The sequence below is a fragment of the Balaenoptera ricei genome, unplaced genomic scaffold (assembly GCF_028023285.1).
Source record: "Balaenoptera ricei isolate mBalRic1 unplaced genomic scaffold, mBalRic1.hap2 scaffold_717, whole genome shotgun sequence".
NCBI lineage: Eukaryota > Metazoa > Chordata > Mammalia > Artiodactyla > Balaenopteridae > Balaenoptera > Balaenoptera ricei.
The window spans coordinates 1,104-73,192 of record NW_026777904.1 but is presented as its reverse complement, the minus strand read 5'-3'; the positions used below and the strand labels follow the sequence as shown (position 1 = coordinate 73,192).

The 72,089-nt window shown below is 46.3% G+C and overlaps 1 protein-coding gene across 1 annotated transcript; it reads left to right on the top strand.

Moving 5' to 3' along the window:
- The first annotated feature begins 25,658 nt into the window (after nucleotides 1–25,658).
- LOC132358943 (myosin-8-like) lies at nucleotides 25,659–57,461 on the top strand. The gene is given in 12 exon segments (XM_059912174.1): nucleotides 25,659–25,768; nucleotides 42,945–42,979; nucleotides 43,085–43,150; nucleotides 51,280–51,404; nucleotides 52,183–52,491; nucleotides 52,572–52,775; nucleotides 54,717–54,839; nucleotides 55,149–55,322; nucleotides 55,507–55,530; nucleotides 55,532–55,615; nucleotides 56,176–56,271; nucleotides 57,277–57,461. Coding segments are annotated over 12 exon segments (1,500 nt in total). The 3' UTR covers nucleotides 57,427–57,461.
- The last annotated feature ends 14,628 nt before the right edge of the window (nucleotides 57,462–72,089 follow it).

Genomic DNA, 72,089 nt, shown 5'->3' with positions numbered 1-72,089 from the left:
GAACGGGCTGGAGGCATCTCGCTCCCTGACTTCACACTTCATTACGAAGCTACAGTCCCAAGAAAGTGTGGAATTGGCACAACAACAGGCTCACAGACCAGAGGAACAGAGCAGAGAGCTCAGGAATCAACCTACAGGTATGTGATCAGTTAATTCACAAGAAAGGAGCCAAGAACATACACCAGGGAAAGGACAGTCCCCTCAATAAACGGCGCTGGGAAACCGGACGCCACACGCAAAAGAACAACACTGCACTCTGTCTACACCACACACAAAAGGGGCCAAAAACCCAGTTTTCCACATCAAGCCCCTCCTCTCCTGGCTCCTCTGAAGACAGACACCCTCGGCGGTCAGCCACGTACAGGAAGCTTCTGCCCACTTTTCCTCACCTTTTCCCTCAGCGGCGTCACTTCCCGGCAGGTCCTGAGGAGACCAGGCTCCTGTCAGCATGAACTGGATCCCACAGTGTCCCAAAGCTGAAGCCCCAGGGGGTCCTGAGGAGACCCGGCTTCCGTTAGTGTGGACTCGACCCCGGCTTGTCCCGAAGCCCGGCCATCAGTGTGGACTCAGCCCCGCGTGTCCCAGAAGCCAAAGCCCCAGCGGGTCCTGAGGAGACAGGGCTCCTCTCAGCGTGAACGTGAACAGCATGATCTGAACAGACATCCCACCAAAAAAGATATACAGAGAGTAAAAGTCATACAGAAACAAGCTCAACATCATATACCATTAGGGAATTACAAATTAAAATCGTGAGATATCACAGCACACCTATTAGCACTGCTAAGCTCCAAAAATATGACAATACCAATGGCTAGAGGGTGAGGAACAAAAGGAGCTCTCCCTCATAGCTGGGGGGAGGCATGTGCAGCCACTTTGTAAGACAATTTGGCAGTTTTTTCCAAAGCTAAACAAGTCTCACGTTGGGATCCAACAATCATGCTTCCAGCATTTAGGCAACTGCTTTGAAAATCTATGTCCAAATGCAAATGAGGATGCAATTATGCACAACAGCACTTTTATAATGGCTAAAAACTTGAAGAAATCAGGATATCCTTCAAAAGATGAATGCATAAGCAAATTGGGGTATATCCATGTCAAGGCAAGTAGAATATGCCACCCCAAAATATGTCTCTCTGGCATAAGGATTATTGGTCTGCTTTAAAAAAAAAAAAAAAAAAAAAAAAGGGCCTCCCTGGCGGCTCAGTGGTTAAGAGTCTGCCTGCCAATGCAGGGAACACGGGTTCGAGCCCTGGTCCAGGAAGATCCCACATGCCGCGGAGCAACTAAGCCCGTGCGCCACAACTACTGAGCCTGCGCTCTAGAGCCCGCGAGCCACAACTACTGAGCCCGTGTGCCACAACTACTGAAGCCTGCACACCTAGAGCCTGTGCTCCATGACAAGAAAGGCCACCACAACGAGAAGCCTGCGCACCACAATGAAGAGTAGCCCCTGCTCGCCACAACCAGAGAAAAGCCTGCATGCAGCAACGAAGACCCAATGCAGCCAAAAATAAAATAATAAATTTATTCAAAAAAAAAATCTCAGAAAACTGAGATTGCTGTTTTATGAAGGACATTTACAATAGAGAAGTCTCCATTTATAAGGGTATGTCCCTCTTTGCACCAAAAATAGAAGGATAATTAAATCTTAAGTAACTCTTTTCACTGGAGAAGTTCTGACTTAAATGTGCAAACACTCATACCCTTGTTTACTGTGCTTTGCAGGATAACCTGCCAAAACTGGCCTTCCCCCCCTTCCCCAGCACCTTTCTTCTGCTTTTAGCTGAAGACGGTATTTAAGGGGATGGTTTTGGTCATTTCAGGGAGTGACTCAGTTTTCCTTGCTATCCCCCCTGTATTCAGAAGGTATACATGTAATTAAACTTCTGCTTTTCTCCTGGTAATCTGTCTTTTATTTCAGGGGCAGGGGGGCCTCAACCAAGAACCTAGAAAAGTAGAGGAAAATTGTCTTTCCGCCCATACACATGCAGTGGAATACTACTCAGCAGGAAGGAATGCACCATCAGCCTATGGAAAGACATGGATAAATCCTCAGTATATACTGCTACGTGAAAGCATCCAGGCTGAGGAGGCTGCACACAGTATGACTCCATTGGTGACATTCTGGGAAAGGCAAAGCTACACAGATGATAAGCAGATGATGCGGTGGGGGGTTTGAAGTGTTCCATGTGACACTCTAGGATGGATACCTGTCACTATGCATTTGTCTAAGCCCACAGATGTCTGTAGCCCAAGGGACCAATCATAATCTATTCAAATTTAGTTATTTGGGATGTAGGAGTGTTGCAGGATGGAATACATAATGTGACAGAATCTAACTGTATTAGAAATATATGGAAACAACTCACTGTAGGGGATGGGGTAAAAGGTGCTGACCTAAGTTACCTTTGGAAATGAATGGAATCTGTAGACTAAAGGCAAACTGGACCGTACATATACAGTGGGCTTTATTTTACGAAGTTCTTTCCAGGGTGTAGTAGCTAACAATTCTGAAACCTCTGCACATGTAACCTGGAAAGGAGCAATGCATACATAAACGGCAGATGGTGGGAGCCAGGCTCCTTGCTGTGGGAGTGGGAAGTTACAGATAAGCAAGGGGAGAGCCTCTGCCCTCGTAATCCTGGATCTGGTCTTCCTGGGAGGATGTTGGCTGGCCGGGGGAAACACACAGATCTTCATGCTGGGAAGACCCTGTAGACATAGGAACTTCACGCCCCATCTTTCCACCCATACCTGCTGGAAACACTCAGCCCTCCATCATCAGTCAATTGCAGCGTTTAAGACATTCTCGCCCCCAGGCAGATAAAGGAGCATGAGGGTCTTGCTTACCCCTAAGCTGTCCCAGAATCCAGGCCCTGGGGGTGGAGCCAGGTTGGGGGTTCCTGGGCCTCTGACCAGCAGGTGAGAGGAAGGAGGAAGACCAGTCCTGAGGACAGAGGTTCCCTCAAGTCTGTGAGCCCAGGAGCCCCGATGGGATTCATTCCCAGTGCGGACATGGGCGGGGTCTGCAGTGGTTCTGTGCTCCCCCTGGACCCCTTTGATGAAGCCATGGCAGCACTGGCCCCAGACGTCTCCTGGCAGCGTCTCAAACTCTGACACAGTGGTTTTACAAAGGAACAAGAGAATGGAGCTGAGCCCCTGACGGCCACTCTTTTCTGGCTCTGAGTTGCTTCCAACAGGACCGCAGTCACCTGCACGTAGTCTGCTGTGACCTACCTGCCCCCATTGTCCTTTCCTCTCCCTCCCTGCAATGATTCCCGTGACATTTCCAGCCTGGACCCCTCTCCCAGGCCAGACGCCTCTGTCCAGTCACTGCACCCCCATCTCACCTTGGGGGCTAACAGGGCCCTCAGGGGACTGGGATCCTGCAACTCCCCACACCCAGGATCAATCCCACCTTCCCTGGTTGTTGAGCTCACGCACCGGGTGTAGCCGAGCAGGACCCTATGGGGCCTTCCCAGGACAGAGCCCTCCCCCACATCCTCTGCTGTAGCTCCTCTCTGAAGTACCTGGATAACAGCATCTGATGCACGCTTCCTGAGTTGTTTTACAGATGCTGAAACCACCACCAAACGGAAGAAATTAACTACCTGATGATCTTGAACAGGTAGCCCCGGAACTTCTGGTGCCTAAGAATTTAGAGTGTTAACCGTCTGTTACCTCACCATCAACCAGAGAACTGTGCACCAGCTGATCCCATACCCTGTGACACCGCCCCCCCCTTCAACTGGCCTTTAACATTGCTGTGCTGAAATCCTTCAGGGAGTTCGGGAATATAGAGCACAAGCCGCCTGTTCTCCTTGTATTGGCACTTTTACAGTTAAAGCTGCACTTTCCTTCACCACACCCGGTGTCAGTAGACTGGCTTTACTGCACTCGGGCAAGCGGACCCAAGTTTGGTTCGGTAACACTGGGGTCTCCCAGGCTCCCACTCTCCTTGTGCCCCACTGACTGTCATCTGCTCCTCCAGAGTCTTGTTGCAGCAAAAACAGAAATGAAGTTCTCCCTCCCCTGAGAACAAGGAAGACAAAGGGAACAGCGAACAGGCTAGAGAAGAAACATAACCTGGCCTGAAAGAGTTCATCACTCCTTGTTTTACTTTGTCACTAATTTGTAGTAACTAGATTTGTACTTTACAAAGCTAACCTCACTCCTTGACACTATGTAATTTACCTCTGGCACCCATCACCCCTAACTCTGTGTGAGTTACATCCCCTGCCTCATACTCCCTAACCTTATTATGTCCAGCACTTACATTCTATATGCCCCTCATAACAAATCACCCCCTATAGTCTTTGCATTTCAGAAACAAGGTCACCGGCCGATAAACCAGAGGCAAATGGACGCAATTACCAGACTGCTGGACCCCAATTACCGGGCGGCCTGATGCCAACTATGACTGTTTTGAAATAATGCAAAGAAAGGGAGGAATGCAAGACCTTCACTACTTTGATCCTCATCCTATAACCCGGACTGCGAGAGCCCCACGTATAAAACCTTCCCTGATTCTCAAGGAGGATGGGCCCAGTTCTTGAGGCGCTAGCCGGCTGTGTCTTCCCTTCTGCCTGGCAGAAAAATAAAGCCATCTCTCTCTTCCTCCAAAATCTCTGTCTCCGTATTTCTGTTCGGCCTCGTTGCACAGGGAAGCCAAGATTTCGACAACGGTCTGTGGCCAGTTTCCACACTAATTCACCTCTACGCCCACAGCGCTGGCCCAAGCCCGATCTTGTGCCTGGTTCCTCCATCAGGCCCTGGCAAAACTCCCTGCCCGCACCGTGCACCTCACATCCCACCCCAACGTGGTCTTTCTGAAGCATAAACGAGACTGTGACTCTCCCCCACCTGTAATCCCCCAAAAGTTTCCCCACTTTCGCTAGGGTATCCGCTGGGAGAGACATCTGCCAAGGCCCTGAGAGTCCCCGGCACCCCCACGAGGCTGCTGGCTCCTGGGTTCCCTGACAATGAGCACCTCAGCCGGCCAGGAGACACGGCAGGAAACCCCAGAACTGCTCACCTCAGGAGGGGACTGGCACGGCCACGGCCTGATCAGAGAGAGCAGAGAAGGTCTCCCCAGCTGGGACACAGACTCTGCACGAGTGGCCTCTCCGTGAGCCACTACATCACCTCGTGTGACTTGAGGGAAGGAAGGACCGAGGCATACTTGGCTCCTAAGGAGGATGGGATAGGCTCAGTCATGTCCCTCCAAATTCACATGCTGAATCCCTAACCCCCAGGACCCCAGGATGTAGCTGTATTTGGAGATGGGATTTTTAAAGAGGCGATCAAGGTAAAAATGAGGTCACTAGGGTGGATCCTAATCCAATAGGATTGAGGTCCTACAAGAAGAGATTAGGACACAGATAGGCAAAGGGGGAGACCACGTGAGGACCTGGGGAGAAGATGGCTGTCTAAGCACCAAGGAGAGAGGCCTCAGGAGAAGCCAGCCTGCACACACCTTGATCTCGGACAGCATCCAGGACTGGGAGATGATAGGTCTGTTATTCAAGCTGCCCAGTCTGTGGTATTTGTTACGGCGGTCCTGAGCAGACTCACACGCAGGGTAACTCAGGGCTCAGACTGGACAGAGCCCACTCTCCATCCCCCTGTACGGGAGTTACAGGATCCTCAGGAACTGAGGAGGGGGTCCCTGAGGAGAGGCACAAGATAGAAGATGCCAGGCATTAACACGACTGCATTCGTGTTAAACGTGCCTGAAGTCCATTCAAACAAGATGGTCTTGTCCTGTATGTACATCGGCACCTTCAGTCTGAACTGAGATCTTTGGCTTCACCACCTCCACTGAGAGCATTAGCTTCACCTGCTGTGGACCGTCTCCTATAGGATTTCCAGAACCACAAAGCATCGACGCTTCACAGGACCCAGAGTCTGTGCGCTACCGTCCAGGTGACCCTCACAGCATAGCCACACAGCTGCCCAAAAGATCCCATTTCCCTTTTTCCTGTTCACAGCTACCCTGCACCTCCCAGCCTTCCCACCCCTTACAGCTGGGGCACAGTGTCTCGTGTTACCAAGGGGGAGAGGTGGAGGTGGTGAGGGCCTTGGCCAGACTGCATCCTAGGACGGAGGGCATGATGCCCACCTGGTCACCCCACCCTGCTGGTTGGAGCCCTCACCTGGAAGCAGGGAGGAGAAACAAGGTGGACAGAGCCTGGGCCCTGCCACCCACCTGCCCTGGACTCTCACATGAAAGGGACAGAGACATCTTGAGCTTCAGCCCATTTTGGGGGGGACACTTTGTTCCAGTAACAAACCTTTGCCCTAAAAGCCAAGGTGCTTTACAAACCCCTCCCCAGCTGTCACAGAAAGTCAGACTTAACTTCATCACACTTTTCTCAAACGCCAGCTCATGCTGAGACCACCACTCAGCCTTAGAGTCAGCATTGGGCCCCCAGAAACCCTAAATCAGTGGCTGGACACCACAACGTTGAGGGGTCAAGTAGGAAGCCCATCCCTAAAGGTGCGGGTTGCACACGGCCTCCCGAGGTTCTTACACCGGTACATGTTGGGGGTATTTCAATCCTGACTGAGGACATTTAATGTCACCATTCATGTTGCTAATTAAGAACCCACTAGTTAGAGGAAAACCTATCAAGATAATTGCTACACTGATGGAAATTTCTGAAGTTGGTCGGAGGCGGGGCGTTTTCTCACATGCTGCCAGCAGCCCCCCACAAGGGGCATCCTCATTGGAAAGCGGCTTGGGCCGTTCGGAGGCGTCTCTTTGTAAACGTTAGCTGACCTCCAAGCCAGCTGCTCCTGAACTTTACCCACCCTTCCCAGGAAAGCCGCCTGAATATGTGCAAGGACCTCACAGGCTGGAGGAAAGGGCTTGCAGCCACCCCAGCGACAGCACACGTGCTACGTGGGCTCCTGCACGTCACACAGGACGGTCCTGGCCCTGGCTGCTCTTCTGGAAGCTTTCCATTCCCCTACCCGAGTTACCCGTCCTGTCCTGGCCCCCACTGCCCTTTTCTTGCTTCCTCACCTCTGCCCGGGGAGAACTTCCAGCAGAGCCTCACTCAGACCGGGCCACCCTCACGGCCGTGACCCCTCACTCCCTCCCACCAGCCCAGCCCCGAGACTGCTGACGGGGCAGAGAATACGGCGTCAGGCACAGCTGCAGGGGCTCTTGCTGCCGGGAGGGGTGTTTCTATTGACCTCAGCCCAGGCACAGCTGGGGAGGGCTGGCCGGCCGGGTCAGGCTGCCCAAGTCAGCCAATCCTCGCCCCTCAGGGGCTCATAATTGCAGAAAACGGGCCTTGTTGTGCCGGCCAGGCCCAAGGAACAGGTGTGGGGTCCTGAGGGTCAGGATTGACATGGGGCTACAACTCTGGCTGATTTTCTAATCATTTTAACTGGCTCATGAGTAGGAAACAACTCCAAGAAGACCCTCTCCTAATGAGAGGAACCCAGGAGTCAGGGAGAGGAGGGGTGGTGGGTGGAGACAGAGGCCTGGTGCTGGGCTGCAGTGGAAGCCCCTGGAAGACCAGGCGGACAGAGGCCGCACAGAGTGAAGCCCAGGGTCACAGACCTGTCGGAGTTGCTGTTTGTTAGTTCAGGTCCTGCTCTGAGGTGCTCTGGGTCAGCTCTGACCAACAGGTGGGCTGGGGTGCTCTGCAACGAGGGCCACGTGCACGGTTCCTGTGTGCCCAGCCCTGCCGGGTGCCTGCCCAGGTGAGCTCCATACCCTGGGAGGGGCCTGCCTACGGGAGCCCCGTAGGCTGCTGGGTGCCTGCCCAGGTGAGCTCCATACCCTGGGAGGGGCCTGCCCACGAGAGCCCCGGGGGCTGCCGGGTGCCTGCCCAGGTGAGCGCCGTATCCTGGGAGGGGTCTGCCCACGAGAGCCCCGTGGGCTGCTGGGTGCCTGCCCAGGTGAGCTCCATAACCTGGGAGGGGCCTGACCACGAGAGCCCTGGGGGCTGCTGGGTGCCTGCCCAGGTGAGCTCCATACCCTGGGAGGGGCCTGCCCATGAGAGCCCCGGGGGCTGCTGTGTGCCTGCTCAGGTGAGCTCCATATCCTGGGAGGGGCCTGCCCACGAGAGCCCCGGGGGCTGCTGGGTGCCTGCCCAGGTGAGCTCCATACCCTGGGAGGGGTCTGCCCACAAGAGCCCCGGGGGCTGCTGGGTGCCTGCCCAGGTGAGCGCCGTATCCTGGGAGGGGCCTGCCCACGAGAGCCCCGGGGGCTGCTGGGTGCCTGCCCAGGTGAGCTCCATACCCTGGGAGGGGTCTGCCCACGAGAGCCCCGGGGGCTGCTGGGAGGAGCACGTGAATGAGCCTCCTCTCTATGCAGCCAGCACAGAGTTGCTCAGCGACTTCCCTGTGGGCGATGCTGCGGTGAGATGAGAACCAGGAGCTACTGCGGGCCCCCTGAACCCCCATCTAGGTCCAGCCACAGTGACGAGGTCAGCAGGCGGTTGCTGGCTGCTGTGCTGCGTGAGGGAGGCCCCACCAGTACCTCTTGTTTCTTCTACCTGACACCACGGAGGCCGCCCCAGGACAGAGTGGACAGCCTGCACAGGATGAGTGGGAGCTCCTGGTGACCCTCAGGGGACGTGAGAGGGACGGACCAGGCAGGAGGGGAGTGGGCACCCAGGCAGAGCCATGGGGCTTGGGGCCCAAGGGGGCACTTCTGGGTCTCAGCTGGGAGTGGACGGGCAGGTGGTAAGTATCACCCAGGAAAGCTGGTCTGGTGACGTGAGTCTGAACACGCTTCAGGGTGATATAAACTTCCCGGGTGACCCCAAAAACAGGATTGTGAGATGAATCCCATGAAAGGAAGGTTTTGTAACAGGAATCTTGCTGAAGGGAAGGCTTGCAAAGTGAATCCGCCTAAGAGGAGGCCCTGTGAGCCAGTCCCCGCAGAGGGGGGACGTGGAACCTGCTGGGTGCACTCATTCACCCTGGGCAGGCAATGGGCACAGACCCCACTTCCTGCTCCCACATCTGTGATTCTGTGTAGGTTACTAGGCTTCTTGGAGTCTCAACTTCCCAGTCTGTTCATCGGGTGACAGTAGCATGGATTGACTAGTAATTTGCTCAGAACAGGGTAGAAAGGGGTCCCATGGAAACTCCACAGAACACCATCACTATGGGAATCACAGGCCCTGTTTCCCGCAGGACTGTCTTCAGGATCAGGAGAGCAAATCTGAGCAGACTTGCAGCAGAGCCCAGGGATGGGCTCAGTTTGGTGGGTCCTCCTGTTTCCTGAACCTCAGAGAAGGGAGGCTCCAGTGGGTAGTGGCATGTTTACCCCAAACCTGGGAGCATCTGGAACTCAAGTCCCAGCAGCCGCTGAGCCCTATCAGCCCAGTATCTGGGGCCCCAGGAGGTAGGCGGGAAGCCTGGAGGGCTCAGGCAGGAAGCACTGGCGTGGTCATCACCCGTGCGGAAGCTTCCGAGCCAGTGTCCAGTGGGAGCTCTTGCCCTGCCCATGAGTTTCAAATCCACAGCACAGATCAGCTGCTAGCGGCTCAGTTTGTTCTCTAGACACAAAGCAAAGTCCTCAGACCAAGTATATCCATGGCCTGTGAAAAGACACGTCTGGTCTGGCACCAGGAGCTGCCTCTGGGTCCCTCCTGATTGGACGCCCAGCAGCCAGTGTCACCACGTCATGAGCGTCAGGTGGTGTCGGGCGTGGGGGGACGAGAGCACACGATCCAGGCCCACAGGGGACCATGCTGTCCACGGAACCAGTGTTGTGGCTATAGGTGTGCCCTCCACCACCCCACAGGCAGAGACCACCATCCCCTTACACGTTGTTACCAAATTAAGTCATATAAACCCTACTCGGGCCCTAGCCTGGCTGAGAATCACTGCCTGGACAGGGAACGTTTCCTTTTTCCATTCTGATTCAAATAGGTGAATAACGAAACCAAAGCTGAGACGCACAGAGCACAGGCTTTATTCAGTGGCCAAAGAATGGAGAAGAGGGAACTAAGTTCACAAGTAAACTTCTCGCCCACCTGGAGAGAGTGATTTAATTTTAAAGAGTAAAGACACAATCAGCTCAGTAATTGGCCACGGGGGCTGGAGGGGCCAAGGCTAACCTGAGCTGGAGGAACGTGGGTGCCTGCCTGGACGCTCAGAGGGCAAGGGCTGTTCTGAGACCTGCTTGGACACCCGTGCAGATGGAACAAAGGATCCGCCCAGTCCCAAGAGGGCCCCACCAGCCCTCACGAATGCAACACCAGACTTCCCTGGTGGCGCAGTGGTTAAGAATCCACCTGCCAATGCAGGGGACACGGGTTTGAGCCCTGGTCCGGGAAGATCGCACATGCTGTGGAGCAACTAAGCCCATGCACCACAACTACTGAGCCTGCGCTCTAGAACCCGCGAGCCCCAACTGCTGAAGCCCACGCGCTTAGAGCCTGTGCTCTGCAACAAGAGAAGCCACCGCAATGAGAAGCCCCCACTCGCCGCAACTAGAGAAAGCCTCCGTGCAGCAATGCAGACCCAACACAGCCAAAAATTAATTAATTAATTAAGAAAAAAAAAAAAGGCAGCACCTGGGGGCTGGCAGACTGAGGCACCAAGTCTTCCATCACGTCTACTTAGTATCCTGCATGTCAGGGCCATGCTGGACCTGGGGCTGCCCAGACAGAGTGGGGCCTGCATCACCCTTCCCAGGAGGGAGGGTGGAGGGAAACCCTGCATGACCTCTGAGGCCCTAAGAACCCTTGACTAAGGCTGAGCTCAATTTGAAACAGTGGGTGACCAGAGCAGACATTTCATTCATCTATCAATGAGAATCCAGCACTGGAGGAGCAGAAAACAATGGCCTCGCTCAACCTTGACGCTAATCCTGACATGGACCCTAACCCTAAACTCTGATCCTGACCCTAAGCCCTGACCTAACCTTAGCCTAACCCGTACCCTAAACCTGTACCTTACCCTAACCCATGCTCTACCAGCATCCTACCTGTACCCCAATTCTCACCCATACCCTAACACCCACTCTAACACAGAACCCTAACACCCTGAGATCAAAACCATAAACCTTAACCAATAAGCAAAACCATAACCATAACCAAACCATAAAATATAGTCATTAACCATACCCATAAATAACTCATTAACCATAAAACTTAAACCATAACAGCAACCATAAACCATACACAGCCCCAACCCTCACACCAGCCCCAGCCCTAATGCTAACCCTCCAAACCACTTACACCAAGCCAAGTCTAATCAGATTATACAAATACATCTTGAAAAAGAAAACTGGGGAATTCTCTGGTGGCCCAGTGGTTAGGACTCTGTGCTTTCACTGCCAAGGGCTCGGGTTCGATCCCTGACTGGGGAACTAAGATCCCACAAGCCATGGGACGTGGCCAAAATAAATAAATAATTAAAATGAAATAAAACAACTATTTTAAAAAAGATTTTAAAAATAAAGGAAAAAAACAAGAAAACTACCCCAGTACAACTTATAAATATGAATGTAAAAATCTATCACACAATAATAGCAACATGAAACCAACAGAACTTTAAATGGATAATGCCATAAGCAAGTATCTCTACACCAGGAATTTCAGGTTGCTCAACATATGAAAAGTAAGCAATGTATTCAACCACAATAATGGTGTGAAGTAAAAACACATAATCATATCAATTAATGCAAAACATCTACAATGAAAATTCAGTGTTATTTCATGAAAAACACTCAAGAAAGCAGGAATAAAAGGAAATTTGTTCAATATGGAAAAGAGTAGTACAAAAAGCCACAGCAAACATCATGCTCAACGTTAAAGACTGAAAGATTTACTCCTGAAATCAGGAACAGGGCCAGGAAGCTGGCCTTCATCACCGTTACTCAATAGTGTACTGGAAGTTCTACCCAAAATCTTGAGGAAAGAAATAAAAGGCATCCATGGGTGAATGGAAAAATTAAAACCGTGTCTCTTCACAGAACATAGGTCACATCATCTTATATATAAAACTACCTATAATCAGCAAAGAAATTATTTGAGCTAATCAACTAATTAATAAGCAAAGTTACAGAACAAAATATCAATTCATGAAAATCTATCTTATATGCATACGCTGGCAAAAAATAATCTGAAAAAGAATTTATGAGAACAATTCCATTTTTAATAATGTCAACATCAATATTTAGGAGTATATTTAATCAAGGTACAAGTCTTGTTTTTATGTATGTAAAGTTGTATGTTTGAAATTACTGGGAAGTCAATTACTTTTCAAAACATCATGTATGTCAACAGCATGCCAGAAAAGCAGAGAAAACATCAAACTTCCATATAGAAGCCAAGCCTTACCCAGATCCAGTTCACCCAAAGTCCACATGTCATTTAGAGGCACTGTGGGAAGGTTATATAAGGAGCCGCTGTCCTCCGTGTTGTGGACGACCTGGGTATGGTAGAAAGAGTGGAATTTTTGAATTCCAATTTTCCACTTCATTCCACAAAAAAACTATTAGAACTAATAAATAAGTTCAGTAAAGTTGCAAAATCAATACACAGAAATCAGTTGCATTTCTAAACACTAATAATGAACCATCAGAAAGAGAAAGAAAGCAACCCTATTTACAACTGCATCAAAAAGAACAAAATACCTGGGAATAAAGTCAACCAAGGAGGTGAAAGACCTGCACACTGAAAACTTGAAGACATTGATGAAGACATTGCAAAACACACCAATAAATGGAAAGATAACCTGTTCTCATGGAATGGAACAATTAATATTGTTAAAACATCCATGCTACCCAAAGCAGTGGACACAGTGAATGCAATCCCTCCCAAAATTCCATGGTATTTTCCCCCAAAATAGAGCAAATCCTCCTAATATCTGTGGGGAACCACAAAGGACCCCAAATAGCCAAAGAAACCCTGAAAAAAGAGAACGGGCTGGAGGCATCTCCCTCCCTGACGTCACACTCTGCTGAGAAGCTACAGTCACCAAAACAGTGTGGAACTGGCTCAAAACGGGCACAGGGACCAGAGGAACAGGACAGAGAGACCAGAATTCAACCCACACGGACGGGGTCGGTGAATTTATGACACAGGGACCAAGGACACACCAAGGAGCACGACACGCCCCACGATAAATGGTGCTGGGAAAACTGGACGCCCCATAACTCACGCTGGCTACCCTGCACACAAACCTGACCAAACACCCAGCTTTCCACGCCAAGCCCTCCCTCGCTCACACGAAGAGGGACCCCCTCAACGGTCAGTCGCCCACAGGAAGCTTCTCCCCACTTTTCCTCACCGTCTCTTCACCTTTTCCTCAGGCATCACCTGGGTCCTCAGGAAACCTAGTTCCCCAGTCAGCGTGGACGCAGCCCCATTTTGTCCTGAAGCCGAAACCCCAGCGAGTCCTAAGGAGACGGAGACCGAGCTCCTCTCAGCAGAGACACTGAGCCGGGCGTCCTACCCGAAGGCCCCCGCCCCCGCCCCCGCCCCCGCGCCTGAGGCGGCTCAACTCCTCTCAGCTGCCCTCACAATCGAGTTCCATGGAACGAGCATGCGCTGTGGGTCAGAGAGGCGAACTCGGCGCCACCCTGTGGTCAGTGCAGGAAGTGCAGGCCGCGCCTCCCTCACAGGTCACTGGGGGCAGCGTGCCCTACTGACAGGACTGCTGAATCCATTAAACTGGAAATTCAAACGAAAATGGAGTCTCTATCCCAAAAGTTTTCTAAAAGTAGTTAAGGAACAATTAATTGGAAACCATTTGGAATGAAGTGAACGTAGATGCAAACTTTACAACTTATACCAAATTCACTCAAAGTTATTCAGAGGCAAATTTTATTTTAGTTTATAATTTATTTTTGGCTGCGTTGGGTCTTCGTTGCTGCATGTGGGCTTTCTCTAGTTGCGTCGAGCGGGGCTACTCTTCGTTGCGGTGTACGGGCTTCTCATTGTGGTAGCTTCTCTTGTGGGCGAGCACAGGCTCTAGGCGCGCAGGCTTCAGTAGTTTTTCCACGCAGGCTTGGTTGCTCTGCGGCATGTGGGATCTTCCCGGACCAGGGCTCGAGCCCGTGTCCCCTGCATTGGCAGGCGGACTCTTAACCACTGCGTCACCAGGGAAGTCCCCACAGACAAATTTTAAATACAAAACTATTCAAGGAGCTTCCCTGGTGGCGCAGTGGTTGAGAATCTGCCTGCTAATGCAGGGGACATGGGTTCGAGCCCTGGTCTGGGAAGATCCCACATGCCGCGGAGCAACTAGGCCCGTGAACCACAACTCCTGAGCCTGCGCGTCTGGAGCCTGTGCTCTGCAACAAGAGAGGCCGCGATAGTGTGAGGCCCGCGCACCGCGATGAAGAGTGGCCCCCGCTTGCCACAACTAGAGAAAGCCTTCGCACAGAAACGAAGACCCAACACAGCCAAAAATAAATTAATTAATTAATCAATTAAAAAAAAAAAGCTGTCTCTGAAATTTAACTTCCAGAATATATTCAGGAAAAACGCATACGCCCTTTTTGGCCAACCAAAGAAGCGGGCAATGCAAATCAACACTACAAAGAGGTATCACTTCGAATCAGAAAAAAGGACCATCCTCACAAAGGGTAAAAACCAGCTATGCAGGACAAGGAGAGGAGAAAAGGGAGCCTCGTTACGCTGAAGGGGGGAAGGTAAATTGCCAACGGCCACTCTGGAGAAGTGTGCTGTGTTTCCTAAAACATCTAAAAAACAGAGCTACAAAGCATAGGGCGCTTCCACTCATGGGCCTATATGTTGGAAAATCCAAAAATCCACAGGACGCAGGCAACCCGTTTACTGCTGCTATGTTTACAACAGCCTCGACTTGGGTACAACTTAATAGTCCTTGGAAGGAAAAAATGGTGAAAGAACATTTGGTACTTAAGCACAATGGAATATTACTCAGCCCTGAAATCAATGAAATGAGGCCAGTTGCAGCAACTCAGGGGGACTTATGTATGGTCATTGAGAGTGAAATAAGTTAGACAGCAAGAGAAACTTATCATAAGATATCACTTATAAAGGGAATCTAAAAATCGCCAACCGTGAACTGAATTACAAACAGAACACCATCACACATTTACAAAACACACTTATGGCTGCTTAAGGGGAAAAGTGTGGTGCGTTGATGCATAAAACAGGAGGTTGAAATTGGCACAGATACCGTTCCATACGCCAATAATGTAATCGCCAAGACATACTCATTGTTCAAGGAACTGGACTCAGCACACTCTATTCACAGAAAAAACAAATATCTGACTACTAGAAACTACAAAAGAATTTATTGATGTCTCTCTATAAGTGACTCAGGTGGATGTACAGCACCAAGAAACACAACATTGCAAATCAGCTACACCCCATTATAAAAATTAATTATAAAAAAAGAAACACAGTGAGAGAGAGAGGAATTCTTACAAAATTTAATCAGGGGCTGTGAGGCAACTGGACTGACCACATCTACACTCACAGCTGAATGGGCCGTAAGGCTGGACACCCTAACCCTAAACCCTAAACCCTAACCCAACCCTAACCCTACCTTAAACCTAACCCTAACCCAACACTAACCCTAACCCTAAACCTAAACCCTAACCCTAACCCCTAACCCTAACCCAACCCTAAGCCTAACCCTAACCCCTAGCCCTAGCCCTAACCCTGACCTTAACCCCTAACCCTTACCCAACCCTAAGCCTAACCCTAACCCCTAGCCCTAGCCCTAACCCTGACCCTAACCCCTAACCCTTAACCCCTAACCCCTAACCCTAACCAAGTTCACAAGTAAACTTCTCGCCCACCTGGAGAGAGCGATTTAATTTTAAAGAGTAAAGACACAATCAGCTCAGTAATTGGCCACGGGGGCTGGAGGGGCCAAGGTTAACCTGAGCTGGAGGAACGTGGGTGCCTGCCTGGATGCTCAGAGGCCAAGGGCTGTTCTGAGACCTGCTTGGACACCCGTGCAGATGGAACAAAGGATCCGCCCAGTCCCAAGAGGGCCCCACCAGCCCTCACGAACGCAACACCAGACTTCCCTGGTGGCGCAGTGGTTAAGAATCCACCTGCCCATGCACGGGACACGGGTTTGAGCCCTGGTCAGGGAAGATCCCACATGCTGTGGAGCAACTAAGCCCGTGCACCACAACTACTGAGCCTGCGCTCTAGAACCCGCGAGCCACAACTGCTGAAGCCCACGTGCTTAGAGCCTGTGCTCTGCAACAAGAGAAGCCACCGCAATGAGAAGCCCTCAAATTATGAAAAATGTTGTTAAGAGGATGGATGGGAAAGGTGGTATCTTTGGAGCAACAGAATCATATTTTTTTCCGGTATATTCTGAAAAATAATTCTATTGATATCCACAGTTTTTAGTACCCAAAAATGGATTTAGCCCTATATATTACATAAGTACATGTCTATGCAATGTAATAAAACGCCTACAAACGTACTGAAAAACTTCAAATGGAATTTGGCGACTTGAGACTTTTCAGAAATTTCCTTGCGGCCCAGTCACGTCAAGAGCCAGGAGTTCGAATTCCCTCGCCACTTCCGGCTTCACACCCTCCCACCACACGCACAGTTAAGCTCTGGAATCACGGAGCTGTCGAGAAACGCCTGCCTCTCTCACAAACTCCAAACGTACACTCACCGGCCAGGGCCCCTCACAGTCTCCAGGCTGGTCCCAACCCTGGTGGAATCACTTCCAGCCTTTCTTTCCCCGGTGGCACACTCCTCCCATGATGCCCTGGGGCGCACCCCTCCCATGATGCCCCGGGGCGCACCCCTCCCATGATGCCCCGGGGCCCACCGGAAGCAACTCCTCACCTCTCTGGGAAATTGAAACCGCCTTTCTTCTCGGTAGTTACCGGCTGTTTCCTTGGAAGTCCATGGCTGCTGATTTTTTCACGTGTTTTCAATACTGTGATACACCCACCCTCCCCGAACTAGATGGTAAGCTGTTGGAGAGAACCAACTTCTAATCCCCAATGCCTGGAACGGTGTCTTTATAAGCCATTTGCTAAATGAAGAGCAGCTAAACGTTTTGTTTGACAGAGTGAAGCAAAGCTGAGTAGAAAAACAGCAGATAACAGAGCCAACGCTCAGCAGAGAGTATGGAAGAATAGCGTTACCTTTATAATAACAGCTGGCATTTAAAACCCTAAATCCTTACCTTAGTTTGCAAGGCTCTAAGCATCTGGCCCCTAGCCGCTTCTGCCACTTCATTCCTTGCTACTGTATCCCTGGCTCCTTTCATCCCTGCCCTACTGGCCTTTATTCTCTTCCTGTGCAGGCAAGTTCCCCTCCCAGAGCCTTTGCATTTGTTTCCTCTGCCTGGAATACTGTGCCCCGTTGATATTCTCCTGGCTTGCTCTTCCTCTAAGTGCTCAAATATCATCTCTTTAGAGAAACTTATCCTGATTGATCCATTTCAAACCCACACAGCCACTGTTTCCTTATCCTAATTTTCCTTTCCTTCAGAGAATTTATCACTAATTGACATTTGATATCTGTTTGTTTGTTGTCTGTCCCCACATACACACACACTAGAATAGAGTTTCCATGAGGGCAGAGACTTTGCCTGTTCTGTTCCCTAGTGCTTAAAATCTTCCCAGCATGTAGTAAGCCCTCAATGAATGTTTGATGAATAAACAATTGAATACGTGCATGCTCCCTGTTACCGGCTCTGTGCATTACAGCTTCAAAATTAGCAATTCCATATGTGAATTTCATCACCATCCTGGTTTTGTGAGAGATCTCAAGCTGGTTCCATCTAGCCCCATCTTGGTCAAGTTTGAGGACTTTGCCATCGTACCCCCAACCACCTTTTGGGTAGGGTGATAAATTTATCTGGGTTTGCCCAGGATTGTCCTGATTTTAAAACTGAAGTCTCAGGAATCTCTTCAATTCCAAGCAAATTAGGAAGGTTGGTCACCCTGCTTTGAGGTATCTAGGCTCCATCTTCCTCGTCTTGTTTTATTGTTGTGAGTGTGTGGAATGAGGGGGTGGGGGGTGGGGGGTGGCGGTGACTTAAGAGTGTTCTGGGCCATCTGGAGAGGAAATTGGCTATATGTAGTGGGTAGAATGGGAGGGCTGGATGGCCAGTAGTGAGGCTGTGGTCAGCTGATGGGCCTTACCAAACAGCAACAAAAAAGAGATGAAAGAACAACATAGAAGATGCTGTCCTGGCTTCCAGAGCCCTCTGGCACAGGCAATGGTTGGTACATTCTCTAGAGAAAGTTCCTGGCTTCTAAGTCTCAGGCTCTGCTGTTGACATGGCCTCACCCACTCCATGTCACTTTCAAAAAGTAGCCTATCATGCATTTATTAACTCAGTTGTCACAAGAACCCCATGAGTTAAGTATTGTTATTATCCCCATTTTACAGATGAAGAAACTGAGGCTCAGAAAAGTAGAATAAGTTGCGCAAATTCAAATAGTTTAAATAGTGAAGTCAGGATTTGAACCTCAGTATTCTGACTCTCAAAGTCCACTCTTAGTCACTACATTATCATGCAGCTCTTAACAATGTAAATATGCATTTGGGCTATGCCTAGCCAAGGGCATAAAATCTTTTTTTTTTTTTTTTAGGCTATGTTGTTTCATACCCCAACAGTTGAAATTAAAAGTAACTGATCAGGCGTTTCTTAGTTCTAATGAGGCTTTAAGCACTGAAGAAACCAACAAAAAAAATACAACTACTAGACAAAAAAGGGCAAATGACATGGACCCTAAGTCTCACAGGCATCAGTCAAGATTATGAGGTCAGATAAGAAAGTCTCCAGTTTACTGGACAGACCAAACTGGTAGAATTTCTTCTCTGAACACAATGTTCCCAGGCCATGCACACACTCTCTCCATGATATTTTCAGAGAAGGATGCCTCGTTTGCGTGTAATTCTGAGAAGCATGTATAATTCTGAGAGCGTTAGTGTCTTAACAGGATCTTGCAAAGCCAGAAACAGCTGTCTTGTAGTGAAAGCACAAACTGGACTTGGATTCAAACCAGACTTGTTCTAGCTCCCATTCTGCCACTTACTAGCTGTATGACTAGTCACTTAATCTTGCCAAGCCTCAGTTTTCCAACCTGTAAAACTGATAAATCTATGTCCTCACTGATTGAAGGAAAATCAGTTTAAATATTTCTCTGGATAATCCCCCATCAACTTTTTGCTTTGCAAAATTGTAGTGTAGAAATGCCAGCAGTGGGCTTCCCTGGTGGCGCAGTGGTTGAGAGTCTGCCTGCCAATGCAGGGGACACGGGTTCGAGCCCTGGTCTGGGAAGATCCCACATGCCGCAGAGCAACTGGGCCCGTGAGCTACAACTACTGAGCCTGCGCGTCTGGAGCCTGTGCTCCGCAACAAGAGAGGCCTGCGCACCGCGATGAAGAGTGGCCCCCGCTCGCCGTGACTAGAGAAAGCCCTCGCACAGAAACGAAGACCCAACACAGACAAAAATAAATAAAGTAATTAGTTTAATAAATAAATAAATACATTTATTAAAAAAAAAAAAAAAGAAATGCCAGCAGTATAGAAGTTTATGTATTGCACTTGAAAGAGTTCTGAACTAGCGCTCTTGGATCTGAGAGTAGAATGGGAAGGGGGTCTGTCTAATTAATTAGCATTAATTAGGTAACCTGTCCAGAACCTCAGTTTCTGATTCTGTAACATCAGGGTTAGATTAGGTAATATTCAAGGTTGCCCTCTAGTTCTGGATCTAATATTCTCACTCAATATTTTTAATTAGGCGATTCAATATAAATTTGTATCATTCACTAATATACCTGTCCTGTGACTTTTGCCCAGAAATTTCTGTTTCTGGCTGGGGAACTTCTTGCTGCTTTTGGAAATTTCATCTGTTACATAGCTCTTAGATAGTTGTAACGGGTAAGGGATGATCCTCCTATCAGCACAATTAACTGCCCTTTCTTCTCAAGTAGCCCTCTGCGGAATGAACTTGATTACACTTGTTTCCTGGGCCTCTCTATTTGGCCCTGCTGCTGCTTTCTCCATCCAAATCTGCATTTCCTCTGAATGTGCCTTATATAGTGATTGGTGGAGAGATTTGCTCCCAGGGAGATCAGGAAAACGTTTTCCTCCTCCTTAACACCTGCTCACTCCTTAATCCTTGGCTTCAAAGCTTCCACCCCCACCATCCTGCTGACATTAATGTCAGGATCACCTCTCTGACTGACCCAATGCCCTTTTCATGGTCCTCCTTTTCTCCATCTTCTCTGTAGAGCTTTTTACTATATCCTCTCTCTTGAAAATACCACCCTCTCGAAAATACCACCTCCCTTGACTTCTTCTGACACTAATAATGAAGTTCCCATCACTTTAGAGTTGACAAAATGATTTTGTAACAAGGCTGGAGAAAACCCTCATAGACAGAACTCCTCTCAGGGTTGGGAGAGATGGAATGATGGTGTGGGGTGTGAGCTGGGGACTACAGGGTATAGTGGTGGGATAAAGATGAAGCTCCCAAAGGGAATATGTGAGTAAAAATAGGTGATCACCAAACTTGCTAAGGATAAAAGTGGTGTTCTTTACTTGAGGACTTTTATTTTGTTGAGTAACCAGATGAGTAGGCATGCAGGTCAATGGCAGAGCTAAAGGGCCCCAAGTAACAGAGGAACAACTGAGTACCCGCAGGGGTCTGGCAGACACCTCAGGGGAAGAAAGGAAATCAACCACCTGCATCAGTGTGACGGAAAATGGACTTCGTGAAAGTCATTGCTGATGGAAACTGAATACTTTAGGGGATGTAATATAATCCTCTTCTAGTCTGCTCTACAAAATCTTCAGTAAAGCCTGCATTGCTCACTTATGTTTTTTGTGCTAGTGGATTATTTGCCAAGGTCTGTGTCAAGGTTGATACAGATTGAAGCATACTGTTTGGCACTGGCTGGAAAGAGACTGCCTGCGGAGACAGCCACGTCTTGACAGTATCTCATTTGACCCCCACACTATCCTCATGACTTGGGCAGAAACAGAATTATGTTTCTGATTTTGCAGTGGAAGGAGAAAACATCACAGCTGCGAAGAGAGGTGATGGGACTTGCCATTTATGGCAGTAAATGACAGAAGTAAAATATGGATCCACGTGGCTCTTTTGACTCCAGCAAGATCTCACTCAGGTATTTGTTTACCTGAAGAATAACCTTTTATTTTTCCACTCTTTTTGTCTTCATTTCCGCCTCTCACCTCCTCAACATGCAGCCTTTCTCTGAGAACCCAGCTTCCTTAATAAGTTCAACTATCAACTGCATACAGGTGACACCCTCATACTCACAGACCTACATCTTCAGTCTTAATGTCTCCTGTATGTAAACTTTGAATCCTTATCTCTACCTACTTAGCTGGATATCACCATCATCTCAATCTCAATCTGTCCAAAATCGAAATTCCTATTTCCCCCCTTCACTATTTCTCCTGGGCAGGTATCATGCCCCTAGATTTCTAGGCTGCAATGAGGGCTGGATGAAAGGTAGGATCCTCTGATTCCTTTTTCCTCCTCAAACTCAGCATCATCAAAGTCTTGTGGATCCTGCCTTCAGGGTAACCCTTGGGTTTTCTCTTTCCTTTTACATCTCATTTCTGTACTGCTTAATCAAGGCCCTCTTCATTTTACACCATGATTATTTTTATATTCAATGCAAATAGATATTACTTGCATGTTTAATATTATGTTGAGAGGATTGTAATATATTAATGTGGGATAGGGCCTCGAAAAATAAGTCTAGAGGACTTCCCAGTGGTCCAGTGGGTAAGACTGCGTGCTCCCAATGCAGGGGGCCCAGGTTCGATCCCTGGTCGGGGAACTAGATCCCACGTGCATGCCACAACTAAAGATCCCGCATGCCACAAAGAGGATCTCACATGCTGCAACTAAGACCTGGAGCAGCCTAAATAAATAAATAAATGTTAAAAATAATAATAATAAGTCTAGAGCTCAGAGAGGTCTTAAATGAGAGAAACATATTCCTTTCACCTCCTGGGGTTCTCTTTTTGCCAGGCCTAAACGGGACAGTGAGGCAGACAACTTCAAGCCCACACAATACTCTTCTTGAACCTACGGGATGGACCCGGAGATACCAGGGGACAATCACTGGGAAAGCCAGCCCTCTGGTGCTATGGAGAATTTTAACACACATCTGAATTTATAGGGTCATCCAGGGGTTAATTCTAACTGCCCACCTACTCCCATAAATCATATCAGAGCCTGTATAATCATCTTGGCAAGTTGTACACCAAGATTTTCTAAATAGTTGCTAAGTGGTTCTAGGACCTCAGGTTCTCCCTCTCCATTATATCCTACCATCAGTTCTATACTAATCTTCAGATATATGTGTGTGTCTACACACACACACACACACGTTCACTCTTCTGCTTAAAACCTTGAAAGGTTCCCCAATGATCTCAGAATAATGTCCTGACTCCTTCCATGGGCATTGGGAGCCCATCACGGACAAGCCCAGCCCACTTCTCCAGCCTCACCTCCGTGTTACCCCCAACCCTTCCATCCAGGCTTGCCCATTCCACCTTCCTGAAACACACCCTGGGAGGTCTTGTTTCTAACCACAATCCCTACGTTCCCTAAGCCTGGAACCTCCTCCCTGTACTCTTAAAATCTGCCTCCTTTAAGAGATAGTAGAGGATAGAGGAAAAGGCGAGGCTTTGGAATCAGCAACCTGGGGTTCCAATTCTGGCTCCATTGCCTACTAGCTGTGGGGCCTTTTGGTCAATCACTTAACTCCCTTAGGCCTCAGTTCCCCATATGGACAATGGGAATAATAAGAATATAAACAGTATAACCCCCTAAGGCTTGCAGAGAAAAATAAACATAATAAAATATACAAAAGTGCTATGTAAACTGGAAAGAACTACAAAAAGCATTATTATTAGTTTTTATTATTATTATTATTATCTCCACAGTCACCATCCCCTTCAGATCTCTCCTCCAAAGCAGTATCATTATCATTAATAACAATTCGAGAATATTTTACATACACAACATACCTTATGGGTTTTAAATACCTTGTCCATACATCTAGTCCACTGTGCATCTCACTCATCTTGGCACTTAACCTTGGAAAAGTAATTTATCTTTTCGTGTCTATGTACTCTCTTCCCATGTCCATTATCACCTCCTTTGGAGCAATGTCCCTATTTCATATCTCCTTTCCCCACTGCCAGCACTCAAAAGTGATGGGCTTGCAAAAGTGAAAGGTTATAGGCATTGGCTGTAGAGCCAGAGAGGATTTGAATCCCATTTCTGCCACTTACTAGTTGTGTGGCCTTAGGCAGTTTATTTAAACTCTCAGTGGCCCAAATTTCTTCAGCCATAAAATGGGAATGATGTTAGCACCTACCCCACAAAGTTATTATGATGCTTAAGTGAGCCAATATGGATAAAGCCTGGCACGTAGTGAGTTCGTAATAAATATAAACTATTACTATTAAGTGAGACTGAGTCTGATTCCATTCTTTTCTGCCTTATCACTTCAGCCCTCTTTCAACACAGATTCCCCATGAATCATCCTTATTCATGTATACACAGGAACAAAATCTACTGAGCATCTGTTACATACAAAAGACTGTCCCTTGGATAAAAGCAGCTGTGTTTATGCCTGATCATTCTCTGTTGCTTTCTCCTGGGCCAAATGGTACTAAGAATGAGACAAGTTCTCTGTGGATTGCAGCCTTCAGCCTTCTCCTCTTGTTTTCTCAAGCAGGGAGTAAGATGGTGTTCCAACATCAGATCACCAGGTACAAAAAAGTTCTTCATATTTTTTTACTGAAAGGCTTCTCAGGCCCCTTAACATGCTAGTATTTATGGTGAATCTCCAGCAACAGGGAATAGAGTTGGCCACATTTCCTGAACTCATTTAGCCACGGGACCTTTTATTTCACAGTTTCTCTCAGAATCAGCATTCTGTCAAATCTACTTTGGAAAATGCTACGTGGAAGTCCTATTCCTATCTGTTTCTCCTTTGTCCACAATTTCATTTTGACTAATGCAAACTGTCCTTGGAAATGCCTCACCTATATGAGACTACCCACTGGAAGACTAGAGAATCTTTTTTTCTTTTGAATTGAAGTATAGTTGATTTACAATATTGTGTTAGTTACAGGTGTACGGAAAAGTGACTCAGTTATATTGTTTTCAGATTATATTCCATTATAGGTTATTACAAAATATTGAGTATAATTCAGTACACATTGATCATATACAACATAAACAAGTCAGGCTGTATTGCTGTAAATGGCTCTAACTTCTAAAATGTATGGTAATTCCTACATAGTCAAACATTACTTATGTTTCAGCCAAAAAACAACCCCGAGCAACCATAAGAGTTGTCACAAAGACCATGTATTTCCATTAGAACTTCTAGAACTTCCCATGGAACTTATGACTCCTTTTTTTTGTTTGTTTTTTCCTTTAGCTTGCTCATCTGTTTCCCATTCTATAGCAGATTAGAAAAAGGAAGATTGGGCTCACAGAGGCAAACACACTAACCACAGACAGAATACAGCTGAGTACCTTGCCGTGAAGGTGTAGATATAAAAACTAGAAAGGTGACACAAAATTTCATTGCAACCTAGGAACAATTAGTGCAGGGTAAAATCCGCGAAGAAACTATAATATCCCTGACGACTTTATTACATCACCTCCCAGGCCCCTGAGTGATCAAGGAAAAGTTGAAGTCTATTCAAGATACTAAATTAAATAAATCAAGATAATATATAATACATTTTAGAAAGTTTTCCATCTACAATGGATTTTTTAACAAAATAAATTAATGGCTAAGAATAGATGGGTTAGATGGACCTAGAGATTATCACACTAAGTGAAGTAAGCCAGACAAAGACAAATATACGATATCGCTTATATGTGGAATCTAAAAAAAAAAAAAATGATACAAATGAACTTATTTACAAAACAGAAGTAGACCTACACATATAGAAAACAAATTTATGGTTACCTAAGGGGAAAGGGAGGTGGGGGATAAATTAGGAGTTTGGGATTAACACATACACACTACTATATATAAAATAGAAAAACAACAAGGACCTACTGTATAGCACAGGGAACTATACTCAGTATTTTGTAATAACCTATAAGGGAAATGAATCTGAAAAAGAATATATAGATATATATGTGTGTGTGTGTGTGTGTGTGTGCGTGTGTGTGTGTGTATATATATATATATATATATATATATATATATATATATATATATATACACATACATGAATCTCCTTGCTGTACACCTGAAACTAACACAACATTGTAAATCAAATATACTTCAATTAAAAAATAATGTTTAAAAAAAAAGAATGGATGTGTTAAATGGCCAATCTTATGTTTTCCGGAGATTTCTGAGAAGAGGCGCACACCACCTCATGTTTACGATGCTGGGTAAAGGAGACGTACTTAGTATCCATGCTATTGATCATCCATCGCTTGACAATTCACCCTGTGGCTCTGCCCTTCACTGACCTTCTTAGCACACTCTGCCCCAGTTCTGCTCGGCCTCTAGGACTCTCTAAGTCTCAAAGATCTGTGTCCAACGTCAAAATCCCTACGCAGCTGACTTGGCATTATACAGCCTCCGCTGGTCATTTATCCAAGTAACTTAAGAAGAGTGAAAGATCAGGGCTACGATGCATTTATATCTAAGGAGTAAATGGTGATCCCCCAATACAGCCACGTTAGAGTGCTGGGCTTGCGCATTTGGGAGTATAAAGGGAGCTGGGGGCCACACTTTCGAAACTGCTTCGACCACAGCATCGCAAGGTAAGTGCTCACAAGTGCCCGCTTTTTTGCTCCATGTAGCTGTGATTATACCTGATCAGGTTACCTGGAGAGGAGAGAAGGCAACACAGCAGCCTTTGCTGAGGGCCTACTAAGCGTAAGGAACTGTGTTAAGGGCAATATGGGAGAAAAGATGGTGAGGCCTTTCAAGAAGCTTCTACAAAGAGTAAAAAGACAAGAATATAAGCAATTATGACACCAAAAAAAAAAAAAACTAACCTGCAGGATATAAAGCTGAATATAATACGTGCTTACCCCTCTAATTGTTTAGGTCAGTATTATAATTGCAGTTAGCAAATAAACGTGCTAATTTGTGATATCTCTTCTGTGATTGCCTTGAAGTATTATTTGAAATTTTTGTGGTTGGTTATGTAAATTTTTTTCTTATGTCAGGATTTCTGGGAGATGATTGCGGGAAGAAATTCTCCCATGCATTTGATCCATCTCAGAATGCATCCTAGTTTGCTTATTAATGACCAGTTTCCAGACTGCTCATTCATGGCATGCCTTGTGGACTTCGGGCTGGGTCATGTCTGACACTGCAGGAGCATCCCTCAGAGGGATTCTGTAGCTCTAGGAGCTTGCGATGCTTCGATTTCTGGCCACCATCTTCACCAGAATACCTTCTGTCATACATTCACAGGGTTAAGAGAAACCTTGGGGATTTTCTGGTCCATCTGTCTCATTTACAGAAGGAAACCAAAGCTCAAGGAAATTACAACAGCTACTTTAAAGAGCTGGCATTAGAAAACCGAGGTTCTGCCTCCAAGTGTGATTTCGTTTGAACCAAGGATTCAGAATATGATACTTAATCATTTAATCTTTTCCTGAGAAAGTTGTGAGAATTTTAGGATATAGCTGGAGATTATTAGAGACTCATAAAAGGTAGAGACCAAGAGTACGCGACCAAAGTAGGAAAGCAAGCGTTGAAATGTCTCTTCCTGCCTAAATGGTATTTCACGACATGTTCCCCAGGTTCCATAAAAGTACTGTGTGGTAAATGGGAAGTTTAAGTTAAATTTGATATTGAAAATTATTCAGACTCTTATGGTATCCTGAGATCTTCATGTAGGTTATCAACTTCTGGACTGAGATTCCTTAGTCCCAAATAAGTTATCAGCTACCCTACCTTCATCTTCTCCAAGAGAATATAGGATATTTAAGAGAGTGCCCATCCTAGACCTCTTAAAGAAGTCTTGCCCATAGTTCACAACTTTTCTCTCATTGCCAAAGAATTCAACTTCTGGTCTAAAAGCATCCAAGTTACAATCCGGATCATTCCCCTCCCTCCTTCCTTTCTTTTTTGACCCCTCACGGCCCCCTACCCTCAGCCGGAAGCATCATCTCTCTAAGTCCCCATAACACTTCATTTAGACGCTTACAGAATTTGTATTATTCTTCCTTGTTCAAAGATTTATTTGAGCATTTCTCTTAACTGTTCCTAAATTTTGCATTCCTTTACGGTAGAGACTGTCTTTATCCTTTTTTATACCCCCTATGGAGCTGACATGGTACTTTGCACACACAGAAGATACTCAAAAAAATTGTTAATCAGTGCTGTAATTACCCAATTATTTAAAGAATGATGATTTCACCGAAGGGATAAATGGAAAATGTATTTCCATCCCACACCATCCACTGTGTACTATTTAAATGTAGCTAAACTTAGAAAAGTACAATTTCTAGATTTATTTAAACTCTTCCTAGTTCATTTGTTCTTTGTTTTGTTTAGTTTTGATTTCTGGGATCACTCTCTCAGAAGCCACTTCATTCCTGAAGGACACTAACCATTGCTTTGGAAACCAAGAAGGTAAGAGTCACTTTCATCTTGATTGGGAATACAATAATTGAAATTAGCAAACACTGTTTTACACATTCTCATTCTTGCCACACTCATAGGAATCTGAAACTGATGAAATTAAAATCCATTACTTAAGTATTTCTAAAGGCAGATTACAAAATATGCAGCTAAGGAAGCAGGGCTTCCCAAATTTGCTCATCACACTAACAGGAATAAAACACACTGCAGAACTTTGACACACAAGCTCCAGGTCAATATACTTAGGTTGGCCCCAAACATGATGTTCGTAGGCTCAAGATTCAGTCTTCACACAAGTCTAACTTTGCTGTGTTTTGAGCAGAGGCCGCACCCGTGAATCCCCTCAGCTGTGTCTTTACTCACAAATGATGCTGAGAGAATAAGGAGAAATGGATTGAAACCTATATCCACTGTAGTAATAAAAAAATATTACTCGCCCACCTCAAGATTTGTGTTTATTGGAAGTAATTCTAGATGAATTAGGACCAAGGAAACCAAAGTATAATTAAGTCATGACCACACCGTTGCTGACAAGATGCAGTAGCTGAGAAATTCCCAAGAGAGGGCTGAAAGTTGAGAGCAGTGTCATAGCGCACTGACAGCAGTAAGCGGGGTTGGGGAGCACTCAGAAGGTGGTGCTGGAGGTCAGGAAGACTGGGATGGCCATCCCCATTGGAAGACCCCTAAAGACAGGAACAGAGGGGATGGCTGGAGGGACACAGCTGTGTAGGGCTGGAAGCAGGTCAAGCTCTCAAAACCAAGAAGCAGATAATTAGGGGACTTTCTGGGGGTAGAGTTTCCAGGGACACCATGAGTCATGCCAAGAGAGTTGGATGAGACCTAACAAGGGAAAGTTTTATCAGCCAAGAATACATGGTTTTAGCCCTGGGTCTCAGAGTACAGTTGTATAAATATGGGGACAAGATCTGACTTAGCAACCGGACGCACACAGCGTGCGTTGAGGGGCTTTGCTTGACAGTGAGTGGTGAGCCATCGGTGTGAGGAGGCTGCCAGAGGGCAGTCACCACCTCGGGCATGACACCTAGGTCAGGAGAGGTGAGGGCACATGCTGATGGAGGACAACATGTGGTCTGGATGTCACACTTAAGAGATTAACAGGAGTGAGCTCACTGTGATGGTAAAGGAGATGCAGAAGCACATCACGGAAGAAACAGATGAAGACAGCACTGGGGCTACTTAGCCTGGAAAAGAAAAAGCTAAGGAGGGACTTCCCTGGAGGTCCAGTGGTTAAGACTTCGCCTTTCAGGCTCAATCCCTGGTCGGGGAGTTAAGATCCTACATGCCTTGCAGCCAAAAAACCAAAACATAAAACAGAAGCAATACTGTAACAAATTCAATAAAGACTTGAAAAATGGTCCACATTAAAAAAAAAAAAAAAAAGCTAAGGAGAACCCAGAGCAGCCATCAAATGGGTGAAGAGTTGTCTTGTGGGGAGAAGGTTTGAACTCTTTCTGTTGTTACCAAGAGCCGAAAGGAGGATCAAACATCCTGAAGTCACAGAGAGCCAGATTTCAGTTTAAAGCAAGAAGTATCTTTGGCCTGCAGAAACTACCCCAAATGATTTTCCAAAATTTTCAAAAGGGAAAAAAGTCATCTTGAAGGCATTTGAGTAGGCTGGACAACACATTTGCAAGAATATCGCTGAGACAACTCATGCATCATCTAGGCAGTAAAAGTAGGAGATACTGGATTCTGAGTCATGGTTAGAGCTGTGGGTGGAAGAAGAAAAATCTTCACCTCAACACACGCAGTGACTTGAATCCCAGACGGAAAGTCTTGTTTTTCTAAGAGACCTAAAGGTATAGTTTGACCATGAGTCATTGTAGTCTTTCCCCAACTTCAGACTTCATTCTTATACTACTATCACAAATTTTGCAATACCCATTTAAGACCAGTACTGCTAATTCACTTAATATTTTGATTTACCTTGATTCCTTTTTCTTCTTAGATGTGTTTTTCAAAGTTAGCCTATATGCTTGCTATGAAAGTCTGGACCGTCTATCTCAGCATCAACTGAGACATTTAGATATTCAGAATCTCAAACTCTACTCCAGATCTGCTGAATCAGAATATCTATTTCAACAAGATTCCCAGTTGGATTCCTATGCCCACCAAAGTTTGAGAAACACTGCTTTATATCATTACTATAAACAGATATTTCACTGTCTCTAAGTCGTTAGCACATATTATTCTATTTTATTCTAACTTTCTTCACATTTTCACAAAATATTATCTCTAAACTTGGGATGCATCTTATAATCAATGAAAGGAGTACTGTAATTAGCAGGGTGTTTTCCTTTATTAGTGGGACACAAAATAGGTTATCTTACAATCGATGGCATCTTACATTTTGCTAAAATAAGGTAATAGACTTTAATATAACTATTAAAATTAAGAAATAGTTGCCTAAAATCATTTTGTATTGGACCATTGGGACTATGCCATGGTTTTGGAAAGAGTGGCTTTATAAAAGCAAAATAATGCTCCCAAACATCACTGTGTTTGAGGCCCTTGAGAACAATTCAGTTTCCTCAGTCCCAACCACAGAGATTCTGTTGCAGATGATTTTGATGTGGATCAACTTTCGACACTTTGGGTAGCAGGCTGAACACTAAGTCAAGCTAAATGACATCAGATCATACACTTGCAGCCTGATGAGATTCCCTCACACTATAGTGCAACCATTCTCAAACTGTGGCCCATGGATCCTTGGAGATTCCTAAGAACTTTTCAAGAGGTACATGAGGTCAAAACAATTTTCATAATACCCAGATGCCATGTGCTTTCTTCACTGTGTTGACTTAATGATGCAAAAGCAAGGATGGATAGACGATCTGACACTTTATTACAAATCAAGATATGGCACCAAGCTGTACTAATAGTCATAGTATTCTTCACAGCCATACACTGACAGTGAAAAAGAATTTTTTTTTAATTTAAAAAGCCAGCTTCAGGACTTCCCTTGTGGCACAGTGGCTAAGAATCCGCCTGCCAATGCAGGGGACACGGGTTCGAGCCCTGGTCTGGGAAGATCCCACATGCTGCGGAGCAACTAAGCCCGTGAGCCACAACCACTGAGCCCGTGTGCCACAACTACCGAAGCCCACACGCCTAGAGCCCATGCTCCGCAACAAGAGAAGCCACCGCAATTAGAAGCCCGCGCACCGCAACGAAGACTAGCGCTCGCCGCAACTAGAGAAAGCCTGCACGCAGCAACAAAGACCCAACGCAGCCAAAAATAAATATAAATAAATAAATAATTTTTTTAAAAAGCCAGCTTCATTGAAAAATAACCTAAAATTTGCAGCAGTGGAGAGTATTAATTTGATTACATCTCAATTTTATCCACATCTTTATAATATTCTACATGATCAAACAGGAAGTCCATGAAAAGCACTCCTTTTGCACACTGGACTTTGACATTTGTCTCAAGGAAAAACACATGTGCAGTTGTCTGAGTTGCAAGATGAACCAGCCACTTGATTCATGAAGCACCATTTTTACTTGAAAGAATGACTAGAGGACAAACTATTGTTTCTCAGACTTGTATATCTGGCACACAGTTTCTCAAAAAGCAGTGAAGTGTGTTTATCCTTTCAAGGAAAACTACTGACAGTGTTTTTTACTAATGATATAGTTGAGTTTTCAAGCAAAAATTAAAACTTTGGAAGACTTGTATCTACTATCATTAGCTTGACAACGTCCTAATATTTGAATTTTCTAATGAGATCAGTACTGATATTAATAATTGTGATTTTTTATACTGTATAATGAAACGTGCCAATATTTGGAAGTTCTGTATAATTCAGTGAACAATATTTTCCAAATGATCAATGTATGATGTTTACACATGGGTAAAAGTTTCATTCAAAGTTCAACACAGACCAACAGATCATAATGTTTGTTGATATGGTTTCAGATTCCACATTGCAACTAGCCTTTAAGGAACTACCACAGAAACTACCACGTGTCAAGTTTTGGTATAGTATCTAAAAAGAATATCCGCAATTATTTGAAAGGGTAATTAAAATACTCTTTCCTTTTCCAAATTATATATCTGTGAAAGATTTTCTATATCTACTTTAACCAATAAACAAACAAAAAAAACCAAAAATTCATACAGCAACAGACAGAATACAGAAGCAGGCATGAAAATCCATCCATCTTCTACTCAGCAGACATTAAAGTGAGTTGCAAAAATGAAAAACAATGGTACTCTTGCCACGAATTTTTTTGTTTTGGAAAATATAGTCATTTGCATAAAAATATGTCATTAATGTTAACATGCAATGAATTTGATAGGAACTTTAAATGAATTAGATTTTCTCAATTTTGACTTCTAATACCATAAATATTGGTAGATATGACCTGCATAAACCAAACTCACTGGGTTCTCAATGGTTTTTAAGAGTGTGAAGGGGTTCTGAGAAAACAAAGCTTGAGAACTGCTGCTGTCGTAAAACTCACTTAAGCCACAAAAGTAGGGACTATCTTCACAGATGAGGAAACAATATGGATGAATTCTTCCTCTCCACCAGGCAGTAACTGAGAAAATTTAAACTGCATGAAGCCTGCAAGCCAGAGGTCCTCTTTGTGGTGCTATATTGAGTTCCAACCTCTTAACTATGAAAACTTAACCACGAGCACACAGATGGTTCAGCAGAGCCGCTGGCCAAAGTAAAATCGAAATGCAACTTATCCTGAATAAGATCCAGAGGGAAGCAGTTGCTCCTCTTTCTGTAGGACTAGATCCCCCCAGAATCTCAAGGAGGGATATTGAAACAACAGTCAGTTACCAATGAAGAGTAATTTCATAAAGTGTAAGATTGAGGGTGGGGGAAGTTCCAAGGGACAAGCATAAAATGTTCAATTTTCCCACTTCTAATAGGAAACATAAAAGGCTTTATTCAAAACATATGACCTATTTCTTAAGAGAGATATGGGGATATATGTGTGTAATTGAACTCCATTTTATGGTCACTTACAGAAGAATGTATGGAAAAGAAAAAGCAGAGAAAGAAAGGGAGAAGGGGAAGAGTTGTGGGGAAAAGAAGTAGAGGGTCAGGAAGGATACGGGAAGAGGTCCAGAGGGAACAGGAAAAGCAAATGCAGATGAGGAAAAGGAACCAGAAAAGTCACACAACCTGCAGGGGCCTTAGAAATGAGCTAGGCTTGCTTCTTCATTTTAAGTGAGATTAGTGGCCCAAAGAAGTTAAGTGGTTTGACCAAGTTCAGTGCCGGGACTTTAAGCCAAATTTTCTAGCTTCTAAGCAAGGAAAACACATAAAGAGAAGGTCTGTGAAAGGGGATGGTTTGGAAAGAAGTGACAGGGGGGGATGAGCGGGAGGGTGGACAGAGAGAGAGAGGCAGAAAGATACATAAACACACCATACACGCACATGCACACACACACACACGCTAAGCAGTGAGTTCTAAAGCAGGTATTTAATTAAACACTGTTTGTCACACCCCGACACTGCTACACATAACTAAAGTTTGGAGACCCCTGCCTTAAGCCCAGTACTTCTCAACTCTACTATGCCTAGAAATCACCTGGAGATCTTGTTAAAGTGCAGATTCTGGTTTTGTAATGCGGGGTGGTTCTGAGATTCTGAATGTCTAACAACTCCTCGGTGATGCTGATGCAACATGTTCAAGGACCACTCTTGGAGTCAGAAGGCCCTACACCAGCAGTTCTCAGAGTGTGGTCCCTGGACCACAATGATGAATTCACCATCAGCTGATGAATGCACCACGAGCATTGCCTAAGAACTTGCTAGAAATGCATATTCTCAGGCCCCATCCCATACCTACTGAATCAGAAGCTCTGGGGGTGAGGCCCAGAAATCTGTGTTTTAACAAGCTCTCCAGGTAATTCTGGTGCATGTTAAAATTTGGAACCATTGCACTAGGCCATAATGTCTCCTATCACCTTGTTGCCTGTAATTGGCTAAACAAGTGTGGCAGTACTTTATGTTCAAGTCATTACTTTTCACTGGGCTATCTGAACTTTCTACTAGGAATTATCAACACTCACCAAGAGGAACATCTCAATCTTGCCAACTATTCAGTTGGATTTCATGTCTGATGTCTAAAGGAAAAGATTCTCCTTGGATACAGAGAGTCTAAATTATACTCCCAGTTAAATGCCACCCATATCCCACCCCACTCCGTTCCCACAATGATAAAAATCAGTGTTCCCAAATCTGAGTAGTTTAGAGGAATTTTAAGAATCATGATACGGAAATGAACAAACCAAAAAACCTCAGCTCTCCTATGTCAAAAGAAAACCAAACTTTCACTTCAGGGTTTGGAGGAAGCGGTTTAGAAAGGCCACCACTGACAAAACGGTGCACTGTTAGTGGAGATGTAAATTTGTGCAGCCACTACAGAAAACAGTATAGAGATTCCTTTTAAAATTAAAAATAGAACTACCATATGATCCAGCAATTCCACTTCTGGGTATATACCCAAAGGAAATGAAATTACTATCCCAAAGAGATACTCCCACGTTCATTGTGGCATTATTTAGAATAGCCAAGACATGGAAACGATCTAAGTGTCCACTGATGGATAACTGGATAAAGAAAAGGTCATATATAATGGAATATTATTCAGCCATAGAAAAGAATGAAATCTTGCCATTGGCAACAGTGGACCTTGAGGGCATTATGCTATGTGAAATAAGTCAGACACAGAAAGACAGATCCTGTATAATCTCACGTATATGTGGAATCTTAAAAAACCAAACTCATAGCAACAGAGATCAGATCTGTGGTTGCCAGAGGTGGCGGGTGAGAGGTGGAAGAACTGGGTGAAAGGGGTTAAAAGGTACAAACTTCCAATTATGACATAAATAAGTTCCGTGGTTGTTAAGTACAGCATGGTAACTGTAGTTAATTACACTGTGTTGTATATTTGAAAGTTGCTAAGAGAGTAGAGCTTAAAAGCTCTCATCACAAGGGCTTCCCTGGTGGTGCAGTGGTTGAGAGTCTGCCTGCCAATGCAGGGGACACGGGTTCGAGCCCTGGTCTGGGAGGATCCCACAAGCCGCGGAGCAACTGGGCCCGTGAGCCACAACTCCTGAGCCTGCGCGTCTGGAGCCTGTGCTCGGCAACAAGAGAGGCCGCGATAATGAGAGGCCCGCGTGCCGCGATGAAGAGTGGCCCCCACTTGCCGCAACTAGAGAAAGCCCTCGCACAGAAACGAAGACCCAACACAGCCATAAAAAAAAAAAAATCTCATCACAAGAAAAAGAAACTGTAAGTGAAGGGATAGATGTTAAGTAGACCTAATGCTGTGATCATTTTGCAATATATACATATATCAAATCATTATGTTGTACACCTTAAACATATACAGTGTTATATGTCAGTTACATCTCAATAAAACTGGTGGGGCAGGTGGGTAGGAAAGGCCACCACTGTGTCCTCAGGACTCACTGGACACATCCTCTTGTGTCTGTCTCCAGGCGACGCCGGGGTGAGCAAGAAGGGCGGGAAGAAGAAGGGCTCCTCTTTCCAGACCGTGTCCGCTGTGTTCAGGTTTTGTTTTTTGGCAGCTTCCACATTCGGTTGTATTTCTGCCCAGTGCAACGGCGTTTGCTAAGGTTAATGTGCTTCTTCTGGTTTGTGTCTCAGGAAAATTTAAACAAATTGATGGCCAATTCAAGGAGCACTCATCCTCACTTTGTGCGATGTCTGATTCCCAATGAGACCAAGACTCCTGGTGAGTAAGAATCCATCAGAACAGGACTCCCTGAAACGTATGCAAAATTCTGTGGGTGTGGGTGTGGGTGCACACGTGAGTATGTACATGTGTCTGTGTGCACGTGCATGTGTGTTTCCCTGAGGACAGGCTCATGAGAGCCTTTATCACTTCTCAGTCTATGAAATAGGGCTGCCAGATTTGGCAAATTAAAACCACGAGACGCCCCATTAAATTCGAATTTCAGATGAGACAATGAAAAATTTCTTAGTATAAATATGACCCATGCAATATTTGGGATATACTTATACTAAAAAAAAAAAAAAAAAGCATTTACTGTTTCTCTGAAATTCAAATTCAACTGGGCATCCTGGGCATATTTTATCTGGCATCCCTACTATGAAATTATATCCAAAATATTATGTACATATATAGGTACATTAAATCCATACCTTTCATAAAATTCTTAAAAACCTTTCCCCCCAAAGTGAAGAGCCACTATATTTGGCAAATAATCAGCTTAGGTGTTCCATAATAAAAACAGCATCAATAACAACCGTTTTCTGAGCCTAATGCAGTCCCATTATTATGTTATCTCTACTGTTTACAACACTTCACTGCAAGATAAGCATAATCATCAACATTTTATAAATGAGAAAACTGAGAGTCAGAGACCAGGTATATAGACATAGAACACCATGTGGTACAGTAGACGTTTAACCATCACCAATCCTGGATTCACAAATATGGCTGAGTTTCAGGGCCATTTGTCACAAAGGAAAGAACAAACCATCACACAGACGGTGGCTATGAGGCAGCTCTCTCACCAGCCAAGCTGTTGAATCCCAAAGGCTGGGCTTCTGGCATCAAGGTCCTGCTTCAGCAATGTTACAGGAGAGCAGAGGAATTAGATGATCAAGGAAAAGATCCCAGCTCCACCTATTACTGCCCAAGGGACCGCAGATGAGTCCTTTAGCTTTCTGGTCTATAAAAGGAGGATTAAAATGGCATTTTCTTTATGCATTCACTTAGTTATTAATTCATTTATTTATTGAGTGAGCGCTTATAAAGTGTTGACTCATTTTGTAAATATTAACTCATTTAACCCGCCTTAGAGGGCTGTTGTGAGAATTAAATAAGCCAGTACACGTAAAGCATTTGAAACAGGTCCCATCACAAGAACAAAACAATTGTAACTATGTATGTTGACGGAGGTTAACCAGACTTATTGTGGTGATCATCTCAAAATATATACAAATATCGAATCAATATGTTGTACACCTGAAACTAGTAAAATGTTATATGCCAATTACACCTCAGTTTTTTTTCACACACACACACTGTATTTTATTTTTACAAGAGATAAATAGACTGACACCAAGCATCGTACATGAATGACCACAACAAAAGCAACAATGATTGCAATTACCAAACATGAAACACACTCATACTATGCCATAATATTGACATTCAGTCCAGTAATCCTCCACTGTAACAGCTCCTTTACTTTGCAGTGAAAATTGATTTGTATATTCTTTGCCTCTGAGTCCTTGTGGGATTTTTTTTTTAATTCAGACAGAAAGTCACAAAAATTATACTCATCCTCATCTGTTCACTCAGTCCCATGTAATTAATTTTTTTGTTCATCTTGATCTTTTGTTAGCACTTTTATGAGTTCATCAGTTTTTCATTAGAGTTCTGAAAATGCTTATTCATTCAGTTCAGCTGTACAGTCAGTTACCAGAAACCTGTACTTGTCAGAGTCTTTTCCATGAATTTCTTGAAGATGAAACCCTTTTATAGGAACATATTTGCAAAAGCATCAGAGTACACCCAGAACTGTCTGTAAATGACAAAAGACTTAAAAATGACCACAGTTAAAGATCTGATGAAAGTTCATAATAATGCAGTTGACAAGAAAATTAGTTATTTCTGAGATATACATTTTAAAGTAATAACTAGGATTATGACTTATAACATTATACCAGAACATGTAAGATTTTTAGAAATTTCATGTAATGTCTGAAACATTTATATTAACATATTTCCATACAAATAACCCAATGAAAGTTTAGTATTAGTTGTTTTGTTTGTTTGTTTTTTTATACTGCAGGTTCTTATTAGGCATCAATTTTATACACATCAGTGTATACATGTCAATCCCAATCGCCCAATTCAGCACACCCCCATCCCCACCCCACCGCAGTTTTCCCCCCTTGGTGTCCATATGTCCGTTCTCTACATCTGTGTCTCAACTTCTGCCCTGCAAACCGACTCATCTGTACCATTTTTCTAGGTTCCACATACATGAGTTAATATACGATATTTGTTTTTCTCTTTCTGACTTACTTCACTCTGTATGACAGTCTCTAGATCCATCCATGTCTCAACCAATGACTCACTTTCGGTCCTTTTTATGGCTGAGTAATATTCCATTGTATATATGTACCACACTTCTTTATCCATTCGTCTGTTGATGGGAATTTAGGTTGCTTCCATGACCTGGCTATTGTAAATAGTGCTGCAGTGAACATTCGGGTGCATGTGTCTTTTTGAATTACGGTTTTCTCTGGGTATATGCCCAGTAGTGGGATTGCTGGGTCATATGGTAATTCTAATTTTAGTTTTTTAAGGAACCTCCATATTGTTCTCCATAGTGGCTGTATCAATTTACATTCCCACCAACAGTGCAAGAGGGTTCCCTTTTCTCCACACCCTCTCCAGCATTTGTTGTTTGTAGATTTTCTGATGATGCCCATTCTAACTGGTGTGAGGTGATACCTCATTGTAGTTTTGATTTGCATTTCTCTAATAATTAGTGATGTTGAGCATCTTTTCATGTGCTTCGTGGCCGTCTGTATGTCTTCTTTGGAGAAATGTCTATTTAGGTCTTCTGCCCATTTTTGGATTGGGGTGTTTGTTTCTTTAATATTGAGCTGAATGAGCTGTTTATATATTTTGGAGATTAATCCTTTGTCCGTTGATTCGTTTGCAAATATTTTCTCCCATTCTGAGGGTTGTCTTTTCGTCTTGTTTATGGTTTCCTTTGCTGTGCAAAAGCTTTGAAGTTTCATTAGGTCCCATTTGTTTATTTTTGTTTTTATTTCCATTACTCTAGGAGGTGGATCAAAAAAGATCTTGCTGTGATTTATGTCAAAGAGGGTTCTTCCTATGTTTTCCTCTAAGAGTTTTATAGTGTCCATTCTCACATTTAGGTCTCTAATCCATTTGGAGTTTATTTTTGTGTATGGTGTTAGGGAGTATTCTAATTTCATTCTTTTACATGTAGCTGTCCAGTTTTCCCAGCACCACTTATTGAAGAGACTGTCTTTTCTCCATTGTATATCTTTGCCTCCTTTGTCATAGATTAGTTGACCATAGGTGCGTGGGTTTGTCTCTGGGCTTTCTATCTTGTTCCATTGATCTATGTTTCTGTTTTTGTGCCAGTACCATATTGTCTTGATTACTGTAGCTTTGTAGTATAGTCTGAAGTCAGGGAGTCTGATTCCTCCAGCTCCATTTTTTTCCCTCAAGACTGCTTTGACTATTACAGGTATGTGACATTCCCCATCTCTCCCCCCATCACAGGTGAGTGACAGTCCCCAGCTCTCTCCCCATCTCAGGTATGTGACAGCCCCCAGCTCTCTACTCATCACAGGTGTGTGAAGCCCCCAGCTCTCTCCCCATCACAGGTGAGAGACAGCCCCCAGCTCTCTCACCATCTCAGGTATGTGACAGCCCACAACTGTCTCCCCATCACAAGTATGCGACAGCCACTAGCTGTCTCCACATCCCAGATATGTGACAGCCGCCAGCTCTCTCCCCATCACAGGTGAATGAAAGCCCACAGCTGTCTCCCCATCACAGTTATGTGACAGCCCGCAGGTGTCTCCCCACTACAGGTATGTTATAGCCCCCAGCCTTCCCCCCATCACAGGTATATGAACAACCCCAAGCTCTCTCCCCATCACAGGTGTGTGAAAGACCCCAGCTCTCTCCCCATCACAGGTGAGTGACAACTCCAATCTATCTCCCCATAACAGGTGAGTGACAACCCACAGCTCTCTCCCCATCACAGGTATGTGACAGCCCACAGCTATCTCAGCATCACAGGTATGTGACAAACCCAAGCTGTCTCCCCATCACAGGTGTGTGACCGTCCCCAGCTGTCTCCATAACACAGGTGCATGACAACGCCCAGCTCCCTCCCCTTCACAGGTGGGTGACAGCCCCCAGCTCTCTCCCTATCAAAGGTATGTGAGAGCCACCAGCTGTCTCCCCATCACAGGTATGTGACAGCCACTAGCTGTCTCTGCATCCCAGTTATGTGACAGCCGCCAGCTGTCTCCACATCACAGGTATGTAACAGCCCCCAGCTCACTCCCCATCACAGGTGTTTGAAAGTCCCCATCTCTGTCCCAATCACAGGTGTGTAACAGCCTCCAGCTCTCCCCCCATCACAGGTGTGTAACAGCCCCAAGCTGTCTCAGCATCACAAGCATGTGACAGTCCCCATCTTTCTCCCAATCTCAGGTGTCTGTCAGCTCCCATCTCTCTCCCCATCACAGGTGAGTGACAGCCCCCAGCTCTCTCCCCATCACAGGTAAGTGACAGCGCCCAGCTGTCTCCACATCACAGGTATGTGACAGCCACTAGTTGTCTCCGCATCACAGGTATGTGACAGCCCCCAGCTCTCTCCCCATCACAGGTGAGTTACAGCCCCCAGCTCTTTCCCCATTACAGGTGTGTGACAGCCCCCAGCTCTATCCCCATCACAGGTGTGTGACACCCCCAGCTCTCTCCCCATCACAGGTAAGTGATAGCTCCCAGCTCTCTCCCCAACTCATGTATATGAGAGCCCCGAGCTGTCTCCGCATCACAGGTGAACGACAGCCCCCAACTCTCTCCCAATCACAGGTATGTGACAGCCCCCAGCTGTCTCTGCATCACAGGTATGTGAAAGCCCCCATCTCTCTCCCCATCACAGGTGTGTGACAGCGCCCAGCTCTCTCCACATCACAGGTGAGTGACAGCCCCCAGCTCTCTCCCCATCTCAGGTATGGAACAGCCCCCAGCTGTCTCCGCATCACAGGTGCCCGACAGCCCCCAACTCTCTCCCCATCACAGGTATGTGACAGCCACAGGTGTCTCCGTATCACAGGTATGTTAGAGCCACCAGCTGTCTCCGCATCACAGGTATGTTACAACCCCCAGCTCTCTCCCCCTCAGAGGTGTTTGACAGTCCCCATCACTCTCCCCATCACAGGTGTATGACAGCCTGCAGCTCTCTCCCCATCACAGGTGAGTGAAAGACTCCAGCTCTCTCCCAATTACAGGTGTGTGACAGCTCCGAGCTCTCTCCCCATAACAGGTGAGTGACAGCCCCCAGCTGTCTCCGCATCACAGGTGCCCGACAGCCCCCAACTCTCTACCCATCACAGGTATGTGACAGCTCCCAGCTGTCTGGGCATCACAGGTATGTGACAACCAGCATCTGTCTCCGCATCACAGGTGTGTGACCACCCCCAGCTCTCTCCCCATCCCAGGTAAGTGACACCCCCCAGCTCTCTCCCTATTACAGGTGTGTGACAGCCCCGAGCTCTCTCCCCATCACAGGTGAGTGACAGCCCCCAACTCTCTCCCCATCACAGGTATGTGACAGCCCCAGCTGTCTCCGTATCACAGGTATGTTAGAGCCACCAGCTGTCTCCGCATCACAGGTATGTGACAGACCCCAGCTCTCTCCCCCTCAAAGGTGTTTGACAGTCCCCATCACTCTCCCCATCACAGGTGTATGACAGCCCGCAGCTCTCTCCCCATCACAGGTGAGTGACAGACTCCAGCTCTCTCCCAATTACAGGTGTGTGACAGCTCCGAGCTCTCTCCCCATAACAGGTGAGTGACAGCCCCCAGCTCTCTCCCCATCTCAGGTATGTGACAGCCCCCAGCTGTCTCCGCATCACAGGTGCCCGACAGTCCCCAACTCTCTACCCATCACAGGTATGTGACAGCTCCCAGCTGTCTGGGCATCACAGGTATGTGACAACCAGCATCTGTCTCCGCATCACAGGTGTGTGACAGCCCCCAGCTCTCTCCCCATCAGAGGTGTTTGACAGTCCCCATCACTCTTCCCATCACAGGTGTGTGACCGCCCCCAGCTCTCTCCCCATCCCAGGTAAGTGACACCCCCCAGCTCTCTCCCTATTACAGGTGTGTGACAGCCCCGAGCTCTCTCCCCATCACAGGTGAGTGACAGCCCCCAACTCTCTCCCCATCACAGGTATGTGACACCCCTCAGCTCTCTCCCCATCACAGGTGTGTGACAGCCCCCAGTTGTCTCAGCATTACAGGTATGTGACAGTCCCCATCTCTCTCACCATAACAGGTGTGTGACAGCCCCCAGCTCTCTCCCCATCACAGGTATGTGAGAGCCACCAGCTGTCTCCCCATCACAGGTATGTGACAGCCACTAGCTGTCTCCGCATCCCAGTTATGTGACAGCCGCCAGCTATCTCCACATCACAGGTATGTGACAGCCCCCAGCTCACTCCCCATCACAGGTGTTTATAAGTCCCCATCTCTGTCCCAATCACAGGTGTTTAACAGCCTCCAGCTATCCCCCCATCACAGGTGGGTGACAGCCCTCAGCTCTCTCCCCATCACAGGTGTGTAACAGCCCCCAGCTGTCTCAGCATCGCAGGTATGTGACAGTCCCCATCTTTCTCCCAATCTCAGGTGTCTGTCAGCTCCCATCTCTCTCCCCATCACAGGTGAGTGACAGCCCCCAGCTCTCTCCCCATCACAGGTAAGTGACAGCGCCCAGCTGTCTCCACATCACAGGTATGTGACAGCCACTAGTTATCTCCGCATCACAGGTATGTGACAGCCCCCAGCTCTCTCCCCATCACAGGTGAGTTACAGCCCCCCCAGCTCTTTCCCCAGTACAGGTGTGTGACAGCCCCCAGCTCTCTCCCCATCACAGGTATGTGACAGCCCGCACCTCTCTCCCCATCACAGCTGAGTGACAGCCGTCATCTCTCTCCCCATCACAGATGAGTGACAGCCTCCATCTATCCTCCCATTACAGGTGAGTGACAGCCCCCAGCTGTCTCTGCATCATAGGTGCCTAAAAGCCCCCAACTCTCTCCCCATCACAGGTATGTGACAGTCCCCAGCTGTCTCCACATCACAGGTATATGACAGCCACCAGCTCTCTCCACATCACAGGTATGTGACAGCCCCCAGCTCTCTCCCCCTCAGAGGTGTTTGACAGTCCCCATCACTCTCCCCATCACAGGTGTGTGACTGTCCCCATCACTCTCCCCATCACAGGTGTGTGACAGCACCCAGCTATCTCCCCAACACAGGTGAGTGACAGCCTCCAGCTCTCTCCCAATTACAGGTGTGTGACAGCCCTGAGCTCTCCCCCCATAACAGGTGAGTGACAGCCCCCAGCTCTCTACCCATCACAGGTGTGTGAAGCCCCCAGCTCTCTCCCCATCTAAGGTATGTAACAGCCCCCAGCTGTCTCCGCATCACAGGTGCCTGACAGCCCCCAACTCTCTCCCCATCACAGGTATGTGACAACCCCCAGCTGTCTCGCTATCACAGGTATGTGATAGCCACAAGCTGTCTGCGCATCCCAGGTATGTGACAGCCGCCAGCTCTCTCCCCATCACAAGTGTTTGACAGTCCCCATCTCTCTCCCAATCACTGGTGTTTGAAAGCCCCTAGCTCTCTCCCCATCACAGGTGACAGCCCCCAGCTGCCTCCCCATCACAGATATTTGACAGCCCACACGTGTCTCCGCATCACAGGTACCTGAACAGCCCCCAACTCTCTCCCCATCACAGGTATGTGACAGCCCCCAGCTGTCTCCACATCACAGGTATGTTACAGCCACCAGCTGTCTCCGCATCACAGGTATGTGAGAGCCCCCAGCTGTCTCCACATCACAGGTATGTGTGAGCCCCCAGCTCTCTCCCCATCACAGGTGTTTGACAGTTCCCATCTCTCTCCCGATCACAGGTGTGTGACAGCCCCCAGCTCTCTCCCCATCACAGGTGAGTGACAGCCCCCAGCTCTCTCCTCATCTCAGGTATGTGACAGCCCCCAGCTGTCTCCCCAATACAGGTATGTGACAGCCACTACCTGGCTCCGCATCCCAGGTATGTGACAGCCACCAGCTCTCTCCCCATCACAGGAGTTTGACAGACCCCATCTCTCTCCGCATCACAGCTGTGTGAAAGCCCCCAGCTCTCTCCCCATCACAGGTGAATGACAGCCCCCATCTGTCTCCCCATCACAGGTATGTGATAGCCCACAGGTGTCAACCCACTACAGGTATGTGACCGCCCGACACCTTCCCCACATCACAGGTAGGTGAACACCCGCAAGCTCTCTCCCCATCACAAGTATGTGACAGCCCCCAGCTCTCTCCCCATCACAGGTGAGTGACATCCCCCATCTCTCTCCCCATAACAGGTGAGTGACAAACCACAGCTCTCTCCCCGTCACAGGTATGTGACAGCCCCCAGATATCTCAGCATAACAGGTATGTGACATGCCACATCTCTCCCCCCATCTCTGGTGTTTGAGAGCCCCCAGCTCTCTCCCCATCACAGGTATGTGACAACCCCCAGCTGTCTCCGCATCACAGGTGCCCGACAGCCCCCAACTCTCTACCCATCACAGGTATGTGACAGCTCCCAGCTGTCTGGGCATCACAGGTATGTGACAGCCAGCAGGTGTCTCCGCATCACAGGTGTGTAACAGCCCCCAGCTCTCTCCCCATCAGAGGTGTTTGAGAGTCCCCATCACTCTTCCCATCACAGGTGTGTGACCACCCCTCAGCTCTCTCCCCATCACAGGTGTGTGACAGCCCCCAGATGTCTCAGCATTACAGGTATGTGACAGTCCCCTTCTCTCTCACCATAACAGGTGTGTGACAGCCCCCAGCTCCCTCCCCATCACAGGTGAGTGACAGACCCCAGCGCTCTCCCTATCTCAGGTACGTGACAGCCCCCAGGTGTCTACGCATCACAGGTGCCTGACAGCCCCAGCTCTCTCCACATCTCACGTATGTTACTCCAACTGTCTCCACAGCACAGGTATGTAACAGCCACCAGCTGTCTCCGCATCACAGGTATGTGACAACCCCCAGCTCTCACCCATCACAGATGTGTGACAGCCCCCGGCTCTCTCCCCATCACATGTATGTGACAGCCCCGAGCTGTCTCCCCATCACAGGTATGTGACAGCCCCCAGGTATCTCCCCACTACTATTATGTGATAGCTCCTATCCTTCCCCACATCACAGGTATGTGAACAACCACAAGCTCTCTCCACATCACAGGCGTGTGACCGTCCACAGCTGTCTCCGTATCACAGGTGTGTGACAGCCTCCAGCTCTCTCCCCATCACAGGTATGTGACAGTCCCCAACTCTCTCCCCATCACAGGTATGTGAAAGCCCCCAGCTCTCTCCCCATCACAGGTGTTTGACAGTCCCCATCTCTCTCCCCTTCACAGGTATGTGAAAGTCCCCATGTCTCCCCCCATCACAGGTGTGAGACAGGCCCCAGCTCTCTCCCCATCACAGGTGAGTGACAGCCCCCAGCTCTCTCCCCATCTCAGGTATATGACAGCCCCCAGCTGTCTCCGCATCACAGGTGAACGACAGCCCTCAACTCTCTCCCCATCACATGTATGTGACAGCCCCCAGCTGTCTCCGCATCACAGGTATGTGTGAGCCCCCAGCTCTCTCCTCATCACAAGTGTTTGACAGCCCCCTTCTTTATCAGCATTACAGGTATGCGACAGGACCCAGCTGTCTCCGCATCACAGGTATGTGACAGCCATCAGCTGTCTCCGCATCACAGGTATGTGACAGCCCCCAGCTCTCTCCCCATCAAAGGTGTTTGATAGTCCCCATCATTCTCCCCATCACAGGTGTGTGACAGCCCCCAGTTCTCTCCCCATCACAGGTGAGTGACAGCCCCCAACTCTCTCCCCATCACAGGTATGTGACAGCCCCCAGCTCTCTCCCCATCACAGGTGTGTGACAGCCCCTACCTGTCTCAGCATTACAGGTATGTGACAGTCCCCATCCCTTTCCCCATCACAGGTGAGTGACAGCCCCCAGCTCTCTCCCCATCTCAGGTATGTGACAGTCCCCAGCTATCTCCGCATCACAGGTGCCTGACAGCCCCCAACTCTTTCTCCATCACAGGTAAGTGACAGCCCAAAGCTCTCTCGCTATCTCAGATGTGTGACAGCCACTAGCTGTCTGCACATCCCAGGTATGTGACAGCCTCCAGCTCTCTCCCCATCACAGGTATGTGACAGCCCCCATCTCTCTCTCCATCACAGCTGAGTGACAGCCCTCATCTCTCTACCCATCACAGCTGAGTGACAGCCCCCATCTCTCCTCCCATAACAGGTAGGTGACAACCCCCAGCTCTCTACTCATCACAGGTGTGTGAAGCCCCCAGCTCTCTCCCAATCACAGGTGAGTGACAGTACCCAACTCTCTCCCCATCACAGGTATGTGAGAGCCCCCAGCTGTCTCCACCTCACAAGTATGTGTGAGCCCCCAGCTATCTCCCCAATCACAGGTGTTTGACAGTCCCCATCTGTCTCCCCATCATAGGCATGTGAAAGTCCCCAGCTCTCCCCACATAACAGGTGTGTGACAGCCCCCAACTCTCTCCACATCACAGGTGAGTGACAGCCCCCAGCTCTCTCCCCATCACAGGTGTGTGACAGCCCATAGCTGTCTCAGCGACACAGGTATGTGACAGTCCCCATCTCTCTCCCCATCCCAGGTGTGTGACAGCCCCCAGCTCTCTCCACATCACAGGTGAGTGACAGCCCCCAGCTCTCTCCCCATCTCAGGTATCTGACGGCCCCCAGCTGTCTCCGCATCACAGGAGCCTGACAGCCCCCAACTCTCTCCCCATCACAGGTATGTGAAAGCCCCCATTTTCTCCACATCACAGGTATGTGACAGCCACTGGCTCTCTTCCCATCACAGGTGTTTGACAGTCCCCATCTCTCTCACCATCAAAGGTGTGTGACAGCCCCCAGCTCTCTCATCACAGGTGAGTGACAGCCCCCACGTCTCTCCCATCACAGGTGTGTGACTGCCCCCAGCTGTCTCCTCGACACAGGTGCCTGACAGTCCCCACCTTTCTCCCCATCACAGGTATGTGTCAGCCCCCAACTGTCTCCACTTCACAGGTATCTGAAAGACACCAGCTGTCTCCACATCACAGGTATGTGACAGCCCCCAGGTCTCTCCCCATCACAGGTGTTTGACAGTCCCCATCTCTTTCCCCATCACAGGTGTGTGACAGCCCCCAGCGCTCTCCCCATCACAGGTGAGTGACAGCCCCCAGCTCTCTCCCCATCATAGGTATGTGACAGCCGCCAGCTGTCCCCGCATCACAGGTGCCTGACAGCCCCCAACTCTCTCCCCATCACAGGTATGATACAGCCCCCAACTGTCTCCACATCACAGGTATATGACAGCAACCAGCTGTCTCCCCATTATAGGTGACAACCCCCAGCTGTCTCCACATAACAGTTATGTGACAACCCCAAGCTCTCTCCCCATCACAGGTGTGTGACCTTCCCCAGCTGTCTCCATATCACAGGTGCGTGACAACGCCCAGCTCTCTTCCCTTCACAGGTGGGTGACATCACCCAGCTCTCTCCCCATCCCAGGTGAGGGTGAGCCCCCATCTCTCTCCCCATTACAGGTGAGTGACAGCCCCCAGCTCTCTCCCCATCACAGGTGAGTGGCAGCCTCCAGCTCTCTCCCCATCACAGGTATGTGACAACCCCCAGCTGTCTCATCGACACTTGTATGTGACAGTCCCCATCTCTGTCCCCATCAAAGGTGTGTGACAGCCCACAGCTCTCTCCACATCACAGGTGAGTGACAGCCCCCAGCTCTCTCCCCATCTCAGGTATCTGACGGCCCCCAGCTGTCTCCGCATCACAGGAGCCTGACAGCCCCCAACTCTCTCCCCATCACAGGTATGTGACAGCCCCCATTTTCTCCACATCGCAGGTATGTGACAGCCACTAGCTCTCTTCCCATCACAGGTGTTTGACAGTCCCCATCTCTCTCACCATCAGAGGTGTGTGACAGCCCCCAGCTCTCTCCTCATCACAGGTGAGTGACAGCCCCCACCTCTCTCCCATCACTGGTGTGTGACTGCCCCCAGCTGTCTCCTCGACACAGGTGCCTGACAGTCCCAACCTTTCTCCCCATCACAGGTATATGACAGGCCCCAGCTGGCTCCATATCACAGGTATATGACAGCCCCCAGCTGTCTCCCCATTATAGGTGACAGCCCCCAGATGTCTTCACATAAGAGTTATGTGACAACCCCAAGCTCTCTCCCCATCAGAGGTGTGTGACCTTCCCCAGCTGTCTCCATATCAGAAGTGCGTGACAACGGCCAGCTCTCTTGCCTTCACCGGTGGGTGACAGCATCCAGCTCTCTCCCCATTCCAGGTGAGTGAGAGCCCCCATCTCTCTCCCCATTACAGGTGAGTGACAGCCCCCAGCTCTCTCCCCATCACAGGTGAGTGGCAGCCTCCAGCTCTCTCCCCATCACAGGTATGTGACAACCCCCAGCTGTCTCATGGACACATGTATGTGACAGTCCCCATCTCTCTCCCCATCACAGGTGTGTGACAGCCCACAGCTCTCTCCACATCACAGGTGAGTGACAGCCCCCAGCTCTCTCCCCATCTCAGGTATCTGACGGCCCCCAGCTGTCTCCGCATCACAGGAGCCTGACAGCCCCCAACTCTCTCCCCATCACAGGTAGGTGAAAGCCCCCATTTTCTCCACATCACAGGTATGTGACAGCCACTGGCTCTCTTCCCATCACAGGTGTTTGACAGTCCCCATCTCTCTCACCATCAGAGGTGTGTGACAGCCCCCAGCTCTCTCCTCATCACAGGTGAGTGACAGCCCCCACGTCTCTCCCATCACAGGTGTGTGACTGCCCCCAGCTGTCTCCTCGACACAGGTGCCTGACAGTCCCCACCTTTCTCCCCATCACAGGTATGTGTGAGCCCCCAACTGTCTCCACTTCACAGGTATCTGAAAGACACCAGCTGTCTCCACATCACAGGTATGTGACAGCCCCCAGGTCTCTCCCCATCACAGGTGTTTGACAGTCCCCATCTCTTTCCCCATCACAGGTGTGTGACAGCCCCCAGCGCTCTCCCCATCACAGGTGAGTGACAGCCCCCAGCTCTCTCCCCATCATAGGTATGTGACAGCCGCCAGCTGTCTCCGCATCACAGGTGCCTGACAGCCCCCAACTCTCTCCCCATCACAGGTATATGACAGCAACCAGCTGTCTCCCCATTATAGGTGACAACCCCCAGCTGTCTCCACATAAGTTATGTGACAACCCCAAGCTCTCTCCCCATCACAGGTGTGTGACCTTCCCCAGCTGTCTCCATATCACAGGTGCGTGACAACGCCCAGCTCTCTTCCCTTCACAGGTGGGTGACATCACCCAGCTCTCTCCCCATCCCAGGTGAGGGAGAGCCCCCATCTCTCTCCCCATTACAGGTGAGTGACAGCCCCCAGCTCTCTCCCCATCACAGGTGAGTGGCAGCCTCCAGCTCTCTCCCCATCACAGGTATGTGACAACCCCCAGCTGTCTCATCGACACATGTATGTGACAGTCCCCATCTCTGTCCCCATCAAAGGTGTGTGACAGCCCACAGCTCTCTCCACATCACAGGTGAGTGACAGCCCCCAGCTCTCTCCCCATCTCAGGTATCTGACGGCCCCCAGCTGTCTCCGCATCACAGGAGCCTGACAGCCCCCAACTCTCTCCCCATCACAGGTATGTGACAGCCCCCATTTTCTCCACATCGCAGGTATGTGACAGCCACTAGCTCTCTTCCCATCACAGGTGTTTGACAGTCCCCATCTCTCTCACCATCAGAGGTGTGTGACAGCCCCCAGCTCTCTCCTCATTACAGGTGAGTGACAGCCCCCACCTCTCTCCTATCACTGGTGTGTGACTGCCCCCAGCTGTCTCCTCGTCACAGGTGCCTGACAGTCCCCACCTTTCTCCCCATCACAGGTATGTGTGAGCCCCCAACTGTCTCCACTTCACAGGTATCTGAAAGACACCAGCTGTCTCCACATCACAGGTATGTGACAGCCCCCAGGTCTCTCCCCATCACAGGTGTTTGACAGTCCCCATCTCTTTCCCCATCACAGGTGAGTGACAGCCCCCAGCTCTCTACCCATCACAGGTGCCCGACAGCCCCCAACTCTCTCCCCATCGCAGGTATATGATAGGCCCCAGCTGTCTCCACATCACAGGTATGTGACAGCCCACTGCTGTCTCCCCATTATAGGTGACAGCACCCAGCTGTCTCCACATAACAGTTATGTGACAACCCCAAGCTCTCTTCCCATCACAGGTGTGTGACCTTCCCCAGCTGTCTCCATATCACAGGTGCGTGACAACGCCCAGCTCTCTTCCTTTCACAGGTGGGTGACAGAACCCAGCTCTCTCCCCATCACAGGTGAGTGAGAGACCCCATCTCTCTCCCCATTACAGGTGAGTGACAGCCCCAAGCTCTCTCCCATCACAGGTGAGTGGCAGCCTCCACCTCTCTCCCCACCACAGGTATGTGACAGACCCCAGCTGTCTCAGCGACACAGGTATGTGACATTCCCGATCTCTCTCCCCATCACAGGTGTGTGACAGCCCCCAGCTCTCTCCACATCACAGGTGAGTGACAGGCCCCAGCTCTCTCCCCATCACAGGTATCTGACAGCCCCCCGCTGTCTCCACATCACACAGCAGACTGACAGCCCCCAACTCTCTCCCCATCACAGGTATGTGACAGCCCCCATTGTCTCCACATCACAGGTATGTGACAACCCCTAGCTTTCTCCCCATATCAGTTATGTGACAGCCCCCACCTGTCTCCACATCACAGGTATGTGACAGCCCCCAGGTCTCTCCCCATCACAGGTGTTTGACAATCCCCATCTCCTTCCCCATCACAGGTGTGTTACAGCCCCCACCTGTCTCCACATCACAGGTATGTGACAGCCCCCAGGTCTCTCCCCATCACAGGTGTTTGCCAATCCCCATCTCCTTCCCCATCACAGGTATGTGACAGCCCCCAGACGTCTCCACATCACAGGTATGTTACTGCCCCCAACTGTCTCCCCATCACAGGTATGTGACAGCCCCCAGCTGTCTTCCCATCACAGGGGTGTGACAGCCCCCAGCTCTCTCCCTATCACAGGTGTGTGACAGCCCCCCTTCTCTTCTGGCCACCACTCCCCCATTTGGCCACAGCCTCCTCCTTCCCGATGCCCCACAAATTCCTCACATCTATTCACTTTACCCTGGGACCCAAACTTCCCCAATGTAAGGCATAGTCACAGCCAAGCCTTGTTCTCGAGAACAGAGGGTTCGCTGGGCTGCTAAGCTCCGTGCTCTTCTACAGAACATATCTTCCATGGATTCTGTCTCTACATGGCTTTGTGTCCTTGATCCTGTCACTAGATCCCTTAGGATCTCAGACCGCTGTCCTACAAAACTAGACCAAACCCAATGGCCTCTAAAGCCCCTTCTATTTCTGAGACCATGATTCTGTGTTTTCTCCACAGTAGTCTCCCCCGGTCCTCTCTGTGACACTTTTGTGTACCGTGTGAAGGTTCAGGGTCATACAGGTGTTCTCTTGTTCCTCCCTCTGCATCTTCAGGTGAGGCCACACACCTGTGTCTTGTCGACACCTCCCCCGAAAGGTTTCCCTGTCTTTGTCCTCTCCTATATGAAGGTCATGAATGAATCACCAATCCCCAAATTCCCTGGCAAATGCCGGTGCTATCAGACAGAGCCTGTGAAAACAGCCTAAATCAAGCCTGTGCTTTGCAGAAGAGATTTCCGACTTAACCATGCAGATTGCGGAAATGAGCAAGAATCTTCAGGAATTGGAGAAGACCAGGAAGCAAGTGCAGCAAGAAAAGTCAGACCTCCAGGCTGCCCTGGAAGAGGTGGAGGCACGTGTCTGAGATGTGAAGGAGGGCGGGGCGCTGAGGAAGGGGACTAGACCACCCCCAGGGGCCCTTCCTGCAGGAGGCACTGGGGCTCCAATGGGAAGAATCCAGCCCCACCCCCACCCTGGGGGGGACCAGCTGCTCTCTGCTGCCTCGCCTCATGAGTGTTCTCTAGTCCATCGTATTTCTCCTATTGAATAAATAAACTTGTTCATTATGTCCTCAACGTCTTCCTCTCAGAAAGCAAGAACTCAATCACCAAACATCCTGAGAGCCAGCTCAGAATCCCTTAGTTTTAACAGAGAGTTATACAAGGTCATCTTTGGCTGCTGGGAATTCTGTGTGGTCCAAAGAGTGCAGGATCCTGATGCTATCGCCAGCTGTGGCCAGTGAGGGGCGGATGCTTAAGAGGGTCTAGGGAAATTTGCCCTATGCAGGATAACAGGAGAGCAATTCCTCGTCTTTCTCTGTCTTTCTTGAGCAGAGGTTGGCTCCTGACTTATGGTCACTATTTAAAAAGACACAGTAATCAAAATTTTTACTAATTGAAAACGATGCTCTGTCCTTCTCAAGACATAAGATTGTTAACAACAAAGCTTCAGTTCTAGTTTCATTACTAGTAACAATTTGGGAGCAAACTGTTTGACCTTTTTGAGTACTGTTCTATTTATTTGTAAAATGAGCCTAATAATACCCTTTTTATCCTAATGGGGATGAAAAACCTCATTCAAGAAAAGGTGGCTGCCCCCGGCAATCCCAATCACTCCTTTACTTTTATCAGGGTTCCTTGAAGCGTGAAGAGGGCAAGATTTTGCGTGTCCAGCTAGAGTTGAACCAGCTGAAATCTGAGCTTGACCACAAGATCACTGAGAAGGAAGAAGAAATCGAGCAGCTGAAAAGAAACAGCCAGCGGGCAGCAAAGGCCATGCAAAGCGTGCTGGATGCTGAGATCTGGAGCCGGAATGTTGCTCTGAGGCTGAAGAAGAAGATGGAGAGAGACCTCAGTGAGATGGAGATTCAGCTGGGCCACTCCAACCGCCAGGTGGCAGAGACCCAGAAATACCTGTGCTCAGTCCAGAGCCAGCTCAAGGTGAGTGCACGGCCCCTGGAGGACCTGGCGGGACCTCAGCCTGCCCTGGGCTCCGGTCTCACCACTGGTTTCTCGTGAACGACTCCCAGTTGCATCTGGATGACACCCTGAGGAGCAGCGAGGACCTCAAGGAGCAGCTGGCCCTCGTGGAGCACAGGAATGGCCTCTCGCTGGATGAGCAGGAGGAGAGGAAGGTGGCCCTGGCGCGGACGGAGCGCACCCGCAAGCTGGAGGAGCACGAGCTGCTGGAGGCCAGCGACCGCGTGCAGCTCCTTCACTCCCACGTGTGTCCGTCCTCACTCCACTCTGGGTCCACCCTGGAGGCAGGCAGGACCCAGGCTTGATGGAGAGGAGTTCCCACCGCTCCTTCCAGGCTAGTGGTCAAGACAAACTTTCATTAGGCCTAGTTCTTGGAATAACTTGGTCTCTAGATGGACAGATTGCTGAGCTTTCTTTTATCTGAAGATAAAAGATCATGGGGAAATCAGAGCAAGGCATGACAAATTATTGCATAAAAGGGCTGGAAAAGGCTTCACAGAGGCAGTAACATTTAAGCTGCAAGCTTAGAAAATTAGGATTGTCTTTTGAAATAATTACTTTTAGGAAAGTTCAAGAATTCCTTGTTTCATTTCTTATTTTTTTGGACCACACCACATGGCATACAGGATCTTAGTTCCCCAACCAGAGATCGAACCCACGCCCTGCGCAGTGGAAACACAAAGCCCTAATCACTGGACTGCCAGGGAATTCCCCCAAAATTCCTTGCTTTAAAAACTATTTTTTGAATTAGCCAAAAAACTAGAAAAATACCAACCATATTGTTAGCATTTTGGGATCTCCTATTCTAGGCTCTTGTTTCTATACATAAATATGATATTTTTTGTAAACGTGATCAATCCTTTTGCAACTTTTTTTCATTTAACAACGTCTTGTGAACATATTTCTATATTTTAAAACAGTTTTCTATGATACAGTTTTTTAATGGCAGAAAAGCAGTCCATTTTAGTTGTGTATTATGGCACATTTATTTAATCAGTCTTCTACGGTTGGATATTTTTAGACTGTTCCCAATAAAAATTTTTATGATTAGAAGATTGTATGACTAACTTCTTCATAACTAAATTTTCACATATATCCATGATTACTATTTCCTTCATATTCCTAAAAGTAAGTAAATTCCTGGAAGTATATATTCATGGTCAAAACAGCAAAGACATTTATGATATGTTGTAAATTGGTCTTTAACAAAGTTGTCCCAATTTTTACTCCCATGGGGAAAATAAGTGAGAGTGCTTAGCTATTATTTTTTTTAATCTTCACCGATTTTATGGTTGAAAATGCCTCATTTTAAAAATTCTTATTTCTTTGATTACTAATGAGGTGGAACATTTTGTCGTATTTGTTGGCTATTTGTATTTCTTCTGGTGTGTCTTAGCTATTTGTACTTTTGCCCTTTTTTCTTAATGATTTGTCTTTTTTACATATTAAGGAAGGAACTATTTTTTCAGTAATGCACATTGCAAATGTTTCCTCGTTTGTCATCATCCTAACAACTCTGTACAATGTTTTTTTTTTGTTTTGTTTTGTTTTTTAAAGATTTATTTACTTATTTATTTATTTATTTATGGCTGTGTTGGGTCTCTGTTTCTGTGCGAGGGCTTTCCCTAGTTGCGGCAAGTGGGGGCCACTCTTCATCGCGGTGCGCGGGCCTCTCACTATCGCGGCCTCTCTTGTTGCGGAGCACAGGCTCCAGACGCGCAGGCTCAGCAGTTGTGGTTCACGGGCCCAGCCGCTCCGCGGCATGTGGGATCTTCCCAGGCCAGGGCTCGAACCCGTGTCCCCTGCATTGGCAGGCAGACTCTCAACCACTGCGCCACCAGGGAAGCCCTGTACAATGTTTTGATCATGAGAGTTATTTTTCATTTCACATAGTTACGTCAACCATTTCCTTGTTCCAGCACCTTTAACTAAATAATTTATCCTTCCTCAAATATTTAAATGTCCACATTTATCATTTACTCAATTCTTTTATGTACAATTCTCGGGCCTGTTTTGGGATATCTGTCTATCAAAAATGAAAGTCTCTTTAATTTTTTTTCACCTGTGTGAAAAATAAGAAATGGAACGTTCTCGAGCTTGACTTCTTTCCCCACCCAACCCTCTCCCTTCCAATCGTTGTAAGTGTCCAAATGTAGCCCGAACCTCTTATCTAATTTTTCTTGTAGAACACGTGCCTGATAAATACCAAGAAAAAACTGGAAGCTGACATAGCCCAATGCCAGGCAGAGGTGGAGAAGTCTATCCAGGAGTCCAAAAATGCAGAGAAGGCCAAGAAGGATGTCATGGATGTGCGCTCCATTCTTTCTTATCAGAGATGCTGTCTGGAGATAAGAAAGGGGCTTCTACGCCGCCCCTTTGGGACCTGCAAGTAGGTTTCCTCTCCTCACCCCTGCATTCAGTCAGTGGTGGCTTCCCGGAGAGACGGAAGGAGACGGAGCCTCAGCAGAGGCAAAGTGGGAGGGGAACCATGCAGCATCAGCTGTGGCTGCGGCAAGGAGGAAAGCATCAGCGTGCCTAGTACCAGCCTCACAGCACCCTCCGTGTGCCCGCATAGGAGGGGTGGGTGGCCCACTGCTGCCTCTTGTGAACTTAACCAGGCGGCCATGATGGCCGAGGAGCTGACAGAGAAGGAGCAGGACACCAGCGCCCACCTGGAGCGGATGAAGAAGAACCTGGAGCAGACGGTGAAGGACCTGAAGCACCGCCTGGACGAGGCTGAGCAGCTGGCCCTGAAGGGTGGCAAGAAGCACATCCAGAAGCTGGAGGCCAGGGTGGGTCTCTCAATCTCTCTGAATCCGGAAAGTGAAAACGGCACTCCCCGATCCTTCTCTCTTCTTGTATATTGACTCCCGTCCTTATCCTGTGGCTGGGGACAGCCACCCAATATCGTCAGTAGGTCCTGAGGTAATTAACATCCCCCAAAACTGACTATATAAGTATCTTTCTTGATTGTAGGTACGTGAGCTTGAAGGAGAGGTAGGTTGAAAGTGAGCAGAAACGTAATGCTGAGGCTGTTAAAGGTTTGCGGAAACACGAGAGAAGAGTAAAGGAACTCACCTACCAGGTAAGGGGAAGAGCTTTCTAGAATATCCAGACTTCCTGCACAAAGGGAAATTGAAAACCTGGTGACTATGTGGTACTCACAAATAGCTACATGTTAACTCGATATACATAAGGGGCAAATGACACAATTACCTATCACAGACCCTTTCCTAAGCTAGGAAAATCAGGAAGGCCTTTAGAAAATCGTGTAAGTGAGGAAAGAATACAGGTTTCAAAGACAGATAAACTGGTATTAGTCCTAGTCTGGCCTCTTACTTTTTAAACTCGGATAGGTTACCTAACACTCTCAACCTTAATTCATCACCTGTAAAATAGAATAAAAACATCTACTCACCAGAGTAGGCAGGTAAGGATTAGAGACGTGTATAACTCTCCAATATAGTGCCTGCGCACAGTGGACATTTAACAAGAGTGGCTACTGTTAATACTATGAAGGAAGCCTCAGAGTTGACCACATTTACCCCAGGCCCACCTGCCATCATATCAAAGTGATTTACTTCACCACCTGTAGTGGGTTGATTTTGTTGGATTCAATGCAGACCATTTTTTTCAAACTTCCAGACTGAGGAAGACCGCAAGAATGTTCTCAGGCTGCAAGACCTGGTAGATAAATTACAGGCAAAGGTGAAATCATACAAGAGACAAGCTGAGGAGGCTGTAAGTATCTTTAAGCCCTTGAGGGAAGAAGGAAACTTCGTTGGGGGTAGAAAGTATATTAAGAGAATGTGTTAATGAGAAAGAAAGAGACCAAGTAAGAATATGTCATTCTTATTTTAAGAGAGAGGATATAAATATGAATTTACCCCCAAATCCTAATTATAGAATAAGACCTCAAGACGAGATATTTTTATTATTAAGCAATTTGTAGGGGTTGGGGGAAAAAAAGAAAATTCCAAATAACCCACCTTACTTGATAGCTGCAAAGAATATCCAGCAGAAAATCTAACACCATGATAAATATTCCTCTCCCTCTAGAAATGCACAAAATCAATTGTCCCCAAAAGCCAAACAGAAATCTTTTACCCCAGCTGACTCCTTCCCTCACTACCACTGTCATCAGCAGGGACTTATCCCTGCACATTCGCTGTAGCAAATTAGGATGTGTTGGAAGATTCTCCAGCTTCACTTTTCCTGGTTGTTCCCCACTCTTCCAGACACAATGTAGTGGGTAAGAGGTAAGAAAAGGGAACACGAAAGGGAGAGGCACAAATGGTAGTAAGTGCAACCAACAAAGGGCATACTTTCTTCCTATCCCCATCCCCCCACCCGCAGCGTCTCTGTATACCAGAGTCAAAATATATGGCAAAAACACTTCAACTGGGATTTTCCCAAAGTTAGAATTTGACCTTACATTTACTGTCTAACCTCTGTGAGCGAGCGCACGTGGGTCTCTTCCTCCTTTCCACTCAGTCCATACATCGTAACTAGACTTCACGTATACATGGGTTTGACATAATGAGCTCGTCTCTTCCATTTCAAAACTATTTCTTCTTTCATTCTTTAGAGTAAAAAATGTAACTGAAGTTACAAGTTCTGTCTGGATTTGAAATCCGATATGACAAACAAACCGTAAGGAGGAAATATCTGAGTTGAGGAAATAATCCTGTTTGTGACAAGTGCAATGAGAACCACAAAGTCTAACTCTCACAACTTTATTCTTAGGAGGAACAATCCAATGCTAATCTTGCCAAATTCCGCAAGCTCCAGCACGAGCTGGAGGAGGCCGAGGAAGAGGCTGACATTGCCGAGTCCCAGGTCAACAAGCTGCGGGTGAAGAGCCGGGAGATTCACACACAAGTCAGTGCAGAGTGAACACATCTGCCTGATGCTGCCAAGGGGCTGAAGAAATGCACAAAACGTGCTATTTTGGGTCACTTGCTTTGTGATGTTTTTCTCTTCATGTTGAATAAATAAAAACTACAGTGAACTGATAAACTGAACCAGACTCATTTACTTCCAAAATTACTTATTCTCAAACACAGTTCTCACCTAGCTATTATTATTCTAACATTATATATGGCTTTGTGGAACATTCAATATCTGTACCTCCCTCACCACCCCGCATCCCCTTTCCCATCTCCAGCTCCACCACACACACACACTATTATCTTTTACTGGACTTAATTTTATTAAGTCTCTCTAGACTGTTACAACTGACTAAGGAAACCACTCACTGAGGTTACGCCTTCAGACAGGACACACTCATGCACCCACTCCGCAGGTGGTTACTGAGCATCTACTATGCGCCGGGCCCTGCTCTCAGTACTATGGGAATAGCAGTGAACAAAGCATAGTTCCCTCCCTCTGGGAACTTATATTCTGCAAGGAAAGAAACGCAGTCAACAAATAAGAAGCTGTGTCTACTATATTTAAAATAGATAATCAACAAGAACCTAGTGTATAGCACAGGGAACTCGGCTCAGTATTCTCTAATAACCTAAACGGGAAAAGAATTTGAAAAAGAATGGATACTTGTATGGGTATAAGTGAATCACTCTGCTGTACACCTGTAACTAACACATCATTGTTAATCAACTATACTCCAACATAAAATTTTTGTAAAAAGATCTACAAAAAAAATAAGAAGCTGCGTAATGTGTCAGGTAAGTGCTCATGAGAAATAAAAAAAGTAAGAGGGAGGCAGTTAGTACTATGTAGAGAGGAGTCAAGCAAGGCCTAAGAAAAACACATTTGAGCTGAGACCTGAAGGAAGCAAGAGTATTCCAGGCAGAGGGAACAAAAGAAAATGCAAAGGCCCTGAGGCAGGGGCAGTTTGGCATGTCCCAGGGACAGGAAGGAGGCCAGCAGGGCTAGAGGAGAATGAGCAAGATAGTCACGGCATAAGAGAGGAACCTGGGACCCCAGGGATCATGTAGGGCTTCAGGGCCACCTGAGGACTTTTTTCTTCACTCAGAGTGAGATGGGAAATCTTTGGAGTGTTTTGAGCAGAGGAGTGATATTAACACACATTTTAAAAGAATCACTCTGGGGACTTCCCTGGTGGCACAGTGGTTGAGAATCTGCCTGCCAATGCAGGGGACACGGGTTCGAGCCCTGGTCCTGGAAGATCCCACATGCCGCGGGGCAACTAAGCCCATGCACCACAACTACTAAGCCTGTGCTCTAGAGCCTGCAAGCCACAACTACTGAGCCCGCATGCTGCAACTACTGAAGCCCTCACACCTAGGGCCCGTGCTCCACAACAAGAGAAGCCACCGCAATGAGAAGCCTCTGCACCGCAAGGGAGAGTAGCCCCCTCTCGCCGCAACTACAGAAAGCCCGTGCGCAGCAAAGAAGACCCAACACAGCCAAAATGAATAAATAAATAAGTCTTTAAAAAAAAAAAAAAAGAATCACTCTGCTGCATTGAGAATACACTGAAGGGGGCAGAGGTCGAAACTGTGAGACCAGTTAGGAGCCTACTGCAAAATAAAAGATAAAAAATGACAGTGGCTTAGACCAGAGAGATAGGCACTGGGAGATGACGAGAAGCAGATGGATTCTAGATGTACTGTGAAGGTGGCGCACATAGGGTTTTCTGACAGATTGGATGGATGAGTGGGTGAGAGAGAGAGAGAGAGAGAAAGGACTTATGAAAAGAGGAAGGATAAAACAAGATAGATTTAGTGCAGTATAAACATGAGGAGTTTGGTATCTAGAAAGAGAGGAAGCATTAGAACAAAAATGCAATCTAGACAAAAATTGTACTTTATGCACTCCTGTCCCTCTTCCACCTTCTACCATCCACACTCCCTTGCCTCTCAACCCCTATCAGCCTCACTCCTTTACAGTATAAACTGCACAGGCCTCAATCGCAAAAATGTCTAAAATTAATAACAGTTTAAAACAAAAAAATTCAAAATACTCTCCTAAATTAAATTTTGGATCAAAGAGGAAACCACAAGTAGAATCACAAAAACTTCTAGAAGTAAACATAAGAGTAAATCTTTGTGACCTTGGTTTACACAAAGATTTCTTAGATGCCAACACCAAAAGCACAAGCCATGAGAGAAAAAATTGATAAACTGGATTTCATCAAAATTCAGTTTCTGCACTTTGAAAAACACTGTTAAACAGAATGAAAGGACAAGCCACCGACTGAGAAAAAGTATTTGCAAATTATACCCCTGATAAAGGACTTGTGTCTAGAATACATACAGAAATCTATATCTTCACTAAAAAGAAAACAAATCACCCAATTTTTAAAGAACCAAAAGATTTAAACAAACATTTCACCAAAGAAGATATACACAGAGCACATGAAAAATGCTCATCATGAATCATTAGGGGACTAATAATTAAAACATAATGAGATATCACAACACACCTATTACAATGACTAAAAGTCCAAGTGTTGGCCAAGAGGTGGAGGTACTGGACCTCTCACACCAGCTAGTGGTCATGTAAAACAGCATAACCATTTTGGAAAATACTTTGGCAGCCTCTTCAAAAGTTAAGAAATTACCCATTTGTTCCAGTCGTTCCACTTCTAGGTATTTACTCAAGAGAAATGAAAACGTATGTCCACACAAATATTCACAGCATATTTATCTGTAATAGCCCCAAACTGAAAACCACCCAAATGGCCATTAACAGGTGAATGGATAAACACATTGTGGTAAATCCATATAATGTAATACTACAAAATGATAAAAAATAAACTATTGGGCTTCCCTGGTGGCGCAGTGGTTAAGAATCCGCCTGCCAATGTAGGGGACACGGGTTCGAGCCCTGGTCCAGGAAGATCCCACATGCCGTGGAGCAACTAAGTCCATGCACCACAACTACTGAGCCTGCGCTCTAGAGCCCGAGAGCCACAACTACTGAAGCCCACGCACCTAGAGCCCGTGCTCCACAACAAGAGAAGCCACCGCAATAAGAAGCCCGCACACCGCAACGAAGAGTAGCCTCAGCTCGCCGCAACCAGAGAAAAGCCCGCCCGCGGCAACGAAGACCAAATGCAGCCAGAAACAATAAATAAATAAAATAATAAAATAAATAAATTTTTTTTTAAAAAATGATAAAAATAAACTATTAACACACACAAAAACATGGATGGATCTCAAAATAATAATGCTGATGGAAAGTAGCCAGACCAAAAAAGTGTAGACTCTATTATTCCATTTATATAAAATTCTAGGGAAAAAAAAATGAATCTATAGTGACTGAAAGCTGACTAGTGGTTGCCTAGGGATAGAGAGGCAGGATTTATGGGAGGCACAGAAGGACAGTAGGATGTATTACAAAGGACCAGGAGGAAACTTTGCGGGTGATGGACATGTTCATTATCTTGATTCAGATGATGGTGTCACAGTGTCTACATGTGTCGAGACTCTTTAAATATGTACAGTTCGTTATACATCAATTATATCCCCATAAAGCTGTTAAAATTTTTCATTGGGGGAAATACTACAATTATAGTGCTTTGGGAAAATAATAATTAGGATACTGTATGTCCAACTTTAAAGCCAGAGTTATAATTTTTGATAGGAATTACATTAAATCTATTTACCAGTTTGGGGGAAATTAGCTTACTATATTGATTCTTCCAATTCGTGAATAAAGTATGTTTTTCCATTTATTCAGATCCTCTTCAATTTCTGTCTTCCTTGTTTTACAGTTTCCAGCATACAAGTCCTGTACATGTTTTGTTAGATTTACACCTAAATTCTTTTTCTTTCTTTTTGTTTTTAAGTAATTGTAAATTGTATTGTACTTCTTGTTTTTGTTTTTGTTTTTGTTTTTTTGGCTGCATTGGGCCTTTGTTGCTGCACGCAGGCTTTCTCTAGTTGCAGCGAGCGTGGGCTGCTCTTCATTGCGATGCGCAGGCTTCTCACTGCGGTGGCTTCTCTTGTTGTGGAGCACGGGCACTAGGCACACGGGCTTCAGTAGTTGTGGCTCTCGGGCTCTAGAGCATAGGCTCAGTTGTTGTGGTGCACGACCTGAGTTGCTCCATGGCGTGTGGGATCTTCCCGGACCAGGGATCAAACCTGTGTCCCCTGCATTGGCAGACAGATTTTTAACCACTGCGCCACCAGGGAAGTCCCTGTATTTCTAATTTTGGTGTCCACATGTTCACTGCTAGCATACAGCCTAAAGAAATACAACTGATTTTTGTATGTTTATGTTATACCCTGAAACCCTACTGAACTCACTTCATAGTTCTGAGTTTGGGGGGAAATTCTTTGGGATTTTCTACATCAACAATCATGTACCTCAGAAAACAACCACTTAAGGTGAATCGAAATTAATTAAAATGAAGTCCAAAATTACACAGTAAATTGTGGGGAAAAAGTCTGATTGGGATTTTATCATAAAAATCAAGCCAGAACTACTGAAATAAATTTATTTTCTCTTATACTTCACAAGATTTACGTTACAACTGCATCTCTGTTAATTCTTAGAACAAAGAATGAATCAATGTTGGAGTTGGGAGGAAAGGAACATCCTTCTCACAATCTTGTATGATGTGGCACCCTTTATGTTTAACTTTTGCAATGCAATCATAAAGAATGTCCTTTTTTGCAAAAACTGTATGATGTCTTCATTGATATTTTAAGGGTCTTCCTAATCCTTTGATCCTAAACTCACTCCCTTGAAGCACTTATTGGATCATCATTGTCCATGTTCAGAGTTTTATAATTATTAACTAGTTCAGTGCTGCTGCATCACCCTGGCCAGTGGCTTTGCAAAATTCAAGCAGGTTTCTAATACCACTTTCATCAACTTCATTAAATTCTGAAAATTTTGCAGTATTTGTCATTTTATTTTGCAGTCATGTTGCACTGACTATTGCATATTTACAACACCTGATAATCAGTATGCTCATGTACTAGGGAATAACAAAACTGACTCCATATCAGATCTGTTTCTTTTACTTTAACCTTTGTACTTTGTTTTTGCTACAACTTAATGTTGTCTATAGCCTGAAATATACAGGATAGCCAATTCTCAAGGCTCTGGCCTTTACAGGTGTAACACTTTTCCATTCATAGAGAGATAAAAAGTTGCAGAACAGAGAATAACGTTTGTCTTGTTGGGAGGTTTACAGGAACAGCATGACCTGACCTAAGTGGACAGCTACAAGAACAAAGGATTCCGACACCAAGTTTGCAACAGCTAACAACACTCCCTCCCCTTTTAGTATAAAAAAAGCCTGAATTCTACCTCGGGGAAGATGGTTCTAGCCCATCTTACCTGAGGACCCTAGCCCACCATCTTCTCGGTCTGCTGGCTTTCCGAATAAAGTCACTATTCCTTGCCCCAACCACTCATCTCTCGATTTGTTGACCTGTTGTGCGGCAAGCAATATGAGCTTGGGCTCCGTAACGATCATTAGAGAATACTTATTGTTTTCTTATGCCACATCACTACTGTGGAGACTCTAATAACAGGCATTGTACTACTGCAAACCTTAAAACAGTCATACCCTTTGCCCAGAAAGTCTATTCTATAAATATCGTCAAGATATGCATAAACATATGCACACATATGTTTACAGGAATATTTAAAAGAAAAAAAAATTAGCGCACCCTAGGTGCCCCAAAATAGAAAACTGAGTACAGTCATAGGATGGAACGATATGTAACTATTAAAAATCATGATGTAGAAGAAGAGTTAATATCATGGTAAAATTTCCCAGAATCTGTTAAGTTGCAAAGGCAGAATACAAAACCATGCTTACAGGCTGATACCCTAATTGTGTATTTGTTTAAAGCACGTGTTTAAAAAAACAAAACAAAACTGTGTATGTGTTTACAAACATAAAAAAAAGTATAAAAGGACTTAATCCAAATTCCGGTAGAGATTACTTCTATGCTAAAATCTTAGGAGTGATTTAAATTTTTCCTTCAGTATGTTTGATTATGTTTTTCAATCTTTCTACAATGTGTACCTCACTTTGAGAATTTTTTTAAAGGCTCGTGTTCTTTAAATACAATAAATAAAAGGAACGTGCTTCTTAAGAGGACTTCATATCCAATTCTCGTCAAAGACATGGGTATAACTGACAAGAGAAAGGTGAAGAGGAGAGGGTCATTTGATGGACGAGACCATTAGCACAACTACTAAAAGCTGTTGCCTTTCAGCCAAGTTTTCCATAAGCATTACCATTCCAGGGCTAACACAGCAGCTGTCGGTGAGCAAACTTAAATTCTGCCTCCTGGCTGTGACAGAGGTTTGGGCACATGTTACATTGACACCAGTGTCCCCAGGCACCTTCACTGCGGACTTAGTCGGTCCCATTTTCCTAAGTGGGAGGCTGAAGAATCAGCTGTGGGCAGATGCAAAGAACCTTACTTCCTTAAGGATGGAATTTACCAGCCTGATTCCTCCCTCCTGGCTCCAAGCGCCACCAAGATGCTGCTTCCGGAGCCCACGAGAGAAAAAGAAAGCCTCTTCGCTGATGAAGGAGAAAAACATTCCCCTTGGGGAACACACCCAAAACAGGGCTTTTCTTATATTATAGTAGCCTGACCTTCCCAAGAGGGCGGGCTATTTTCTCAGCTCCTCACAGAAACAACGGCTTATGGCTCTCTCTCGGGGCAACTGAGGTACAACACAGGGGGAGCCCTCAAATTATGAAAAATATTGTTAAGAGGATGGATGGGAAAGGTGGTATCTTTGGAGCAACAGAATCATATTTTTTTCCGGTATATTCTGAAAAGTAATTCTATTGATACCCACAGTTTTTAGTACCCAAAAATGGATTTAGCCCTATATATTACATAAGTACATGTCTATGCAATGTAATAAAATGCCTATAAACGTACTGAAAAACTTCAAATGGAATTTGGCGACTTGAGAATTTTCAGAAATTTCCTTGTGGCCCAGTCACGTCAAGTGCCTGGGGTTCGAATTCCCTCACCACTTCCGGCTTCACACCCTCCCACCACACGCACAGTTAAGCTCTGGAATCGCGGAGCTGACGAGAAAGGCCTGCCTCTCTCACAAACTCCAAACGTACACTCACCGGCCAGGGCCCCTCACCGTCTCCAGGCTCGTCCCAACCCTGGCGGAATCACTTCCAGCCTTTCTTTCCCCGGTGGCGCACTCCTCCCATGATGCCCTGGGGCGCACCCCTCCCATGATACCCCGGGGCGCACCCCTCCCATGATGCCCCGGGGCGCACCGGAAGCAACTCCTCACCTCTCTGGGAAATTGAAACCGCCTTTCTTCTCGGTAGTTACCGGCTGTTTCCTTGGAAGTCCATGGCTGCTGATTTTTTCACGTGTTTTCAATACTGTGATCCACCCACCCTCCCCGAACTAGATGGTAAGCTGTTGGAGAGAACCAACTTCTAATCCCCAATGCCTGGAACGGTGTCTTTATAAGCCATTTGCTAAATGAAGAGCAGCTAAACGTTTTGTTTGACAGAGTGAAGCAAAGCTGAGTAGAAAAACAGCAGATAACAGAGCCAACGCTCAGCAGAGAATACGGAAGAATAGCGTTACCTTTATAATAACAGCTGGCATTTAAAACCCTAAATCCTTACCTTAGTTTGCAAGGCTCTAAGCATCTGGCCCCTAGCCGCTTCTGCCACTTCATTCCTTGCTACTGTATCCCTGGCTCCTTTCATCCCTGCCCTACTGGCCTTTATTCTGTTCCTGTGCAGGCAAGTTCCCCTCCCAGAGCCTTTGCATTTGTTTCCTCTGCCTGGAATACTGTGCCCCGTTGATATTCGCCTGGCTTGCTCTTCCTCTAAGTGCTCAAATACCATCTCTTTAGAGAAACTTATCCTGATTGATCCATTTCAAACCCACACAGCCACTGTTTCCTTATCCTAATTTTCCTTTCCTTCAGAGAATTTATCACTAATTGACATTTGATATCTGTTTATTTGTTGTCTGTCCCCACATACACACACACTAGAATAGAGTTTCCATGAGGGCAGAGACTTTGCCTGTTCTGTTCCCTAGTGCTTAAAATCTTCCCAGCATGTAGTAAGCCCTCAATGAATGTTTGATGAATAAACAATTGAATACGTGCATGCTCCCTGTTACCGGCTCTGTGCATTACAGCTTCAAAATTAGCAATTCCATATGTGAATTTCATCACCATCCTGGTTTTGTGAGAGATCTCAAGCTGGTTCCATCTAGCCCCATCTTGGTCAAGTTTGAGGATTTTGCCATCATACCCCCAACCACCTTTTGGGTAGGGTGATAAATTTATCTGGGTTTGCCCAGGATTGTCCTGATTTTAAAACTGAAGTCTCAGGAATCTCTTCAATTCCAAGCAAATTAGGAAGGTTGGTCACCCTGCTTTGAGGTATCTAGGCTCCATCTTCCTCGTCTTGTTTTATTGTTGTGTGTAGAATGAGGAGGTGGGGGTGGGGGGTGGCAGTGACTTAAGAGTGTTCTGGGCCATCTGGAGAGGAAATTGGCTATATGTAGTGGGTAGAATGGGAGGGCTGGATGGCCAGTAGTGAGGCTGTGGTCAGCTGATGGGCCTTACCAAACAGCAACAAAAAAGAGATGAAAGAACAACATAGAAGATGCTGTCCTGGCTTCCAGAGCCCTCTGGCACAGGCAATGGTTGGTACATTCTCTAGAGAAAGTTCCTGGCTTCTAAGTCTCAGGCTCTGCTGTTGACATGGCCTCACCCACTCCATGTCACTTTCAAAAAGTAGCCTATCATGCATTTATTAACTCAGTTGTCACAAGAACCCCATGAGTTAGGTATTGTTATTATCCCCATTTTACAGATGAAGAAACTGAGGCTCAGAAAAGTAGAATAAGTTGCGCAAATTCAAATAGTTTAAATAGTGAAGTCAGGATTTGAACCTCAGTATTCTGACTCTCAAAGTCCACTCTTAGTCACTACATTATCATGCAGCTCTTAACAATGTAAATATGCATTTGGGCTATGCCTAGCCAAGGGCATAAAATCTTTCTTTTTTTTTTAAGGCTATGTTGTTTCATACCCCAACAGTTGAAATTAAAAGTAACTGATCACGAGTTTCTTAGTTCTAATGAGGCTTTAAGCACTGAAGAAACCAACAAAAAAAAATACAACTACTAGACAAAAAAGGGCAAATGACATGGACCCTAAGTCTCCCAGGCATCAGTCAAGATTATGAGGCCAGATAAGAAAGTCTCCAGTTTACTGGACAGACCTAACTGGTAGAATTTCTTCTCTGAACACAATGTTCCCAGGCCATGCACACACTCTCTCCATGATATATTCAGAGAAGGATGCCTCGTTTGCGTGTAATTCTGAGAAGCATGTATAATTCTGAGAGCGTTAGTGTCTTAACAGGATCTTGCAAAGCCAGAAACAGCTGTCTTGTAGTGAAAGCACAAACTGGACTTGGATTCAAACCAGACTTGTTCTAGCTCCCATTCTGCCACTTACTAGCTGTATGACTAGTCACTTAATCTTGCCAAGCCTCAGTTTTCCAACCTGTAAAACTGATAAATCTATGTCCTCACTGATTGAAGGAAAATCAGTTTAAATATTTCTCTGGATAATCCCCCATCAACTTTTTGCTTTGCAAAATCGTAGTGTAGAAATGCCAGCAGTATGGAAGTTTATGTATTGCACTTGAAAGAGTTCTGAACTAGCGCTCTTGGATCTGAGAGTGGAATGGGAAGGGGGTCTGTCTAATGAATTAGCATTAATTAGGTAACCTGTCCAGAACCTCAGTTTCTGATTCTGTAACATCAGGGTTAGATTAGGTAATATTCAAGGTTCCCCTCTAGTTCTGGATCTAATATTCTCACTCAATATTTTTAATTAGGCGATTCAATATAAATTTGTATCATTCACTAATATACCTGTCCTGTGACTTTTGCCCAGAAATTTCTGTTTCTGGCTGGGGAACTTCTTGCTGCTTTTGGAAATTTCATCTGTTACATAGCTCTTAGATAGTTGTAATGGGTAAGGGATGATCCTCCTATCAGCACAATTAACTGCCCTTCCTTCTCAAGTAGCCCTCTGCGGAATGAACTTGATTACACTTGTTTCCTGGGCCTCTCTATTTGGCCCTGCTGCTGTTTTCTCCATCCAAATCTGCATTTCCTCTGAATGCGCCTTATATAGTGATTGGTGGAGAGATTTGCTCCCGGGGAAATCAGGAAAACGTTTTCCTCCTCCTTAACACCTGCTCACTCCTTAATCCTTGCTTTCAAAGCTTCCACCCCCACCATCCTGCTGACATTAATGTCAGGATCACCTCTCTGACTGACCCAATGCCCTTTTCATGGTCCTCCTTTTCTCCATCTTCTCTGTAGAGCTTTTTACTATATCCTCTCTCTTGAAAATACCACCCTCTCGAAAATACCACCTCCCTTGACTTCTTCTGACACTAATAATGAAGTTCCCATCACTTTAGAGTTGACAAAATGATTTTGTAACAAGACTGGAGAAAACCCTCATTGACAGAACTCCTCTCAGGGTTGGGAGAGATGGAATGATGGTGTGAGGTGTGAGCTGGGGACTACAGGGCATAGTGGTGGGATAAAGATGAAGCTCCCAAGGGGAATATGTGAGTAAAAATAGGTGATCACCAAACTTGCTAAGGATAAAAGTGGTGTTCTTTACTTGAGGACTTTTATTTTGTTGAGTAACCAGATGAGTAGGCATGCAGGTCAATGGCAGAGCTAAAGGGCCCCATGTAACAGAGGAACAACTGAGTACCCTTAGGGGTCGGGCAGACACCTCAGGGGAAGAAAGGAAATCAACCACCTGCATCAGTGTGACGGAAAATGGACTTCGTGAAAGTCATTGCTGATGGAAACTGAATACTTTAGGGGATGTAATATAATCCTCTTCTAGTCTGCTCTACAAAATCTTCAGTAAAGCCTGCATTGCTCACTTATGTTTTTTGTGCTAGTGGATTATTTGCCAAGGTCTGTGTCAAGGTTGATACAGATTGAAGCATACTGTTTGGCACTGGCTGGAAAGAGACTGCCTGCGGAGACAGCCACGTCTTGACAGTATCTCATTTGATCCCCACACTATCCCCATGACTTGGGCAGAAACAGAATTATGTTTCTGATTTTGCAGCGGAAGGAGAAAACATCACAGCTGCGAAGACAGGTGATGGGACTTGCCATTTATGGCAGTAAATGACAGAAGTAAAATATGGATCCACGTGGCTCTTTTGACTCCAGCAAGATCTCACTCAGGTATTTGTTTACCTGAAGAATAACCTTTTATTTTTCCACTCTTTTTGTCTTCATTTCCGCCTCTCACCTCAACATGCAGCCTTTCTCTGAGAACCCAGCTTCCTTAATAAGTTCAACTATCAACTGCATACAGGTGACACCCTCATACTCACAGACCTACATCTTCAGTCTTAATGTCTCCTGTATGTAAACTTTGAATCCTTATCTCTACCTACTTAGCTGGATATCACCATCATCTCAATCTCAATCTGTCCAAAATCGAAATTCCTATTTCCCCCCCTTCACTCTTCCTCCTGGGCAGGTATCATGCCCCTAGATTTCTAGGCTGCAATGAGGGCTGGATGAAAGGTAGGATCCTCTGATTCCTTTTTCCTCCTCAAACTCGGCATCATCAAAGTCTTGTGGATCTTGCCTTCAGGGTATCCCTTGGGTATTCTCTTTCCTTTTACATCTCATTTCTGTACTGCTTAATCAAGGCCCTCTTCATTTTACACCATGATTATTTTTATATTCAATGCAAATAGATATTACTTGCATGTTTAATATTATGTTGAGAGGATTGTAATATATTAATGTGGGATAGGGCCTCGAAAAATAAGTCTAGAGGACTTCCCAGTGGTCCAGTGGGTAAGACTCCGCGCTCCCAATGCAGGGGGCCCGGGTTCGATCCCTGGTTGGGGAGCTAGATCCCACGTGCATGCCACAACTAAAGATCCCGCATGCCACAAAGAGGATCTCACATGCCGCAACTAAGACCTGGAGCAGCCTAAATAAATAAATAAATGTTAAAAATAATAATAATAAGTCTAGAGCTCAGAGAGGTCTTAAATGAGAGAAACATATTCCTTTCACCTCCTGGGGTTCTCTTTTTGCCAGGCCTAAACGGGACAGTGAGGCAGACAACTTCAAGCCCACACAATACTCTTCTTGAACCTACGGGATGGACCCGGAGATACCAGGGAACAATCACTGGGAAAGCCAGCCCTTTGGTGCTATGGAGAATTTTAACACACATCTGAATTTATAGGGTCATCCAGGGGTTAATTCTAACTGCCCACCTACTCCCATAAATCATATCAGAGCCTGTGTAATCATCTTGGCAAGTTGTACACCAAGATTTTCTAAATAGTTGCTAAGTGGTTCTAGGACCTCAGGTTCTCCCTCTCCATTATATCCTACCATCAGTTCTATACTAATCTTCAGATATATGTGTGTGTCTACACACACACACACACACACACACACACGTTCACTTTTCTGCTTAAAACCTTGAAAGGTTCCCCAATGATCTCAGAATAATGTCCTGACTCCTTCCATGGGCATTGGGAGCCCATCACAGACAAGCCCAGCCCACTTCTCCAGCCTCACCTCCGTGTTACCCCCAACCCTTCCATCCAGGCTTGCCCATTCCACCTTCCTGAAACACACCCTGGGAAGTCTTGTTTCTAACCACAATCCCTACGTTCCCTATGCCTGGAACCTCCTCCCTGTACTCTTAAAATCTGCCTCCTTTAAGAGAGAGTAGAGAATAGAGGAAAAGGCGAGGCTTTGGAATCAGCAACCTGGGATTCCAATTCTGGCTCCATTGCCTACTAGCTGTGGGGCCTTTTGGTCAATCCCTTAACTCCCTTAGGCCTCAGTTCCCCATATGGACAATGGGAATAATAAGAATATAAACAGTATAACCCCCTAAGGCTAGCAGAGAAAAATAAACATAATAAAATATACAAAAGTGCTATGTAAACTGGAAAGAACTACAAAAAGCATTATTATTATTATTTTATTATTATTATTATCTCCACAGTCACCATCCCCTTCAGATCTCTCCTCCAAAGCAGTATCATTATCATTAATAACAATTCGAGAATATTTTACATACACAACATACCTTATGGGTTTTAAATACCTTGTCCATACATCTAGTCCACTGTGCATCTCACTCATCTTGGCACTTAACCTTGGAAAAGTAATTTATCTTTTCGTGTCTATGTACTCTCTTCCCATGTCCATTATCACCTCCTTTGGAGCAATGTCCCTATTTCATATCTCCTTTCCCCATTGCCAGCACTCAAAAGTGATGGGCTTGCAAAAGTGAAAGTTTATAGGCATTGGCTCTAGAGCCAGAGAGGATTTGAATCCCATTTCTGCCACTTACTAGTTGTGTGGCCTTAGGAAGTTTATTTAAACTCTCAGTGGCCCAAATTTCTTCAGCCATAAAATGGGAATGATGTTAGCATCTACCCCACAAAACTATTATGATGCTTAAGTGAGCCAATATGGATAAAGCCTGGCACGTAGTGAGTTCTTAATAAATATAAACTATTACTATTAAGTGAGACTGAGTCTGATTCCATTCTTTTCTGCCTTATCACTTCAGCCCTCTTTCAACACAGATTCCCCATGAATCGTCCTTATTCATTTATACACAGGAACAAAATCTACTGAGCATCTGTTACATACAAAAGACTGTCCCTTGGATAAAAGCAGCTGTGTTTATGCCTGATCACTCTCTGTTGCTTTCTGCTGGGCCAAATGGTACTAAGAATGAGACAAGTTCTCTGTGGATTGCAGCCTTCAGCTTTCTCCTCTTGTTTTCTCAAGCAGGGAGTAAGATGGTGTTCCAACATCAGATCACCAGGTACAAAAATTTCTTCATATTTTTTTACTGAAAGGCTTCTCAGGCCCCTTAACATGCTAGTATTTATGGTGAATCTCCAACAACAGGGAATAGAGTTGGCCACATTTCCTGAACTCATTTAGCCACGGGACCTTTTATTTCACAGTTTCTCTCAGAATCAGCATTCTGTCAAATCTACTTTGGAAAATGCGACGTGGAAGTCCTATTCCTATCTGTTTCTCCTTTGTCCACAATTTCATTTTGACTAATGCAAACTGTCCTTGGAAACGCCTCACCTATATGAGACTACCCACTGGAAGACTAGAGAATCTTTTTTTCTTTTGAATTGAAGTATAGTTGATTTACAGTATTGTGTTAGTTTCAGGTGTACGGAAAAGTGACTCAGTTTTATTGTTTTCAGATTATATTCCATTATAGGTTATTACAAAATATTGAGTATAATTCAGTACACATTGATCATATACAACATAAACAAGTCAGGCTGTATTGCTGTAAATGGCTCTAACTTCTAAAATGTATGGTAATTCCTACATAGTCAAACATTACTTATGTTTCAGCCAAAAAACAACCCCGAGCAACCATAAGAGTTGTCACAAAGACCATGTATTTTCATTAGAACTTCCCATGGAACTTATGACTCCTTTTGTTTGTTTGTTTTTTCCTTTAGCTTGCTCATCTGTTTCCCATTCTATAGCAGATTAGAAAAAGGA